Source organism: Macaca nemestrina, chromosome 11 (assembly GCF_043159975.1).
Source record: "Macaca nemestrina isolate mMacNem1 chromosome 11, mMacNem.hap1, whole genome shotgun sequence".
NCBI classification, from domain to species: Eukaryota; Metazoa; Chordata; class Mammalia; order Primates; family Cercopithecidae; genus Macaca; species Macaca nemestrina.
Window position 1 is genome coordinate 28037161 of NC_092135.1, and position 72089 is coordinate 28109249.

Sequence of the window (72089 nt, forward strand, 5' to 3'; positions counted from 1 at the left end):
AGAACACAAAGAAGTTTCTCAGAAAGCTTCTTTCTCTTTGTTATCGGAGGATATTTCCTTTGGCCCTATAGTCTTCAAAGGGATCCGAAATATCTGTTCTCAGATTCCACAGAAATAGAGCTAGAAAAGAGATCCTCGAAATACACATGTAACTCTGTGAGATGAATTAACAGAACACTAAGCAGTTTCGCAGAAAGCTTCTTTCCAGATTTCATCTGACGATATTTCCTTTTTCACCATAGCCCTCTATGGGCTTCCGAATATCACTTTGCCAATTCCACAAGAACTGTCTTAGCGAAAGGCTTCTTGAGGGGAAAGCTGTAACTCTGTGAGATGATTTCACAGAACACAAAGAAGTTTCTCAGAAACCTTCTTTCTCTTTGTTATCCGAGGATATTTCCTTTGGCCCTATAGTCTTCAAAGGGATCCGAAATATCTGTTCTCAGATTCCACAGAAATAGGGCTAGCAAAGAGATCCCCGAAATACACATGTAACTCTGTGAGATGATTTCACAGAACACTAAGCAGTTTCTCAGAAAGCTTCTTTCCAGATTTCATCTGAGGATATTTCCTTTTTCACCATAGCCCTCTATGGGCTTCCAAATATCACTTTGCCAATTCCACAAGAACTGTCTTAGCGAAAGGCTTCTTGAGGGGAAAGCTGTAACTCTGTGAGATGATTTCACAGAACACAAAGAAGTTTCTCAGAAAGCTTCTTTCTCTTTGTTATCGGAGGATATTTCCTTTGGCCCTATAGTCTTCAAAGGGATCCGAAATATCTGTTCTCAGATTCCACAGAAATAGGGCTAGCAAAGAGATCCTCCAAATACACATGTAACTCTGTGAGATGAATTAACAGAACACTAAGCAGTTTCTCAGAGAGCTTCTTTCCAGATTTCATCTGAGGATATTTCCTTTTTCACCATAGCCCTCTATGGTCTTACAAATATCACTTTGCCAATTCCACAAGAACTGTCTTAGCGAAAGGCTTCTTGAAGGGAAAGCTGTAACTCTCTGAGATGATTTCACAGAACACAAAGAAGTTTCTCAGAAAGCTTCTTTCTCTTTGTTATCGGAGGATATTTCCTTTGGCCCTATAGTCTTCAAAGTGATCCGAAATATCTCTTCTCAGATTCCACAGAAATAGAGCTAGCAAAGAGATCCCCGAAATACACATGTAACGCTGTGAGATGAATTAACAGTACACTAAGCAGTTTCTCAGAAAGCTTCTTTCCAGATTTCATCTGAGGATATTTCCTTTTTCACCATAGCCCTCTATGGGCTTCCAAATATCCTTTGCCAATTCCACAAGAACTGTCTTAGCGAAAGGCTTCTTGAGGGGAAAGCTGTAACTCTGTGAGATGATTTCACAGAACACAAAGAAGTTTCTCAGAAAGCTTCTTTCTCTTTGTTATCGGAGGATATTTCCTTTGGCCCTATAGTCTTCAAAGGGATCCGAAATATCTGTTCTCAGATTCCACAGAAATAGGGCTAGCAAAGAGATCCTCGAAATACACATGTAACTCTGTGAGATGAATTAACAGAACACTAAGCAGTTTCTCAGAAAGCTTCTTTCCAGATTTCATTTGAGGATATTTCCTTTTTCACCATAGCCCTCTATGGGCTTCCAAATATCACTTTGCCAATTCCACAAGAACTGTCTTAGCGAAAGGCTTCTTGAGGGGAAAGCTGTAACTCTGTGAGATGATTTCACAGAACACAAAGAAGTTTCTCAGAAAGCTTCTTTCTCTTTGTTATCGGAGGATATTTCCTTTGGACCTATAGTCTTCAAAGGGATCCGAAATATCTGTTCTCAGATTCCACAGAAATAGGGCTAGCAAAGAGATCCTCGAAATACACATGTAACTCTGTGAGATGAATTAACAGAACACTAAGCAGTTTCTCAGAAAGCTTCTTTCCAGATTTCATCTGAGGATATTTCCTTTTTCACCATAGCCCTCTATGGGCTAACAAATATCACTTTGCCAATTCCACAAGAATTGTCTTAGCGAAAGGCTTCTTGAGGGGAAAGCTGTAACTCTCTGAGATGATTTCACAGAACACAAAGAAGTTTCTCAGAAAACTTCTTTCTCTTTGTTATCGGAGGATATTTCCTTTGGCCCTATAGTCTTCAAAGTGATCCGAAATATCTGTTCTCAGATTCCACAGAAATAGAGCTAGCAAAGAAATCCCCGAAATACACATGTAACGCTGTGAGATGAATTAACAGAACACTAAGCAGTTTATCAGAAAGCTTCTTTCCAGATTTCATCTGAGGATATTTCCTTTTTCACCATAGCCCTCTATGGGCTTCCAAATATCCTTTGCCAATTCCACAAGAACTGTCTTAGCGAAAGGCTTCTTGAGGGGAAAGCTGTAACTCTGTGAGATGATTTCACAGAACACAAAGAAGTTTCTCAGAAAGCTTCTTTCTCTTTGTTATCGGAGGATATTTCCTTTGGCCCTATAGTCTTCAAAGTGATCCGAAATATCAGTTCTCAGATTCCAAAGAAATAGAGCTATCAAAGAGATCCTCGAAATACACATGTAACTCTGTGAGATGAATTAACAGAACACTAAGCAGTTTCTCAGAAAGCTTCTTTCCAGATTTCATCTGAGGATATATCCTTTTTCACCATAGCCCTCCATGGGCTTACAAATATCACTTTGACAATTCCACAAAAACTGTCTTAGCGAAAGGCTTCTTGAGGGGAAAGCTGTAATTCTCTGAGATGATTTCACAGAACACAAAGAAGTTTCTCAGAAAGCTTCTTTCTCTTTGTTATCGGAGGATATTTCCTTTGGCCCTATAGTCTTCAAAGTGATCCGAAATATCTGTTCTCAGACTCCACAGAAATAGAGCTAGCAAAGAGATACCCGAAATACACATGTAACTCTGTGAGATGAATTAACAGAACACTAAGCAGTTTCTCAGAAAGCTTCTTTCCAGATTTCATCTGACGATATTTCCTTTTTCACCATAGCCCTCTATGGGCTTCCAAATATCACTTTGCCAATTCCAAAAGAACTGTCTTAGCGAACGGCTTCTTGAGGGGAAAGCTGTAACTCTGTGAGATGATTTCACAGAACACAAAGAAGTTTCTCATGAAGCTTCTTTCTCTTTGTTATCGGAGGATATTTCCTTTGGCCCTGTACTCTTCAAAGGGATCCGAAATATCTGTTCTCAGATTCCACAGAAATAGGGCTAGCAAAGAGATCCTCGAAATACACATGTAACTCTGTGAGATGAATTCACAGAACACTAAGCAATTTCTCAGAAAGCTTCTTTACAGATTTCATCTGACGATATTTCCTTTTTCACCATGGCCCTCTATGGGCTTCCAAATATCACGTTCCCAATTCCACAAGAACTGTCTTAGCAAAAGGCTTCTTGAGGGGAAAGCTGTAACTCTGTGAGATGATTTCACAGAACACAAAGAAGTTTCTCAGAAAGCTTCTTTCTCTTTGTTGTCTAAGGATATTTCCTTTGGCCCTATAGTCTTCAAAGTGATCCGAAGTATCTGTTCTCAGATTCCACAGAAATAGAGCTAGCAAAGAGATCCCCGAAATACACATGTAACTCTGTGAGATGAGTTAACAGAACACTAAGCAGTTTCGCAGAAAGCTTCTTTCCAGATTTCATCTGACGATATTTCCTTTTTCACCATAGCCCTCTATGGGCTTCCAAATATCACTTTGCCAATTCCACAAGAACTGTCTTAGCGAAAGGCTTCTTCAGGGGAAAGCTGTAACTCTGTGAGATGATTTCACAGAACACAAAGAAGTTTCTCAGAAAGCTTCTTTCTCTTTGTTATCGGAGGATATTTCCTTTGGCCCTATAGTCTTCCAAGGGATCCGAAATATCTGTTCTCAGATTCCACGGAAATAGGGCTAGCAAAGAGATCCTCGAAATAGACATGTAACTCTGTGAGATGAATTAACAGAACACTAAGCAGTTTCACAGAAAGCTTCTTTCCAGATTTCATCTGAGGATATTTCCTTTTTCACCATAGCCCTCTATGGGCTTCCAAATATCACTTTGCCAATTCCACAAGAACTGTCTTAGCGAAAGGCTTCTTGAGGGGAAAGCTGTAACTCTCTGAGATGATTTCACAGAACACAAAGAAGTTTCTCAGAAAGCTTCTTTCTCTTTGTTATCCGAGGATATTTCCTTTGGCCCTATAGTCTTCAATGGGATCCGAAATATCTATTCTCAGATACCACAGAAATAGGGCTAGAAAAGAAATCCTCGAAATAAACATGTAACTCTGTGAGATGAATTAACAGAACACTAAGCAGTTTCGCAGAAAGCTTCTTTCCAGATTTCATCTGACGATATTTCCTTTTTCACCATAGCCCTCTATGGGCTTCCGAATATCACTTTGCCAATTCCACAAGAACTGTCTTAGCGAAAGGCTTATTCAGGGGAAAGCTGTAACTCTGTGAGATGATTTCACAGAACACAAAGAAGTTTCTCAGAAAGCTTCTTTCTCTTTGTTATCGGAGGATATTTCCTTTGGCCCTATAGTCTTCAAAGGGATCCGAAATATCTGTTCTCAGATTCCACAGAAATAGGGCTAGCAAAGAGATCCCCGAAATACACATGTAACTCTGTGAGATGATTTCACAGAACACTAAGCAGTTTCTCAGAAAGCTTCTTTCCAGATTTCATCTGAGGATATTTCCTTTTTCACCATAGCCCTCTATGGGCTTCCAAATATCACTTTGCCAATTCCACAAGAACTGTCTTAGCGAAAGGCTTCTTGAGGGGAAAGCTGTAACTCTGTGAGATGATTTCACAGAACACAAAGAAGTTTCTCAGAAAGCTTCTTTCTCTTTGTTATCGGAGGATATTTCCTTTGGCCCTATAGTCTTCAAAGGGATCCGAAATATCTGTTCTCAGATTCCACAGAAATAGGGCTAGCAAAGAGATCCTCCAAATACACATGTAACTCTGTGAGATGAATTAACAGAACACTAAGCAGTTTCTCAGAGAGCTTCTTTCCAGATTTCATCTGAGGATATTTCCTTTTTCACCATAGCCCTCTATGGGCTTACAAATATCACTTTGCCAATTCCACAAGAACTGTCTTAGCGAAAGGCTTCTTGAGGGGAAAGCTGTAACTCTCTGAGATGATTTCACAGAACACAAAGAAGTTTCTCAGAAAGCTTCTTTCTCTTTGTTATCGGAGGATATTTCCTTTGGCCCTATAGTCTTCAAAGTGATCCGAAATATCTGTTCTCAGATTCCACAGAAATAGAGCTAGCAAAGAGATCCCCGAAATACACATGTAACGCTGTGAGATGAATTAACAGAACACTAAGCAGTTTCGCAGAAAGCTTCTTTCCAGATTTCATCTGACGATATTTCCTTTTTCACCATAGCCCTCTATGGGCTTCCAAATATCCTTTGCCAATTCCACAAGAACTGTCTTAGCGAAAGGCTTCTTGAGGGGAAAGCTGTAACTCTGTGAGATGATTTCACAGAACACAAAGAAGTTTCTCAGAAAGCTTCTTTCTTTTTGTTATCGGAGGATATTTCCTTTGGCCCTATAGTCTTCAAAGGGATCCGAAATATCTGTTCTCAGATTCCACAGAAATAGGGCTAGCAAAGAGATCCTCGAAATACACATGTAACTCTGTGAGATGAATTAACAGAACACTAAGCAGTTTCTCAGAAAGCTTCTTTCCAGATTTCATCTGAGGATATATCCTTTTTCACCATAGCCCTCCATGGGCTTACAAATATCACTTTGACAAGTCCACAAGAACTGTCTTAGCGAAAGGCTTCTTGAGGGGAAAGCTGTAATTCTCTGAGAAGATTTCACAGAACACAAAGAAGTTTCTCAGAAAGCTTCTTTCTCTTTGTTATCGGAGGATATTTCCTTTGGCCCTATAGTCTTCAAAGTGATCCGAAATATCTGTTCTCTGATTCCACAGAAATAGAGCTAGCAAAGAGATACCCGAAATACACATGTAACTCTGTGAGAAGAATTAACAGAACACTAAGCAGTTTCTCAGAAAGCTTCTTTCCAGATTTCATCTGACGATATTTCCTTTTTCACCATAGCCCTCTATGGGCTTCCAAATATCACTTTGCCAATTCCAAAAAAACTGTCTTAGCGAACGGCTTCTTGAGGGGAAAGCTGTAACTCTGTGAGATGATTTCACAGAACACAAAGAAGTTTCTCATGAAGCTTCTTTCTCTTTGTTATCGGAGGATATTTCCTTTGGCCCTATAGTCTTCAAAGTGATCCGAAATATTTGTTCTCAGATTCCACAGAAATAGGGCTAGCAAAGAGATCCCCGAAATACACATGTAACTCTGTGAGATGAATTCACAGAACACTAAGCAGTTTCTCAGAAAGCTTCTTTCCAGATTTCATCTGAGGATATTTCCATTTTCAACCTTAGCCCTCTATGGGCTTCCAAATATCCTTTGCCAATTCCACAAGAACTGTCTTAGCGAAAGGCTTCTTGAGGGGAAAGCTGTAACTCTGTGAGATGATTTCACAGAACACAAAGAAGTTTCTCAGAAAGCTTCTTTCTCTTTGTTATCGGAGGATATTTCCTTTGGCCCTATAGTCTTCAAAGGGATCCGAAATATCTGTTCTCAGATTCCACAGAAATAGGGCTAGCAAAGAGATCCTCGAAATACACATGTAACTCTGTGAGATGAATTCACAGAACACTAAGAAGTTTCTCAGAAAACTTCTTTCCAGATTTCATCTGAGGATATATCCTTTTTCACCATAGCCCTCCATGGGCTTACAAATATCACTTTGATAATTCCACAAGAACTGTCTTAGCGAAAGGCTTCTTGAGGGGAAAGCTGTAATTCTCTGAGATGATTTCACAGAACACAAAGAAGTTTCTCAGAAAGCTTCTTTCTCTTTGTTATCGGAGGATATTTCCTTTGGTCCTATAGTCTTCAAAGTGATCCGAAATATCTGTTCTCAGATTCCACAGAAATAGGGCTAGGAAAGAGATCCTCGAAATACACATGTAACTCTGTGAGATGAATTCACAGAACACAAAGCAATTTCTCAGAAAGCTTCTTTACAGATTTCATCTGACGATATTTCCTTTTTCACCATGGCCCTCTATGGGCTTCCAAATATCACGTTCCCAATTCTACAAGAACTGTCTTAGCAAAAGGCTTCTTGAGGGGAAAGCTGTAACTCTGTGAGATGATTTCACAGAACACAAAGAAGTTTCTCAGAAAGCTTCTTTCTCTTTGTTATCGGAGGATATTTCCTTTGGCCCTATAGACTTCGAAGTGATCCGAAATATCTGTTCTCAGATTCCACAGAAATAGAGCTAGCAAAGAGATCCCCGAAATACACATGTAACGCTGTGAGATGAGTTAACAGAACACTAAGCAGTTTCGCAGAAAGCTTCTTTCCAGATTTCATCTGAGGATATTTCCTTTTTCATCATAGCCCTCTATGGGCTTCCAAATATCACTTTGGCAATTCCACAAGAACTGTCTTAGCGAAAGGCTTCTTCAGGAGAAAGCTGTAACTCTGTGAGATGATTTCACAGAACACAAAGAAGTTTCTCAGAAAGCTTCTTTCTCTTTGTTATCGGAGGATATTTCCTTTGGCCCTATAGTCTTCAAAGGGACCCGAAATATCTGTACTCAGATTACACAGAAATAGGGCTAGCAAAGAGATCCTCGAAATACACATGTAACTCTGTGAGATGAATTCACAGAACACTAAGCAGTTTCTCAGAAAGCTTCTTTCCAGATTTCATCTGAGGATATTTCCTTTTTCATCATAGCCCTCTAAGGGCTTCCAAATGTCACTTTGCCAATTCCAAAAGAACTGTCTTAGCGAACGGCTTCTTGAGGGGAAAGCTGTAACTCTGTGAGATGATTTCACAGAACACAAAGAAGTTTCTCATGAAGCTTCTTTCTCTTTGTTATCGGAGGATATTTCCTTTGGCCCTATAGTCTTCAAAGGGATCCGAAATATCTGTTCTCAGATTCCACAGAAATAGGGCTAGCAAAGAGATCCTCGAAATACACATGTAACTCTGTGAGATGAATTCACAGAACACTAAGCAATTTCTCAGAAAGCTTCTTTCCAGATTTCATCTGAGGATATTTCCTTTTTCACCATAGCCCTCTATGGGCTTCCAAATATCACGTTCCCAATTCCACAAGAACTGTCTTAGCAAAAGGCTTCTTGAGGGGAAAGCTGTAACTCTGTGAGATGATTTCACAGAACACAAAGAAGTTTCTCAGAAAGCTTCTTTCTCTTTGTTATCGGAGGATATTTCCTTTGGCCCTATAGTCCTCAAAGTGATCCGAAATATTTGTTCTCAGATTCCACAGAAATAGGGCTAGCAAAGAGATCCCCGAAATACACATGTAACTCTGTGAGATGAATTCACAGAACACTAAGCAGTTTCTCAGAAAGCTTCTTTCCAGATTTCATCTGAGGATATTTCCATTTTCAACCTTAGCCCTCTATGGGCTTCCAAATATCCTTTGCCAATTCCACAAGAACTGTCTTAGCGAAAGGCTTCTTGAGGGGAAAGCTGTAACTCTGTGAGATGATTTCACAGAACACAAAGAAGTTTCTCAGAAAGCTTCTTTCTCTTTGTTATCGGAGGATATTTCCTTTGGCCCTATAGTCTTCAAAGGGATCCGAAATATCTGTTCTCAGATTCCACAGAAATAGGGCTAGCAAAGAGATCCTCGAAATGCACATGTAACTCTGTGAGATGAATTCACAGAACACTAAGCAGTTTCTCAGAAAACTTCTTTCCAGATTTCATCTGAGGATATATCCTTTTTCACCATAGCCCTCCATGGGCTTACAAATATCACTTTGATAATTCCACAAGAAGTGTCTTAGCGAAAGGCTTCTTGAGGGGAAAGCTGTAATTCTCTGAGATGATTTCACAGAACACAAAGAAGTTTCTCAGAAAGCTTCTTTCTCTTTGTTATCGGAGGATATTTCCTTTGGCCCTATAGTCTTCAAAGTGATCCGAAATATCTGTTCTCAGATTCCACAGAAATAGAGCTAGCAAAGAGATACCGAAATACACATGTAACTCTGTGAGATGAATTAACAGAACACTAAGCAGTTTCGCAGAAAGCTTCTTTCCAGATTTCATCTGACGATATTTCCTTTTTCACCATAGCCCTCTATGGGCTTCCAAATATCACTTTGCCAATTCCACAAGAACTGTCTTAGCGAACGGCTTCTTGAGGGGAAAGCTGTAACTCTGTGAGATGATTTCACAGAACACAAAGAAGTTTCTCAGGAAGCTTCTTTCTCTTTGTTATCGGAGGATATTTCCTTTGGCTCTATAGTCTTCAAAGGGATCCGAAATATCTGTTCTCAGATTCCACAGAAATAGGGCTAGGAAAGAGATCCTCGAAATACACATGTAACTCTGTGAGATGAATTCACAGAACACAAAGCAATTTCTCAGAAAGCTTCTTTACAGATTTCATCTGACGATATTTCCTTTTTCACCATGGCCCACTATGGGCTTCCAAATATCACGTTCCCAATTCTACAAGAACTGTCTTAGCAAAAGGCTTCTTGAGGGGAAAGCTGTAACTCTGTGAGATGATTTCACAGAACACAAAGAAGTTTCTCAGAAAGCTTCTTTCTCTTTGTTATCGGAGGATATTTCCTTTGGCCCTATAGACTTCGAAGTGATCCGAAATATCTGTTCTCAGATTCCACAGAAATAGAGCTAGCAAAGAGATCCCCGAAATACACATGTAACGCTGTGAGATGAGTTAACAGAACACTAAGCAGTTTCGCAGAAAGCTTCTTTCCAGATTTCATCTGAGGATATTTCCTTTTTCACCATAGCCCTCTATGGGCTTCCAAATATCACTTTGGCAATTCCACAAGAACTGTCTTAGCGAAAGGCTTCTTCAGGGGAAAGCTGTAACTCTGTGAGATGATTTCACAGAACACAAAGAAGTTTCTCAGAAAGCTTCTTTCTCTTTGTTATCGGAGGATATTTCCTTTGGCCCTATAGTCTTCAAAGGGACCCGAAATATCTGTACTCAGATTACACAGAAATAGGGCTAGCAAAGAGATCCTCGAAATACACATGTAACTCTGTGAGATGAATTCACAGAACACTAAGCAGTTTCTCAGAAAGCTTCTTTCCAGATTTCATCTGAGGATATTTCCTTTTTCATCATAGCCCTCTAAGGGCTTCCAAATGTCACTTTGCCAATTCCAAAAGAACTGTCTTAGCGAACGGCTTCTTGAGGGGAAAGCTGTAACTCTGTGAGATGATTTCACAGAACACAAAGAAGTTTCTCATGAAGCTTCTTTCTCTTTGTTATCGGAGGATATTTCCTTTGGCCCTATAGTCTTCAAAGGGATCCGAAATATCTGTTCTCAGATTCCACAGAAATAGGGCTAGCAAAGAGATCCTCGAAATACACATGTAACTCTGTGAGATGAATTCACAGAACACTAAGCAATTTCTCAGAAAGCTTCTTTCCAGATTTCATCTGACGATATTTCCTTTTTCACCATAGCCCTCTATGGGCTTCCAAATATCACGTTCCCAATTCCACAAGAACTGTCTTAGCAAAAGGCTTCTTGAGGGGAAAGCTGTAACTCTGTGAGATGATTTCACAGAACACAAAGAAGTTTCTCAGAAAGCTTCTTTCTCTTTGTTATCGGAGGATATTTCCTTTGGCCCTATAGTCTTCAAAGTGATCCGAAATATTTGTTCTCAGATTCCACAGAAATAGGGCTAGCAAAGAGATCCCCGAAATACACATGTAACTCTGAGAGATGAATTAACAGAACACTAAGCAGTTTCTCAGAAAGCTTCTTTCCAGATTTCATCTGAGGATATTTCCATTTTCAACCTTAGCCCTCTATGGGCTTCCAAATATCCTTTGCCAATTCCACAAGAACTGTCTTAGCGAAAGGCTTCTTGAGGGGAAAGATGTAACTCTGTGAGATGATTTCACAGAACACAAAGAAGTTTCTCAGATAGCTTCTTTCTCTTTGTTATCGGAGGATATTTCCTTTGGTCCTATAGTCTTCAAAGGGATCCGAAATATCTGTTCTCAGATTCCACAGAAATAGGGCTAGCAAAGAGATCCTCGAAATACACATGTAACTCTGTGAGATGAATTCACAGAACACTAAGCAGTTTCTCAGAAAACTTCTTTCCAGATTTCTTCTGAGGATATATCCTTTTTCACCATAGCCCTCCATGGGCTCACAAATATCACTTTGATAATTCCACAAGAACTGTCTTAGCGAAAGGCTTCTTGAGGGGAAAGCTGTAATTCTCTGAGATGATTTCACAGAACACAAAGAAGTTTCTCAGAAAGCTTCTTTCTCTTTGTTATCGGAGGATATTTCCTTTGGCCCTATAATCTTCAAAGTGATCCGAAATATCTGTTCTCAGATTCCACAGAAATAGAGCTAGCAAAGAGATACCCGAAATACACATGTAACTCTGTGAGATGAATTAACAGAACACTAAGCAGTTTCGCAGAAAGCTTCTTTCCCGATTTCATCTGACGATATTTCCTTTTTCACCATAGCCCTCTATGGGCTTCCAAATATCACTTTGCCAATTCCACAAGAACTGTCTTAGCGAACGGCTTCTTGAGGGGAAAGCTGTAACTCTGTGAGATGATTTCACAGAACACAAAGAAGTTTCTCAGGAAGCTTCTTTCTCTTTGTTATCGGAGGATATTTCCTTTGGCTCTATAGTCTTCAAAGGGATCCGAAATATCTGTTCTCAGATTCCACAGAAATAGGGCTAGGAAAGAGATCCTCGAAATACACATGTAACTCTGTGAGATGAATTCACAGAACACAAAGCAATTTCTCAGAAAGCTTCTTTACAGATTTCATCTGACGATATTTCCTTTTTCACCATGGCCCTCTATGGGCTTCCAAATATCACGTTCCCAATTCTACAAGAACTGTCTTAGCAAAAGGCTTCTTGAGGGGAAAGCTGTAACTCTGTGAGATGATTTCACAGAACACAAAGAAGTTTCTCAGAAAGCTTCTTTCTCTTTGTTATCGGAGGATATTTCCTTTGGCCCTATAGTCTTCAAAGTGATCCGAAATATCTGTTCTCAGATTCCACAGAAATAGAGCTAGCAAAGAGATCCCCGAAATACACATGTAACGCTGTGAGATGAGTTAACAGAACACTAAGCAGTTTCGCAGAAAGCTTCTTTCCAGATTTCATCTGAGGATATTTCCTTTTTCACCATAGCCCTCTATGGGCTTCCAAATATCACTTTGGCAATTCCACAAGAACTGTCTTAGCGAAAGGCTTCTTCAGGGGAAAGCTGTAACTCTGTGAGATGATTTCACAGAACACAAAGAAGTTTCTCAGAAAGCTTCTTTCTCTTTGTTATCGGAGGATATTTCCTTTGGCCCTATAGTCTTCAAAGGGATCCGAAATATCTGTACTCAGATTCCACAGAAATAGGGCTAGCAAAGAGATCCTCGAAATACACATGTAACTCTGTGAGATGAATTCACAGAACACTAAGCAGTTTCTCAGAAAGCTTCTTTCCAGATTTCATCTGAGGATATTTCCTTTTTCACCATAGCCCTCTAAGGGCTTCCAAATATCACTTTGCCAATTCCACAAGAACTGTCTTAGCGAAAGGCTTCTTGAGGGGAAAGCTGTAACTCTGTGAGATGATTTCACAGAACACAAAGAAGTTTCTCAGAAAGCTTCTTTCTCTTTGTTATCCAAGGATATTTCCTTTGGCCCTATAGTCTTCAAAGGGATCCGAAATATCTGTTCTCAGATTCCACAGAAATAGGGCTAGCAAAGAGATCCTCGAAATACACATGTAACTCTGTGAGATGAATTCACAGAACACTAAGCAGTTTCTCAGAAAGCTTCTTTCCAGATTTCATCGGAGGATATTTCCTTTTTCACCATAGCCCTCTATGGGCTTCCAAATATCACTTTGCCAATTCCACAAGAACTGTCTTAGCGAAAGGCTTCTTGAGGGGAAAGCTGTAACTCTCTGAGAAGATTTCACAGAACACAAAGAAGTTTCTCAGAAAGCTTCTTTCTCTTTGTTATCGGAGGATATTTCCTTTGGCCCTATAATCTTCAAAGGGATCCGAAATATCTGTTCTCAGATTCCACAGAAATAGGGCTAGCAAAGAGATCCTCGAAATACACATGTAACTCTGTGAGATGAATTAACAGAACACTAAGCAGTTTCTCAGAAAGCTTCTTTCCAGATTTCATCTGAGGATATTTCCTTTTTCACCATAGCCCTCTATGGGCTTACAAATATCACTTTGCCAATTCCACAAGAACTGTCTTAGCGAAAGGCTTCTTGAGGGGAAAGCTGTAACTCTCTGAGATGATTTCACAGAACACAAAGAAGTTTCTCAGAAAGCTTCTTTCTCTTTGTTATCGGAGGATATTTCCTTTGGCCCTATAGTCTTCAAAGTGATCCGAAATATCTGTTCTCAGATTCCACAGAAATAGAGCTAGCAAAGAGATCCCCGAAATACACATGTAACGCTGTGAGATGAATTAACAGAACACTAAGCAGTTTCTCAGAAAGCTTCTTTCAAGATTTCATCGGAGGATATTTCCTTTTTCACCATAGCCCTCTATGGGCTTCCAAATATCCTTTGCCAATTCCACAAGAACTGTCTTAGCGAAAGGCTTCTTGAGGGGAAAGCTGTAACTCTGTGAGATGATTTCACAGAACACAAAGAAGTTTCTCAGAAAGCTTCTTTCTCTTTGTTATCGGAGGATATTTCCTTTGGCCCTATAGTTTTCAAAGGGATCCGAAATATCTGTTCTCAGATTCCACAGAAATAGGGCTAGCAAAGAGATCCTCGAAATACACATGTAACTCTGTGAGATGAATTCACAGAACACTAAGCAGTTTCTCAGAAAGCTTCTTTCCAGATTTCATCTGAGGATATATCCTTTTTCACCATAGCCCTCCATGGGCTTACAAATATCACTTTGACAATTCCACAAGAACTGTCTTAGCGAAAGGCTTCTTGAGGGGAAAGCTGTAATTCTCTGAGATGATTTCACAGAACACAAAGAAGTTTCTCAGAAAGCTTCTTTCTCTTTGTTATCGGAGGATATTTCCTTTGGCCCTATAGTCTTCAAAGGGATCTGAAATATCTGTTCTCAGATTCCACAGAAATAGGGCTAGCAAAGAGATCCTCGAAATACACATGTAACTCTGTGAGATGAATTCACAGAACACTAAGCAATTTCTCAGAAAGCTTCTTTCCAGATTTCATCTGACGATATTTCCTTTTTCACCATAGCCCTCTATGGGCTTCCAAATATCACGTTCCCAATTCCACAAGAACTGTCTTAGCAAAAGGCTTCTTGAGGGGAAAGCTGTAACTCTGTGAGATGATTTCACAGAACACAAAGAAGTTTCTCAGAAAGCTTCTTTCTCTTTGTTATCGGAGGATATTTCCTTTGGCCCTATAGTCTTCAAAGTGATCCGAAATATTTGTTCTCAGATTCCACAGAAATAGAGCTAGCAAAGAGATCCTCGAAATACACATGTAACTCTGTGAGATGAATTAACAGAACACTAAGCAGTTTCGCAGAAAGCTTCTTTCCAGATTTCATCTGACGATATTTCCTTTTTCACCATAGCCCTCTATGGGCTTCCGAATATCACTTTGCCAATTCCACAAGAACTGTCTTAGCGAAAGGCTTCTTGAGGGGAAAGCTGTAACTCTGTGAGATGATTTCACAGAACACAAAGAAGTTTCTCAGAAAGCTTCTTTCTCTTTGTTATCGGAGGATATTTCCTTTGGCCCTATAGTCTTCAAAGTGATCCGAAATATCTGTTCTCAGATTCCACAGAAATAGAGCTAGCAAAGAGATCCCCAAAATACCCATGTAACGCTGTGAGATGAATTAAGAGAACACTAAGCAGTTTCTCAGAAAGCTTCTTTCCAGATTTCATCTGAGGATATTTCCTTTTTCACCATAGCCTCTATGGGCTTCCAAATATCACTTTGCCAATTCCACAAGAACTGTCTTAGCAAAAGGCTTCTTGAGGGGAAAGCTGTAACTCTCTGAGATGATTTCACAGAACAGAAAGAAGTTTCTCAGAAAGCTTCTTTCTCTTTCTTATCGGAGGATATTTCCTTTGGCCCTATAGTCTTCAAAGGGATCCGAAATATCTGTTCTCAGATTCCACAGAAATAGGGCTAGCAAGAGATCCTCGAAATACACATGTAACTCTGTGAGATGAATTAACAGAACACTAAGCAGTTTCTCAGAAAGCTTCTTTCCAGATTTCATCTGAGGATATTTCCTTTTTCACCATAGCCCTCTATGGGCTTACAAATATCACTTTGCCAATTCCACAAGAACTGTCTTAGCGAAAGGCTTCTTGAGGGGAAAGCTGTAACTCTCTGAGATGATTTCACAGAACACAAAGAAGTTTCTCAGAAAGCTTCTTTCTCTTTGTTATCGGAGGATATTTCCTTTGGCCCTATAGTCTTCAAAGTGATCCGAAATATCTGTTCTCATATTCCACAGAAATAGAGCTAGCAAAGAGATCCCCGAAATACACATGTAACGCTGTGAGATGAATTAACAGAACACTAAGCAGTTTCTCAGAAAGCTTCTTTCCAGATTTCATCTGAGGATATTTCCTTTTTCACCATAGCCCTCTATGGGCTTACAAATATCACTTTGCCAATTCCACAAGAACTGTCTTAGCGAAAGGCTTCTTGAGGGGAAAGCTGTAACTCTCTGAGATGATTTCACAGAACACAAAGAAGTTTCTCAGAAAGCTTCTTTCTCTTTGTTATCGGAGGATATTTCCTTTGGCCCTATAGTCTTCAAAGGGATCCGAAATATCTGTTCTCAGATTCCACAGAAATAGAGCTAGCAAAGAGATCCCCGAAATACACATGTAACGCTGTGAGATGAATTAAAAGAACACTAAGCAGTTTCTCAGAAAGCTTCTTTCCAGATTTCATCTGAGGATATTTCCTTTTTCACCATAGCCCTCTATGGGCTTCCAAATATCACTTTGGCAATTCCACAAGAACTGTCTTAGCAAAAGGCTTCTTGAGGGGAAAGCTGTAACTCTGTGAGATTATTTCACAGAACAGAAAGAAGTTTCTCAGAAAGCTTCTTTCTCTTTGTTATCGGAGGATATTTCCTTTGGCCCTATAGTCTTCAAAGGGATCCGAAATATCTGTTCTCAGATTACACAGAAATAGAGCCAGCAAAGAGATCCCCGAAATACACATGTAACGCTGTGAGATGAATTCACAGAACACTAAGCAGTTTCTCAGAAAGCTTCTTTCCAGATTTCATCTGACGATATTTTCTTTTTCACCATAGCCCTCTATGGGCTTCCAAATATCACTTTGCCAATTCCACAAGAACTGTCTTAGCGAAAGGCTTCTTGAGGAGAAAGCTGTAACTCTGTGAGATGATTTCACAGAACACAAAGAAGGTTCTCAGAAAGCTTCTTTCTCTTTGTTATCGGAGGATATTTCCTTTGGCCCTATAGTCTTCAAAGGGATCCGAAATATCTGTTCTCAGAATCCACAGAAATAGGGCTAGCAAAGAGATCCTCGAAATACACATGTAACTCTGTGAGATGAATTAACAGAACACTAAGCAGTTTCTCAGAAAGCTTCTTTCCAGATTTCATCTGAGGATATTTCCTTTTTCACCATAGCCCTCTATGGGCTTACAAATATCACTTTGCCAATTCCACAAGAACTGTCTTAGCGAAAGGCTTCTTGAGGGGAAAGCTGTAACTCTGTGAGATGATTTACAGAACACAAAGAAGTTTCTCAGAAAGCTTCTTTCTCTTTGTTATCGGAGGATATTTCCTTTGGCCCTATAGTCTTCAAAGTGATCCGAAATATCTGTTCTCACATTCCACAGAAATAGAGCTAGCAAAGAGATCCCCGAAATACCCATGTAACGCTGTGAGATGAATTTACAGAACACTAAGCAGTTTCTCAGAAAGCTTCTTTCCAGATTTCATCTGAGGATATTTCCTTTTTCACCATAGCCCTCTATGGGCTTCCAAATATCACTTTGGCAATTCCACAAGAACTGTCTTAGCAAAAGGCTTCTTGAGGGGAAAGCTGTAACTCTGTGAGATGATTTCACAGAACAGAAAGAAGTTTCTCAGAAAGCTTCTTTCTCTTTGTTATCGGAGGATATTTCCTTTGGCCCTATAGTCTTCAAAGGGATCCGAAATATCTGTTCTCAGATTCCACAGAAATAGGGCTAGCAAAGAGATCCTCGAAATACACATGTAGCTCTGTGAGATGAATTAACAGAACACTAAGCAGTTTCTCAGAAAGCTGCTTTCCAGATTTCATCTGAGGATATTTCCTTTTTCACCAGAGCCCTCTATGGGCTTCCAAATATCACTTTGCCAATTCCACAAGAACTGTCTTAGCGAAAGGCTTCTTGAGGGGAAAGCTGTAACTCTGTGAGATGATTTCACAGAACACAAAGAAGTTTCTCAGAAAGCTTCTTTCTCTTTGTTATCGGAGGATATTTCCTTTGGCCCTATAGTCTTCAAAGGGATCCGAAATATCTGTTCTCAGATTCCACAGAAATAGGGCTAGCAAACAGATCCTCGAAATACACACGTAACTCTGTGAGATGAATTAACAGAACACTAAGCAGTTTCACAGAAAGCTTTTTTCCAGATTTCATCTTACGATATTTCCTTTTTCACCATAGCCTTCTATGGGCTTCAAAATATCACTTTTCCAATTCCACAAGAACTGTCTTAGCGAAAGGCTTCTTGAGGAGAAAGCTGTAACTCTGTGAGATGATTTCCCAGAAAAGAAAGAAGTTTCTCAGAAAGCTTCTTTCTCTTTGTTATCCGAGGATATTTCCTTTGGCCCTATAGTCTTCAAAGGGATCCGAAATATCTTTTCTCAGTTTCCACAGAAATAGGGCTAGCAAAGACATCCTCGAAATACACATGTAACTCTGTGAGATGAATTCACAGAACACTAAGCAGTTTCGCAGAAAGCTTCTTTACAGATTTCATCTGACGATATTTCCTTTTTCACCATAGCCCTCTATGGGCTTCCGAATATCACTTTGCCAATTCCACAAGAACTGTCTTAGCGAAAGGCTTCTTGAGGGGAAAGCTGTAACTCTGTGAGATGATTTCACAGAACACAAAGAAGTTTCTCAGAAAGCTTCTTTCTCTTTGTTATTGGAGGATATTTCCTTTGGCCCTATAGTCTTCAAAGGCATCCGAAATATCTGTTCTCAGATTCCACAGAAATAGGGCTAGCAAAGAGATCCCCGAAATACACATGTAACTCTGTGAGATGAATTCACAGAACACTAAGCAGTTTCTCAGAAAGCTTCTTTCCACATTTCATCTGAGGATATTTCCTTTTTCACCATAGCCCTCTATGGGCTTCCAAATATCACTTTGCCAATTCCACAAGAACTGTCTTAGCGAAAGGCTTCTTGAGGGGAAAGCTGCAACTCTGTGAGATGATTTCACAGAACACAAAGAAGTTTCTCAGAAAGCTTCTTCCTCTTTGTTATCGGAGGTTATTTCCTTTGTCCCTATAGTCTTCAAAGGGATCCGAAATATCTGTTCTCAGATTCCACAGAAATAGGGCTAGCAAAGAGATCCTCGAAATACACATGTAACTCTGTGAGATGAATTAACAGAACACTAAGCAGTATCTCAGAAAGCTTCTTTCCAGATTTCATCTGAGGATATTTCCTTTTTCACCATAGCCCTCTATGGGCTTACAAATATCACTTTGCCAATTCCACAAGAACTGTCTTAGCGAAAGGCTTCTTGAGGGGAAAGCTGTAACTCTCTGAGATGATTTCACAGAACACAAAGAAGTTTCTCAGAAAGCTTCTTTCTCTTTGTTATCGGAGGATATTTCCTTTGGCCCTATAGTCTTCAAAGTGATCTGAAATATCTGTTCTCAGATTCCACAGAAATAGAGCTAGCAAAGAGATCCCCGAAATACACATGTAACGCTGTGAGATGAATTCACAGAACACTAAGCAGTTTCTCAGAAAGCTTCTTTCCAGATTTCATCTGAGGATATTTCCTTTTTCACCATAGCCCTCTATGGGCTTCCAAATATCACTTTGCCAATTCCACAAGAACTGTCTTAGCGAAAGGCTTCTTGAGGGGAAAGCTGTAACTCTGTGAGATGATTTCACAGAACACAAAGAAGTTTCTCAGAAAGCTTCTTTCTCTTTGTTATCGGAGGATATTTCCTTTGGCCCTATAGTCTTCAAAGGGATCCGAAATATCTTTTCTGAGTTTCCACAGAAATAGGGCTAGCAAAGAGATCCTCGAAATACGCACGTAACTCTGTGAGATGAATTCACAGAACACTAAGCAGTTTCGCAGAAAGCTTCTTTCCAGATTTCATCTGACGATATTTCCTTTTTCACCATAGCCCTCTATGGGCTTCCGAATATCACTTTGCCAATTCCACAAGAACTGTCTTAGCGAAAGGCTTCTTGAGGGGAAAGCTGTAACTCTGTGAGATGATTTCACAGAACACAAAGAAGTTTCTCAGAAAGCTTCTTTCTCTTTGTTATCGGAGGATATTTCCTTTGCCCCTATAGTCTTCAAAGGGATCCGAAATATCTGTTCTCAGATTCCACAGAAATAGGGCTAGCAAAGAGATCCTCGAAATACACATGTAACTCTGTAAGATGAATTCACAGAACACTAAGCAGTTTCTCAGAAAGCTTCTTTCCAGATTTCATCTGAGGATATTTCCTTTTTCACCATAGCCCTCTAGGGGCTTCCAAATATCACTTTGCCAATTCCACAAGAACTGTCTTAGCGAAAGGCTTCTTGAGGGGAAAGCTGTAACTCTGTGAGATGATTTCACAGAACACAAAGAAGTTTCTCAGAAAGCTTCTTTCTCTTTGTTATCGGAGGATATTTCCTTTGGCCCTATAGTCTTCAAAGGGATCCGAAATATCTGTTCTCAGATTCCACAGAAATAGGGCTAGCAAAGAGATCCTAGAAATACACATGTAACTCTGTGAGATGAATTAACAGAACACTAAGCAGTTTCTCAGAAAGCTTCTTTCCAGATTTCATCTGAGGATATTTCCTTTTTCACCATAGCCGTCTAAGGGCTTCCAAATATCACTTTGCCAATTCCACAAGAACTGTCTTAGCGAAAGGCTTCTTGAGGGGAAAGCTGTAACTCTGTGAGATGATTTCACAGAACACAAAGAAGTTTCTCAGAAAGCTTCTTTCTCTTTGTTATCGGAGGATATTTCCTTTGGCCCTATAGTCTTCAAAGGGATCCGAAATATCTGTTCTCAGATTCCACAGAAATAGGGCTAGCAAAGAGATCCTCGAAATACACATGTAACTCTGTGAGATGAATTAACAGAACACTAAGCAGTTTCTCAGAAAGCTTCTTTCCAGATTTCATCTGAGGATATTTCCTTTTTCACCATAGTCCTCTATGGGCTTACAAATATCACTTTGCCAATTCCACAAGAACTGTCTTAGCGAAAGTCTTCTTGAGGGGAAAGCTGTAACTCTCTGAGATGATTTCACAGAACAGAAAGAAGTTTCTCAGATAGCTTCTTTCTCTTTGTTATCGGAGGATATTTCCTTTGGCCCTATAGTCTTCAAAGTGATCCGAAATATCTGTTCTCAGATTCCACAGAAATAGAGCTAGCAAAGAGATCCCCGAAATACACATGTAACGCTGTGAGATGAAATAACAGGACACTAAGCAGTTTCTCAGAAAGCTTCTTTCCAGATTTCATCTGAGGATATTTCCTTTTTCACCATAGCCCTCTAAGGGCTTCCATATATCACTTTGCGAATTCCACAAGAACTGTCTTAGCAAAAGGCTTCTTGAGGGGAAAGCTGTAACTCTGTGAGATGATTTCACAGAACAGAAAGAAGTTTCTCAGAAAGCTTCTTTCTCTTTGTTATCGGAGGATATTTCCTTTGGCCCTATAGTCTTCAAAGGGATCCGAAATATCTGTTCTCAGATTCCACAGAAATAGGGCTAGCAAAGAGATCCTCGAAATACACATGTAACTCTGTGAGATGAATTAACAGAACACTAAGCAGTTTCTCAGAAAGCTTCTTTCCAGATTTCATCTGACGATATTTCCTTTTTCACCGTAGCCCTCTATGGGCTTCCAAATATCACTTTGCCAATTCCACAAGAACTGTCTTAGTGAAAGGCTTCTTCGGGGAAAGCTGTAACTCTGTGAGATGATTTCACAGAACACAAAGAAATTTCTCAGAAAGCTTCTTTCTCTTTGTTATCGGAGGATATTTCCTTTGGCCCTATATTCTTCAAAGGGATCCGAAATATCTTTTCTGAGTTTCCACAGAACTAGGGCTAGCAAAGAGATCCTCGAAATACGCATGTAACTCTGTGAGATGAATTCACAGAACACTAAGCAGTTTCGCAGAAAGCTTCTTTACAGATTTCATCTGACGATATTTCCTTTTTCACCATAGCCCTCTATGGGCTTCCAAATATCACTTTGCCAATTCCACAAGAACTGTCTTAGCGAAAGGCTTCTTGAGGGGAAAGCTGTAACTCTGTGAGATGATTTCACAGAACACAAAGAAGTTTCTCAGAAAGCTTCTTTCTCTTTGTTATCGGAGGATATTTCCTTTGGCCCTATAGTCTTCAAAGGCATCCGAAATATCTGTTCTCAGATTCCACAGAAATAGGGCTAGCAAAGAGATCCCCGACATACACATGTAACTCTGTGAGATGAATTCACAGAACACTAAGCAGTTTCTCAGAAAGCTTCTTTCCAGATTTCATCTGAGGATATTTCCTTTTTCACCATAGCCCTCTATGGGCTTCCAAATATCACTTTGCCAATTCCACAAGAACTGTCTTAGCGAAAGGCTTCTTGAGGGGAAAGCTGCAACTCTGTGAGATGATTTCACAGAACACAAAGAAGTTTCTCAGAAAGCTTCTTCCTCTTTGTTATCGGAGGTTATTTCCTTTGGCCCTATAGTCTTCAAAGGGATCCGAAATATCTGTTCTCAGATTCCACAGAAATAGGGCTAGCAAAGAGATCCTCGAAATACACATGTAACTCTGTGAGATGAATTAACAGAACACTAAGCAGTATCTCAGAAAGCTTCTTTCCAGATTTCATCTGAGGATATTTCCTTTTTCACCATAGCCCTCTATGGGCTTACAAATATCACTTTGCCAATTCCACAAGAACTGTCTTAGCGAAAGGCTTCTTGAGGGGAAAGCTGTAACTCTGTGAGATGATTTCACAGAACACAAAGAAGTTTCTCAGAAAGCTTCTTTCTCTTTGTTATCCGAGGATATTTCCTTTGGCCCTATAGTCTTCAAAGGGATCCGAAATATCTGTTCTCAGATTCCACAGAAATAGGGCTAGCTAAGAGATCCTCGAAATACACATGTAACTCTGTGAGATGAATTAACAGAACACTAAGCAGTTTCTCAGAAAGCTTCTTTCCAGATTTCATCTGAGGATATTTCCTTTTTCACCATAGTCCTCTATGGGCTTACAAATATCACTTTGCCAATTCCACAAGAACTGTCTTAGCGAAAGTCTTCTTGAGGGGAAAGCTGTAACTCTCTGAGATGATTTCACAGAACACAAAGAAGTTTCTCAGAAAGCTTCTTTCTCTTTGTTATCGGAGGATATTTCCTTTGCCCCTATAGTCTTCAAAGGGATCCGAAATATCTGTTCTCAGATTCCACAGAAATAGGGCTAGCAAAGAGATCCTCGAAATACACATGTAACTCTGTAAGATGAATTCACAGAACACTAAGCAGTTTCTCAGAAAGCTTCTTTCCAGATTTCATCTGAGGATATTTCCTTTTTCACCATAGCCCTCTAGGGGCTTCCAAATATCACTTTGCCAATTCCACAAGAACTGTCTTAGCGAAAGGCTTCTTGAGGGGAAAGCTGTAACTCTGTGAGATGATTTCACAGAACACAAAGAAGTTTCTCAGAAAGCTTCTTGTTCTTTGTTATCGGAGGATATTTCCTTTGGCCCTATAGTCTTCAAAGGGATCCGAAATATCTGTTCTCAGATTCCACAGAAATAGGGCTAGCAAAGAGATCCTAGAAATACACATGTAACTCTGTGAGATGAATTAACAGAACACTAAGCAGTTTCTCAGAAAGCTTCTTTCCAGATTTCATCTGAGGATATTTCCTTTTTCACCATAGCCCTCTAAGGGCTTACAAATATCACTTTGCCAATTCCACAAGAACTGTCTTAGCGAAAGGCTTCTTGAGGGGAAAGCTGTAACTCTGTGAGATGATTTCACAGAACACAAAGAAGTTTCTCAGAAAGCTTCTTTCTCTTTGTTATCGGAGGATATTTCCTTTGGCCCTATAGTCTTCAAAGGGATCTGAAATATCTGTTCTCAGATTCCACAGAAATAGGGCTAGCAAAGAGATCCTCGAAATACACATGTAGCTCTGTGAGATGAATTAACAGAACACTAAGCAGTTTCTCAGAAAGCTTCTTTCCAGATTTCATCTGAGGATATTTCCTTTTTCACCATAGTCCTCTATGGGCTTACAAATATCACTTTGCCAATTCCACAAGAACTGTCTTAGCGAAAGTCTGCTTGAGGGGAAAGCTGTAACTCTCTGAGATGATTTCACAGAACACAAAGAAGTTTCTCAGAAAGCTTCTTTCTCTTTGTTATCGGAGGATATTTCCTTTGGCCCTATAGTCTTCAAAGGCATCCGAAATACCTGTTCTCAGATTCCACAGAAATAGAGCTAGCAAAGAGATCCCCGAAATACACATATAACGCTGTGAGATGAATTCACAGAACACTAAGCAGTTTCTCAGAAAGCTTCTTTCCAGATTTCATCTGAGGATATTTCCTTTTTCACCATAGCCCTCTATGGGCTTCCAAATATCACTTTGGCAATTCCACAAGAACTGTCTTAGCAAAAGGCTTCTTGAGGGGAAAGCTGTAACTCTGTGAGATGATTTCACAGAACACAAAGAAGTTTCTCAGAAAGCTTCTTTCTCTTTGTTATCCGAGGATATTTCCTTTGGCCCTATAGTCTTCGAAGGGATCCGAAATATCTGTTCTCAGATTCCACAGAAATCGGGCTAGCAAAGAGATCCTCGAAATACACATGTAACTCTGTGAGATGAATTAACAGAACACTAAGCAGCTTCGCAGAAAGCTTCTTTCCAGATTTCATCTGACGATATTTCCTTTTTCACCATAGCCCTCTATGGGCTTCCAAATATCACTTTGCAATTCCACAAGAACTGTCTTAGCGAAAGGCTTCTTCGGGGAAAGCTGTAACTCTGTGAGATGATTTCACAGAACACAAAGAAATTTCTCAGAAAGCTTCTTTCTCTTTGTTATCGGAGGATATTTCCTTTGGCCCTACAGTCTTCAAAGGGATCCGAAATATCTTTTCTGAGTTTCCACAGAAATAGGGCTAGCAAAGAGATCCTCGAAATACACATGTAACTCTGTGAGATGAATTCACAGAACACTAAGCAGTTTCGCAGAAAGCTTCTTTCCAGATTTCATCTGACGATATTTCCTTTTTCACCATAGCCCTCTATGGGCTTCCGAATATCACTTTGCCAATCCCACAAGAACTGTCTAAGCGAAAGGCTTCTTGAGGGGAAAGCTGTAACTCTGTGAGATGATTTCACAGAACACAAAGAAGTTTCTCAGAAAGCTTCTTTCTCTTTGTTATCGGAGGATATTTCCTTTGGCCCTATAGTCTTCAAAGGCATCCGAAATATCTGTTCTCAGATTCCACAGAAATAGGGCTAGCTAAGAGATCCCCGAAATACACATGTAATTCTGTGAGATGAATTCACAGAACACTAAGCAGTTTCTCAGAAAGCTTCTTTCCAGATTTCATCTGACGATATTTTCTTTTTCACCATAGCCCTCTATGGGCTTCCAAATATCACTTTGCCAATTCCACAAGAACTGTCTTAGCGAAAGGCTTCTTGAGGGGAAAGCTGTAACTCTGTGAGATGATTTCACAGAACACAAAGAAGGTTCTCAGAAAGCTTCTTTCTCTTTGTTATCGGAGGATATTTCCTTTGGCCCTATAGTCTTCAAAGGGATCCGAAATATCTGTTCTCAGATTCCACAGAAATAGGGCTAGCAAAGAGATCCTTGAAATACACATGTAACTCGGTGAGATGAATTAACAGAACACTAAGCAGTTTCTCAGAAAGCTTCTTTCCAGATTTCATCTGAGGATATTTCCTTTTTCACCATAGCCCTCTATGGGCTTACAAATATCACTTTGCCAAATCCACAAGAACTGTCTTAGCGAAAGGCTTCCTGACGGGAAAGCTGTAACTCTGTGAGATGATTTCACAGAACACAAAGAAGTTTCTCAGAAAGCTTCTTTCTCTTTGTTATCGGAGGATATTTCCTTTGGCCCTATAGTCTTCAAAGTGATCCGAAATGTCTGTTCTCAGATTCCAAAGAAATAGAGCTAGCAAAGAGATCCCCGAAATACCCATGTAACGCTGTGAGATGAATTAACAGAACACTAAGCAGTTTCTCAGAAAGCTTCTTTCCACATTTCATCTGAGGATATTTCCTTTTTCACCATAGCCCTCTAGGGGTTCCAAATATCACTTTGCCAATTCCACAAGAACTGTCTTAGCAAAAGGCTTCTTGAGGGGAAAGCTGTAACTCTGTGAGATGATTTCACAGAACAGAAAGAAGTTTCTCAGAAAGCTTCTTTCTCTTTGTTATCGGAGGATATTTCCTTTGGCCCTATAGTCTTCAAAGGGATCCGAAATATCTGTTCTCAGATTCCACAGAAATAGGGCTAGCAAAGAGATCCTCGAAATACACATGTAGCTCTGTGAGATGAATTAACAGAACACTAAGCAGTTTCTCAGAAAGCTGCTTTCCAGATTTCATGTGAGGATATTTCCTTTTTCACCATAGCCCTGTATGGGCTTCCAAATATCACTTTGCCAATTCCACAAGAACTGTCTTAGCGAAAGGCTTCTTGAGGGGAAAGCTGTAACTCTGTGAGATGATTTCACAGAACACAAAGAAGTTTCTCAGAAACCTTCTTTCTCTTTGTTATCCGAGGATATTTCCTTTGGCCCTATAGTCTTCAAAGGGATCCGAAATATCTGTTCTCAGATTCCACAGAAATAGAGCTAGCAAAGAGATCCTCGAAATACACATGTAACTCTGTGAGATGAATTAACAGAACACTAAGCAGTTTCACAGAAAGCTTTTTTCCAGATTTCATCTGACGATATTTCCTTTTTCACCATAGCCTTCTATGGGCTTCCAAATATCACTTTGTCAATTCCACAAGAACTGTCTTAGCGAAAGGCTTCTTGAGGGGAAAGCTGTAACTCTGTGAGATGATTTCCCAGAACAGAAAGAAGTTTCTCAGAAAGCTTCTTTCTCTTTGTTATCCGAGGATATTTCCTTTGGCCCTATAGTCTTCAAAGGGATCTGAAATATCTTTTCTCAGTTTCCACAGAAATAGGGCTAGCAAAGAGATCCTCGAAATACACATGTAACTCTGTGAGATGAATTCACAGAACACTAAGCAGTTTCTCAGAAAGCTTCTTTCCAGATTTCATCTGATGATATTTCCTTTTTCACCATAGCCCTCTAGGGCTTCCAAATATCACTTTGCCAATTCCACAAGAACTCTCTTAGTGAAAGGCTTCTTGAGGGGAAAGCTGTAACTCTGCGAGATGATTTCACAGAACACAAAGAAGTTTCTCAGAAAGCTTCTTTCTCTTTGTTATCCGAGGATATTTCCTTTGGCCCTATAGTCTTCGAAGGGATCCGAAATATCTGTTCTCAGATTCCACAGAAATAGGGCTAGCAAAGAGATCCTCGAAATACACATGTAACTCTGTGAGATGAATTAACAGAACACTAAGCAGTTTCGCAGAAAGCTTCTTTCCAGATTTCATCTGACGATATTTCCTTTTTCACCATAGCCCTCTATGGGCTTCCAAATATCACTTTGCCAATTCCACAAGAACTGTCTTAGCGAAAGGCTTCTTGAGGGGAAAGCTGTAACTCTGTGAGATGATTTCACAGAACACAAAGAAATTTCTCAGAAAGCTTCTTTCTCTTGGTTATCGGAGGATATTTCCTTTGGCCCTACAGTCTTCAAAGGGATCCGAAATATCTTTTCTGAGTTTCCACAGAAATAGGGCTAGCAAAGAGATCCTCGAAATACGCATGTAACTCTGTGAGATGAATTCACAGAACACTAAGCAGTTTCGCAGAAAGCTTCTTTCCAGATTTCCTCTGACGATATTTCCTTTTTCACCATAGCCCTCTATGGGCTTCCGAATATCACTTTGCCAATTCCACAAGAACTGTCTAAGCGAAAGGCTTCTTGAGGGGAAAGCTGTAACTCTGTGAGATGATTTCACAGAACACAAAGAAGTTTCTCAGAAAGCTTCTTTCTCTTTGTTATCGGAGGATATTTCCTTTGGCCCTATAGTCTTCAAAGGCATCCGAAATATCTGTTCTCAGATTCCACAGAAATAGGGCTAGCTAAGAGATCCCCGAAATACACATGTAATTCTGTGAGATGAATTCACAGAACACTAAGCAGTTTCTCAGAAAGCTTCTTTCCAGATTTCATCTGACGATATTTTCTTTTTCACCATAGCCCTCTATGGGCTTCCAAATATCACTTTGCCAATTCCACAAGAACTGTCTTAGCGAAAGGCTTCTTGAGGGGAAAGCTGTAACTCTGTGAGATGATTTCACAGAACACAAAGAAGGTTCTCAGAAAGCTTCTTTCTCTTTGTTATCGGAGGATATTTCCTTTGGCCCTATAGTCTTCAAAGGGATCCGAAATATCTGTTCTCAGATTCCACAGAAATAGGGCTAGCAAAGAGATCCTCGAAATACACATGTAACTCTGTGAGATGAATTAACAGAACACTAAGCAGTTTCTCAGAAAGCTTCTTTCCAGATTTCATCTGAGGATATTTCCTTTTTCACCATAGCCCTCTATGGGCTTCCAAATATCACTTTGCCAAATCCACAAGAACTGTCTTAGCGAAAGGCTTCTTGACGGGAAAGCTGTAACTCTGTGAGATGATTTCACAGAACACAAAGAAGTTTCTCAGAAAGCTTCTTTCTCTTTGTTATCGGAGGATATTTCCTTTGGCCCTATAGTCTTCAAAGTGATCCGAAATGTCTGTTCTCAGATTCCAAAGAAATAGAGCTAGCAAAGAGATTCCCGAAATACCCATGTAACGCTGTGAGATGAATTAACAGAACACTAAGCAGTTTCTCAGAAAGCTTCTTTCCAGATTTCATCTGAGGATATTTCCTTTTTCACCATAGCCCTCTAGGGGTTCCAAATATCACTTTGCCAATTCCACAAGAACTGTCTTAGCAAAAGGCTTCTTGAGGGGAAAGGTGTAACTCTGTGAGATGATTTCACAGAACAGAAAGAAGTTTCTCAGAAAGCTTCTTTCTCTTTGTTATCGGAGGATATTTCCTTTGGCCCTATAGTCTTCAAAGGGATCCGAAATATCTGTTCTCAGATTCCACAGAAATAGGGCAAGCAAAGAGATCCTCGAAATACACATGTAACTCTGTGAGATGAATTAACAGAACACTAAGCAGTTTCTCAGAAAGCTGCTTTCCAGATTTCATCTGAGGATATTTCCTTTTTCACCATAGCCCTCTAAGGGCTTCCAAATATCACTTTGCCAATTCCACAAGAACTGTCTTAGCGAAAGGCTTCTTGAGGGGAAAGCTGTAACTCTGTGAGATGATTTCATAGAACACAAAGAAGTTTCTCAGAAAGCTTCTTTCTCTTTGTTATCCGAGGATATTTCCGTTGGCCCTATAGTCTTCAAAGGGATCCGAAATATCTTTTCTGAGTTTCCACAGAAATAGGGCTAGCAAAGAGATCCTCGAAATACGCACGTAACTCTGTGATATGAATTCACAGAACACTAAGCAGTTTCGCAGAAAGCTTCTTTCCAGATTTCATCTGACGATATTTCCTTTTTCACCATAGCCCTCTATGGGCTTCCGAATATCACTTTGCCAATTCTACAAGAACTGTCTTAGCGAAAGGCTTCTTGAGGGGAAAGCTGTAACTCTGTGAGATGATTTCACAGAACACAAAGAAGTTTCTCAGAAAGCTTCTTTCTCTTTGTTATCGGAGGATATTTCCTTTGGCCCTATAGTCTTCCAAGGCATCCGAAATATCTGTTCTAAGATTCCACAAAAATAGGCCTAGCAAAGAGATCCTCGAAATACACATGTAACTCTGTGAGATGAATTCACAGAACACTAAGCAGTTTCTCAGAAAGCTTCTTTCCAGATTTCATCTGAGCATATTTCCTTTTTCACCGTAGCCCTCTATGGGCTTCCAAATATCACTTTGCCAATTCCACAAGAACTGTCTTAGCGAAAGGCTTCTTGAGGGGAAAGCTGTAACTCTGTGAGATGATTTCACAGAACACAAAGAAGTTTCTCAGAAAGCTTCTTTCTCTTTGTTATCGGAGGATATTTCCTTTGGCCCTATAGTCTTCAAAGGGATCCGAAATATCTGTTCTCAGATTCCACAGAAATAGGGCTAGCAAAGAGATCCTCGAAATACACATGTAACTCTGTGAGAAGAATTAACAGAACACTAAGCAGTTTCTCAGAAAGCTTCTTTCCAGATTTCATCTGAAGATATTTCCTTTTTCACCATAGCCCTCTATGGGCTTCCAAATATCACGTTGCCAATTCCACAAGAACTGTCTTAGCGAAAGGCTTCTTGAGGGGAAAGCTGTAACTCTGTGAGATGATTTCACAGAACACAAAGAAGTTTCTCAGAAAGCTTCTTTCTCTTTGTTATCGGAGGATATTTCCTTTGGCCCTTTAGTCTTCAAAGGGATCCGAAATATCTTTTCTCAGTTTCCACAGAAATAGGGCTAGCAAAGAGATCCTCGAAATACACATGTAACTCTGTGAGATGAATTAACAGAACACTAAGCAGTTTCTCAGAAAGCTTCTTCCAAATTTCATCTGAGGATATTTCCTTTTTCACCATAGCCCTTTATGGGCTTCCAAATATCACTTTGCCAATTCCACAAGAACTGTCTTAGCGAAAGGCTTCTTGAGGGGAAAGCTGTAACTCTCTGAGATGATTTCACAGAACACACAGAAGTTTCTCAGAAAGCTTCTTTCTCTTTGTTATCGGAGGATATTTCCTTTGGCCCTATAGTCTTCAAAGTGATCCGAAATATCTGTTCTCAGATTCCACAGAAATAGAGCTAGCAAAGAGATCCCCGAAATACACATGTAACGCTGTGAGATGAATTAACAGAACACTAAGCAGTTTCTCAGAAAGCTTCTTTCCAGATTTCATCTGACGATATTTCCTTTTTCACCATAGCCTTCTATGGGCTTCCAAATATCACTTTGCCAATTCCACAAGAACTGTCTTAGCAAAAGGCTTCTTGAGGGGAAAGCTGTAACTCTGTGAGATGATTTCACAGAACAGAAAGAAGTTTCTCAGAAAGCTTCTTTCTCTTTGTTATCGGAGGATATTTCCTTTGGCCCTATAGTCTTCAAAGGGATCCGAAATATCTGTTCTCAGACTCCACAGAAATAGGGCTAGCAAAGAGATCCTCGAAATACACATGTAGCTCTGTGAGATGAATTCACAGAACACTAAGCAGTTTCTCAGAAAGCTTCTTTCCAGATTTCATCTTAGTATATTTCCTTTTTCACCATAGCCCTCTATGGGCTTCCAAATATCACTTTGCCAATTCACAAGAACTGTCTTAGCGAAAGGCTTCTTGAGGGGAAAGCTGTAACTCTGTGAGATGATTTCACAGAACACAAAGAAGTTTCTCATAAAGCTTCTTTCTCTTTGTTATCGGAGGATATTTCCTTTGGCCCTATAGTCTTCAAAGGGATCCGAAATATCTGTTCTCAGATTCCACAGAAATAGGGCTAGCAAAGAGATCCTCGAAATACACATGTAACTCTGTGAGAAGAATTAACAGAACACTAAGCAGTTTCTCAGAAAGCTTCTTTCCAGATTTCATCTGAAGATATTTCCTTTTTCACCATAGCCCTCTATGGGCTTCCAAATATCACGTTGCCAATTCCACAAGAACTGTCTTAGCGAAAGGCTTCTTGAGGGGAAAGCTGTAACTCTGTGAGATGATTTCACAGAACACAAAGAAGTTTCTCAGAAAGCTTCTTTCTCTTTGTTATCGGAGGATATTTCCTTTGGCCCTTTAGTCTTCAAAGGGATCCGAAATATCTTTTCTCAGTTTCCACAGAAATAGGGCTAGCAAAGAGATCCTCGAAATACACATGTAACTCTGTGAGATGAATTAACAGAACACTAAGCAGTTTCTCAGAAAGCTTCTTCCAAATTTCATCTGAGGATATTTCCTTTTTCACCATAGCCCTCTATGGGCTTCCAAATATCACTTTGCCAATTCCACAAGAACTGTCTTAGCGAAAGGCTTCTTGAGGGGAAAGCTGTAACTCTCTGAGATGATTTCACAGAACACACAGAAGTTTCTCAGAAAGCTTCTTTCTCTTTGTTATCGGAGGATATTTCCTTTGGCCCTATAGTCTTCAAAGTGATCCGAAATATCTGTTCTCAGATTCCACAGAAATAGAGCTAGCAAAGAGATCCCCGAAATACACATGTAACGCTGTGAGATGAATTAACAGAACACTAAGCAGTTTCTCAGAAAGCTTCTTTCCAGATTTCATCTGACGATATTTCCTTTTTCACCATAGCCTTCTATGGGCTTCCAAATATCACTTTGCCAATTCCACAAGAACTGTCTTAGCAAAAGGCTTCTTGAGGGGAAAGCTGTAACTCTGTGAGATGATTTCACAGAACAGAAAGAAGTTTCTCAGAAAGCTTCTTTCTCTTTGTTATCGGAGGATATTTCCTTTGGCCCTATAGTCTTCAAAGGGATCCGAAATATCTGTTCTCAGACTCCACAGAAATAGGGCTAGCAAAGAGATCCTCGAAATACACATGTAGCTCTGTGAGATGAATTCACAGAACACTAAGCAGTTTCTCAGAAAGCTTCTTTCCAGATTTCATCTTAGTATATTTCCTTTTTCACCATAGCCCTCTATGGGCTTCCAAATATCACTTTGCCAATTCACAAGAACTGTCTTAGCGAAAGGCTTCTTGAGGGGAAAGCTGTAACTCTGTGAGATGATTTCACAGAACACAAAGAAGTTTCTCAGAAAGCTTCTTTCTCTTTGTTATCGGAGGATATTTCCTTTGGTCCTATAGTCTTCAAAGGGATCCGAAATATCTGTTCTCAGATTCCACAGAAATAGGGCTAGGAAAGAGATCCTCGAAATACACATGTAACTCTGTGAGAAGAATTAACAGAACACTAAGCAGTTTCTCAGAAAGCTTCTTTCCAGATTTCATCTGAGGATATTTCCTTTTTCACCATAGCCCTCTATGGGCTTCCAAATATCACGTTGCCAATTCCACAAGAACTGTCTTAGAGAAAGGCTTCTTGAGGGGAAAGCTGTAACTCTGTGAGATGATTTCACAGAACACAAAGAAGTTTCTCAGAAAGCTTCTTTCTCTTTGTTATCGGAGGATATTTCCTTTGGCCCTATAGTCTTCGAAGGGATCCGAAATATCTGTTCTCAGATTCCACAGAAATAGGGCTAGCAAAGAGATCCTCGAAATACACATGTAACTCTGTGAGATGAATTAACAGAACACTAATCAGTTTCGCAGAAAGCTTCTTTCCAGATTTCATCTGAGGATATTTCCTTTTTCACCATAGCCCTCTATGGGCTTCCAAATATCACTTTGCCAATTCCACAAGAACTGTCTTAGCGAAAGGCTTCTTGAGGGGAAAGCTGTAACTCTGTGAGATGATTTCACAGAACACAAAGAAGTTTCTCAGAAACCTTCTTTCTCTTTGTTATCCGAGGATATTTCCTTTGGCCCTATAGTCTTCAAAGGGATCCGAAATATCTGTTCTCAGATTCCACAGAAATAGGGCTAGCAAAGAGATCCTCGAAATACACATGTAACTCTGTGAGATGAATTCACAGAACACTAAGCAGTTTCACAGAAAGCTTTTTTCCAGATTTCATCTGACGATATTTCCTTTTTCACCATAGCCTTCTATGGGCTTCCAAATATCACTTTGTCAATTCCACAAGAACTGTCTTAGCGAAAGGCTTCTTGAGGGGAAAGCTGTAACTCTGTGAGATGATTTCCCAGAACAGAAAGAAGTTTCTCTGAAAGCTTCTTTCTCTTTGTTATCCGAGGATATTTCCTTTGGCCCTATAGTCTTCAAAGGGATCCGAAATATCTTTTCTCAGTTTCCACAGAAATAGGGCTAGCAAAGAGATCCTCGAAATACACATGTAACTCTGTGAGATGAATTCACAGAACACTAAGCAGTTTCTCAGAAAGCTTCTTTCCAGATTTCATCTGATGATATTTCCTTTTTCACCATAGCCCTCTAGGGCTTCCAAATATCACTTTGCCAATTCCACAAGAACTGTCTTAGCGAAAGGCTTCTTGAGGGGAAAGCTGTAACTCTGCGAGATGATTTCACAGAACACAAAGAAGTTTCTCAGAAAGCTTCTTTCTGTTTGTTATCCGAGGATATTTCCTTTGGCCCTATAGTCTTCGAAGGGATCCGAAATATCTGTTCTCAGATTCCACAGAAATAGGGCTAGCAAAGAGATCCTCGAAATACACATGTAACTCTGTGAGATGAATTAACAGAACACTAAGCAGTTTCGCAGAAAGCTTCTTTCCAGATTTCATCTGACGATATTTCCTTTTTCACCATAGCCCTCTATGGGCTTCCAAATATCACTTTGCCAATTCCACAAGAACTGTCTTAGCGAAAGGCTTCTTCGGGGAAAGCTGTAACTCTGTGAGATGATTTCACAGAACACAAAGAAATTTCTCAGAAAGCTTCTTTCTCTTTGTTATCGGAGGATATTTCCTTTGGCCCTACAGTCTTCAAAGGGATCCGAAATATCTTTTCTGAGTTTCCACAGAAATAGGGCTAGCAAAGAGATCCTCGAAATACGCATGTAACTCTGTGAGATGAATTCACAGAACACTAAGCAGTTTCGCAGAAAGCTTCTTTCCAGATTTCATCTGACGATATTTCCTTTTTCACCATAGCCCTCTATGGGCTTCCGAATATCACTTTGCCAATTCCTCAAGAACTGTCTAAGCGAAAGGCTTCTTGAGGGGAAAGCTGTAACTCTGTGAAATGATTACACAGAACACAAAGAAGTTTCTCAGAAAGCTTCTTTCTCTTTGTTATCGGAGGATATTTCCTTTGGCCCTATAGTCTTCAAAGGCATCCGAAATATCTGTTCTCAGATTCCACAGAAATAGGGCTAGCTAAGAGATCCCCGAAATACACATGTAATTCTGTGAGATGAATTCACAGAACACTAAGCAGTTTCTCAGAAAGCTTCTTTCCAGATTTCATCTGACGATATTTTCTTTTTCACCATAGCCCTCTATGGGCTTCCAAATATCACTTTGCCAATTCCACAAGAACTGTCTTAGCGAAAGGCTTCTTGAGGGGAAAGCTGTAACTCTGTGAGATGATTTCACAGAACACAAAGAAGGTTCTCAGAAAGCTTCTTTCTCTTTGTTATCGGAGGATATTTCCTTTGGCCCTATAGTCTTCAAAGGGATCCGAAATATCTGTTCTCAGATTCCACAGAAATAGGGCTAGCAAAGAGATCCTCGAAATACACATGTAACTCTGTGAGATGAATTAACAGAACACTAAGCAGTTTCTCAGAAAGCTTCTTTCCAGATTTCATCTGAGGATATTTCCTTTTTCACCATAGCCCTCTATGGGCTTCCAAATATCACTTTGCCAAATCCACAAGAACTGTCTTAGCGAAAGGCTTCTTGACGGGAAAGCTGTAACTCTGTGAGATGATTTCACAGAACACAAAGAAGTTTCTCAGAAAGCTTCTTTCTCTTTGTTATCGGAGGATATTTCCTTTGGCCCTATAGTCTTCAAAGTGATCCCAAATGTCTGTTCTCAGATTCCAAAGAAATAGAGCTAGCAAAGAGATCCCCGAAATACCCATGTAACGCTGTGAGATGAATTAACAGAACACTAAGCAGTTTCTCAGAAAGCTTCTTTCCAGATTTCATCTGAGGATATTTCCTTTTTCACCATAGCCCTCTAGGGGTTCCAAATATCACTTTGCCAATTCCACAAGAACTGTCTTAGCAAAAGGCTTCTTGAGGGGAAAGCTGTAACTCTGTGAGATGATTTCACACAACAGAAAGAAGTTTCTCAGAAAGCTTCTTTCTCTTTGTTATCGGAGGATATTTCCTTTGGCCCTGTAGTCTTCAAAGGGATCCGAAATATCTGTTCTCAGATTCCACAGAAATAGGGCAAGCAAAGAGATCCTCGAAATACACATGTAACTCTGTGAGATGAATTAACAGAACACTAAGCAGTTTCTCAGAAAGCTGCTTTCCAGATTTCATCTGAGGATATTTCCTTTTTCACCATAGCCCTCTAACGGCTTCCAAATATCACTTTGCCAATTCCACAAGAACTGTCTTAGCGAAAGGCTTCTTGAGGGGAAAGCTGTAACTCTGTGAGATGATTTCATAGAACACAAAGAAGTTTCTCAGAAAGCTTCTTTCTCTTTGTTATCCGAGGATATTTCCGTTGGCCCTATAGTCTTCAAAGGGATCCGAAATATCTTTTCTGAGTTTCCACAGAAATAGGGCTAGCAAAGAGATCCTCGAAATACGCACGTAACTCTGTGATATGAATTCACAGAACACTAAGCAGTTTCGCAGAAAGCTTCTTTCCAGATTTCATCTGACGATATTTCCTTTTTCACCCTAGCCCTCTATGGGCTTCCGAATATCACTTTGCCAATTCCACAAGAACTGTCTTAGCGAAAGGCTTCTTGAGGGGAAAGCTGTAACTCTGTGAGATGATTTCACAGAACACAAAGAAGTTTCTCAGAAAGCTTCTTTCTCTTTGTTATCGGAGGATATTTCCTTTGGCCCTATAGTCTTCCAAGGCATCCGAAATATCTGTTCTCAGATTCCACAGAAATAGGCCTAGCAAAGAGATCCTCGAAATACACATGTAACTCTGTGAGATGAATTCACAGAACACTAAGCAGTTTCTCAGAAAGCTTCTTTCCAGATTTCATCTGAGCATATTTCCTTTTTCACCATAGCCCTCTATGGGCTTCCAAATATCACTTTGCCAATTCCACAAGAACTGTCTTAGCGAAAGGCTTCTTGAGGGGAAAGCTGTAACTCTGTGAGATGATTTCACAGAACACAAAGAAGTTTCTCAGAAAGCTTCTTTCTCTTTGTTATCGGAGGATATTTCCTTTGGCCCTATAGTCTTCAAAGGGATCCGAAATATCTGTTCTCAGATTCCACAGAAATAGGGCTAGCAAAGAGATCCTCGAAATACACATGTAACTCTGTGAGAAGAATTAACAGAACACTAAGCAGTTTCTCAGAAAGCTTCTTTCCAGATTTCATCTGAAGATATTTCCTTTTTTACCATAGCCCTCTATGAGCTTCCAAATATCACGTTGCCAATTCCACAAGAACTGTCTTAGCGAAAGGCTTCTTGAGGGGAAAGCTGTAACTCTGTGAGATGATTTCACAGAACACAAAGAAGTTTCTCAGAAAGCTTCTTTCTCTTTGTTATCGGAGGATATTTCCTTTGGCCCTTTAGTCTTCAAAGGGATCCGAAATATCTTTTCTCAGTTTCCACAGAAATAGGGCTAGCAAAGAGATCCTCGAAATACACATGTAACTCTGTGAGATGAATTTACAGAACACTAAGCAGTTTCTCAGAAAGCTTCTTCCAAATTTCATCTGAGGATATTTCCTTTTTCACCATAGCCCTCCATGGGCTTCCAAATATCACTTTGCCAATTCCACAAGAACTGTCTTAGCGAAAGGCTTCTTGAGGGGAAAGCTGTAACTCTCTGAGATGATTTCACAGAACACAAAGAAGTTTCTCAGAAAGCTTCTTTCTCTTTGTTATCGGAGGATATTTCCTTTGGCCCTATAGTCTTCAAAGTGATCCGAAATATCTGTTCTCAGATTCCACAGAAATAGAGCTAGCAAAGAGATCCCCGAAATACACATGTAACGCTGTGAGATGAATTAACAGAACACTAAGCAGTTTCTCAGAAAGCTTCTTTCCAGATTTCATCTGACAATATTTCCTTTTTCACCATAGCCTTCTAAGGGCTTCCAAATATCACTTTGCCAATTCCACAAGAACTGTCTTAGCAAAAGGCTTCTTGAGGGGAAAGCTGTAACTCTGTGAGATGATTTCACAGAACAGAAAGAAGTTTCTCAGAAAGCTTCTTTCTCTTTGTTATCGGAGGATATTTCCTTTGGCCCTATAGTCTTCAAAGGGATCCGAAATATCTGTTCTCAGATTCCACAGAAATAGGGCTAGCAAAGAGATCCTCGAAATACACATGTAACTCTGTGAGATGAATTAACAGAACACTAATCAGTTTCTCAGAAAGCTTCTTTCCAGATTTCATCTGAGGATATTTCCTTTTTCACCATAGCCCTCTATGGGCTTCCAAATATCACTTTGCCAATTCCACAAGAACTGTCTTAGCGAAAGGCTTCTTCGGGGAAAGCTGTAACTCTGTGAGATGATTTCACAGAACACAAAGAAGTTTCTCAGAAAGCTTCTTTCTCTTTGTTATCCGAGGATATTTCCTTTGGCCCTATAGTCTTCAAAGGGATCCGAAATATCTGTTCTCAGATTCCACAGAAATAGGGCTAGCAAAGACATCCTCGAAATACACATGTAACTCAGTGAGATGAATTAACAGAACACTAAGCAGTTTCTCAGAAAGCTGCTTTCCAGATTTCATCTGAGGATATTTCCTTTTTCACCATAGCCCTCTAAGGGCTTCCAAATATCACTTTGCCAATTCCACAAGAACTGTCTTAGCGAAAGGCTTCTTGAGGGGAAAGCTGTAACTCTGTGAGATGATTTCACAGAACACAAAGAAGTTTCTCAGAAAGCTTCTTTCTCTTTGTTATCCGAGGATATTTCCTTTGGCCCTATAGTCTTCAAAGGGATCCGAAATATCTGTTCTCAGATTCCACAGAAATAGGGCTAGCAAAGAGATCCTCGAAATACACATGTAACTCTGTGAGATGAATTCACAGAACACTAAGCAGTTTCGCAGAAAGCTTCTTTCCAGATTTCATCTGACGATATTTCCTTTTTCACCATAGCCTTCTATGGGCTTCCAAATATCACTTTGCCAATTCCACAAGAACTGTCTTAGCGAAAGGCTTCTTGATGGGAAAGCTGTAACTCTGTGAGATGATTTCACAGAACACAAAGAAATTTCTCAGAAAGCTTCTTTCTCTTTGTTATCGGAGGATATTTCCTTTGGCCCTATAGTCTTCAAAGGGATCCGAAATATCTTTTCTGAGTTTCCACAGAAATAGGGCTAGCAAAGAGATCCTCAAAATACGCATGTAACTCTGTGAGATGAATTCACAGAACACTAAGCAGTTTCGCAGAAAGCTTCTTTCCAGATTTCATCTGACGATATTTCCTTTTTCACCATAGCCCACTATGGGCTTCCGAATATCACTTTGCCAATTCCACAAGAACTGTCTTAGCGAAAGGCTTCTTGAGGGGAAAGCTGTAACTCTGTGAGATGATTTCACAGAACACAAAGAAGTTTCTCAGAAAGCTTCTTTCTCTTTGTTATCGGAGGATATTTCCTTTGGCCCTATAGTCTTCAAAGGCATCCGAAATATCTGTTCTCAGATTCCACAGAAATAGGGCTAGCAAAGAGATCCCCGAAATACACATGTAACTCTGTGAGATGAATTAACAGAACACTAAGCAGTTTCTCAGAAAGCTTCTTTCCAGATTTCATCTGAGGATATTTCCTTTTTCACCATAGCCCTCTATGGGCTTCCAAATATCACTTTGCCAATTCCACAAGAACTGTCTTAGCGAAAGGCTTCTTGAGGGGAAAGCTGTAACTCTGTGAGATGATTTCACAGAACACAAAGAAATTTCTCAGAAAGCTTCTTTCTCTTTGTTATCGGAGGATATTTCCTTTGGCCCTATAGTCTTCAAAGGGATCCGAAATACCTTTTCTGAGTTTCCACAGAAATAGGGCTAGCAAAGAGATCCTCCAAATACGCATGTAACTCTGTGAGATGAATTAACAGAACACTAAGCAGTTTCTCAGAAAGCTTCTTTCCAGATTTCATCTGAGGATATTTCCTTTTTCACCATAGCCCTCTATGGGCTTCCAAATATCACTTTGCCAATTCCACAAGAACTGTCTTAGCGAAAGGCTTCTTGAGGGGAAAGCTGCAACTCTGTGAGATGATTTCACAGAACACAAAGAAGTTTCTCAGAAAGCTTCTTCCTCTTTGTTATCGGAGGTTATTTCCTTTGACCCTATAGTCTTCAAAGGGATCCGAAATATCTGTTCTCAGATTCCACAGAAATAGGGCTAGCAAAGAGATCCTCGAAATACACATGTAACTCTGTGAGATGAATTAACAGAACACTAAGCAGTATCTCAGAAAGCTTCTTTCCAGATTTCATCTGAGGATATTTCCTTTTTCACCATAGCCCTCTATGGGCTTACAAATATCACTTTGCCAATTCCACAAGAACTGTCTTAGCGAAAGGCTTCTTGAGGGGAAAGCTGTAACTCTCTGAGATGATTTCACAGAACACAAAGAAGTTTCTCAGAAAGCTTCTTTCTCTTTGTTATCGGAGGATATTTCCTTTGGCCCTATAGTCTTCAAAGTGATCTGAAATATCTGTTCTCAGATTCCACAGAAATAGAGCTAGCAAAGAGATCCCCGAAATACACATGTAACGCTGTGAGATGAATTCACAGAACACTAAGCAGTTTCTCAGAAAGCTTCTTTCCAGATTTCATCTGAGGATATTTCCTTTTTCACCATAGCCCTCTATGGGCTTCCAAATATCACTTTGCCAATTCCACAAGAACTGTCTTAGCGAAAGGCTTCTTGAGGGGAAAGCTGTAACTCTGTGAGATGATTTCACAGAACACAAAGAAGTTTCTCAGAAAGCTTCTTTCTCTTTGTTATCGGAGGATATTTCCTTTGGCCCTATAGTCTTCAAAGGGATCCGAAATATCTTTTCTGAGTTTCCACAGAAATAGGGCTAGCAAAGAGATCCTCGAAATACGCACGTAACTCTGTGAGATGAATTCACAGAACACTAAGCAGTTTCGCAGAAAGCTTCTTTCCAGATTTCATCTGACGATATTTCCTTTTTCACCATAGCCCTCTATGGGCTTCCGAATATCACTTTGCCAATTCCACAAGAACTGTCTTAGCGAAAGGCTTCTTGAGGGGAAAGCTGTAACTCTGTGAGATGATTTCACAGAACACAAAGAAGTTTCTCAGAAAGCTTCTTTCTCTTTGTTATCGGAGGATATTTCCTTTGGCCCTATAGTCTTCAAAGGCATCCGAAATATCTGTTCTCAGATTCCACAGAAATAGGGCTAGCAAAGAGATCCTCGAAATACACATGTAACTCTGTAAGATGAATTCACAGAACACTAAGCAGTTTCTCAGAAAGCTTCTTTCCAGATTTCATCTGAGGATATTTCCTTTTTCACCATAGCCCTCTAGGGGCTTCCAAATATCACTTTGCCAATTCCACAAGAACTGTCTTAGCGAAAGGCTTCTTGTGGGGAAAGCTGTAACTCTGTGAGATGATTTCACAGAACACAAAGAAGTTTCTCAGAAAGCTTCTTTCTCTTTGTTATCGGAGGATATTTCCTTTGGCCCTATAGTCTTCAAAGGGATCCGAAATATCTGTTCTCAGATTCCACAGAAATAGGGCTAGCAAAGAGATCCTAGACATACACATGTAACTCTGCGAGATGAATTAACAGAACACTAAGCAGTTTCTCAGAAAGCTTCTTTCCAGATTTCATCTGAGGATATTTCCTTTTTCACCATAGCCGTCTAAGGGCTTCCAAATATCACTTTGCCAATTCCACAAGAACTGTCTTAGCGAAAGGCTTCTTGAGGGGAAAGCTGTAACTCTGTGAGATGATTTCACAGAACACAAAGAAGTTTCTCAGAAAGCTTCTTTCTCTTTGTTATCCGAGGATATTTCCTTTGGCCCTATAGTCTTCAAAGGGATCCGAAATATCTGTTCTCAGATTCCACAGAAATAGGGCTAGCAAAGAGATCCTCGAAATACACATGTAACTCTGTGAGATGAATTAACAGAACACTAAGCAGTTTCTCAGAAAGCTTCTTTCCAGATTTCATCTGAGGATATTTCCTTTTTCACCATAGTCCTCTAGGGGCTTACAAATATCACTTTGCCAATTCCACAAGAACTGTCTTAGCGAAAGTCTTCTTGAGGGGAAAGCTGTAACTCTCTGAGATGATTTCACAGAACAGAAAGAAGTTTCTCAGATAGCTTCTTTCTCTTTGTTATCGGAGGATATTTCCTTTGGCCCTATAGTCTTCAAAGTGATCCGAAATATCTGTTCTCAGATTCCACAGAAATAGAGCTAGCAAAGAGATCCCCGAAATACACATGTAACGCTGTGAGATGAAATAACAGGACACTAAGCAGTTTCGCAGAAAGATTCTTTCCAGATTTCATCTGAGGATATTTCCTTTTTCACCATAGCCCTCTAAGGGCTTCCATATATCACTTTGCGAATTCCACAAGAACTGTCTTAGCAAAAGGCTTCTTGAGGGGAAAGCTGTAACTCTGTGAGATGATTTCACAGAACAGAAAGAAGTTTCTCAGAAAGCTTCTTTCTCTTTGTTATCGGAGGATATTTCCTTTGGCCCTATAGTCTTCAAAGGGATCCGAAATATCTGTTCTCAGATTCCACAGAAATAGGGCTAGCAAAGAGATCCTCGAAATACACATGTAACTCTGTGAGATGAATTAACAGAACACTAAGCAGTTTCTCAGAAAGCTTCTTTCCAGATTTCATCTGACGATATTTCCTTTTTCACCGTAGCCCTCTATGGGCTTCCAAATATCACTTTGCCAATTCCACAAGAACTGTCTTAGTGAAAGGCTTCTTCGGGGAAAGCTGTAACTCTGTGAGATGATTTCACAGAACACAAAGAAATTTCTCAGAAAGCTTCTTTCTCTTTGTTATCGGAGGATATTTCCTTTGGCCCTATATTCTTCAAAGGGATCCGAAATATCTTTTCTGAGTTTCCACAGAACTAGGGCTAGCAAAGAGATCCTCGAAATACGCATGTAACTCTGTGAGATGAATTCACAGAACACTAAGCAGTTTCGCAGAAAGCTTTTTTACAGATTTCATCTGACGATATTTCCTTTTTCACCATAGCCCTCTATGGGCTTCCGAATATCACTTTGCCAATTCCACAAGAACTGTCTTAGCGAAAGGCTTCTTGAGGGGAAAGCTGTAACTCTGTGAGATGATTTCACAGAACACAAAGAAGTTTCTCAGAAAGCTTCTTTCTCTTTGTTATCGGAGGATATTTCCTTTGGCCCTATAGTCTTCAAAGGCATCCGAAATATCTGTTCTCAGATTCCACAGAAATAGGGCTAGCAAAGAGATCCCCGAAATACACATGTAACTCTGTGAGATGAATTCACAGAACACTAAGCAGTTTCTCAGAAAGCTTCTTTCCACATTTCATCTGAGGATATTTCCTTTTTCACCATAGCCCTCTATGGGCTTCCAAATATCACTTTGCCAATTCCACAAGAACTGTCTTAGCGAAAGGCTTCTTGAGGGGAAAGCTGCAACTCTGTGAGATGATTTCACAGAACACAAAGAAGTTTCTCAGAAAGCTTCTTCCTCTTTGTTATCGGAGGTTATTTCCTTTGGCCCTATAGTCTTCAAAGGGATCCGAAATATCTGTTCTCAGATTCCACAGAAATAGGGCTAGCAAAGAGATCCTCGAAATACACATGTAACTCTGTGAGATGAATTAACAGAACACTAAGCAGTATCTCAGAAAGCTTCTTTCCAGATTTCATCTGAGGATATTTCCTTTTTCACCATAGCCCTCTATGGGCTTACAAATATCACTTTGCCAATTCCACAAGAACTGTCTTAGCGAAAGGCTTCTTGAGGGGAAAGCTGTAACTCTGTGAGATGATTTCACAGAACACAAAGAAGTTTCTCAGAAATCTTCTTTCTCTTTGTTATCGGAGGATATTTCCTTTGGCCCTATAGTCTTCAAAGGGATCCGAAATATCTGTTCTCAGATTACACAGAAATAGGGCTAGCAAAGAGATCCTCGAAATACACATGTAACTCTGTGAGATGAATTAACAGAACACTAAGCAGTTTCTCAGAAAGCTTCTTTCCAGATTTCATCTGAGGATATTTCCTTTTTCACCATAGTCCTCTATGGGCTTACAAATATCACTTTGCCAATTCCACAAGAACTGTCTTAGCGAAAGTCTTCTTGAGGGGAAAGCTGTAACTCTCTGAGATGATTTCACAGAACACAAAGAAGTTTCTCAGAAAGCTTCTTTCTCTTTGTTATCGGAGGATATTTCCTTTGCCCCTATAGTCTTCAAAGGGATCCGAAATATCTGTTCTCAGATTCCACAGAAATAGGGCTAGCAAAGAGATCCTCGAAATACACATGTAACTCTGTAAGATGAATTCACAGAACACTAAGCAGTTTCTCAGAAAGCTGCTTTCCAGATTTCATCTGAGGATATTTCCTTTTTCACCATAGCCCTCTAGGGGCTTCCAAATATCACTTTGCCAATTCCACAAGAACTGTCTTAGCGAAAGGCTTCTTGAGAGGAAAGCTGTAACTCTGTGAGATGATTTCACAGAACACAAAGAAGTTTCTCAGAAAGCTTCTTTCTCTTTGTTATCGGAGGATATTTCCTTTGGCCCTATAGTCTTCAAAGGGATCCGAAATATCTGTTCTCAGATTCCACAGAAATAGGGCTAGCAAAGAGATCCTAGAAATACACATGTAACTCTGTGAGATGAATTAACAGAACACTAAGCAGTTTCTCAGAAAGCTTCTTTCCAGATTTCATCTGAGGATATTTCCTTTTTCACCATAGCCCTCTAAGGGCTTACAAATATCACTTTGCCAATTCCACAAGAACTGTCTTAGCGAAAGGCTTCTTGAGGGGAAAGCTGTAACTCTGTGAGATGATTTCACAGAACACAAAGAAGTTTCTCAGAAAGCTTCTTTCTCTTTGTTATCGGAGGATATTTCCTTTGGCCCTATAGTCTTCAAAGGGATCTGAAATATCTGTTCTCAGATTCCACAGAAATAGGGCTAGCAAAGAGATCCTCGAAATACACATGTAGCTCTGTGAGATGAATTAACAGAACACAAAGCAGTTTCTCAGAAAGCTTCTTTCCAGATTTCATCTGAGGATATTTCCTTTTTCACCATAGTCCTCTATGGGCTTCCAAATATCACTTTGCCAATTCCACAAGAACTGTCTTAGCGAAAGTCTGCTTGAGGGGAAAGCTGTAACTCTCTGAGATGATTTCACAGAACACAAAGAAGTTTCTCAGAAAGCTTCTTTCTCTTTGTTATCGGAGGATATTTCCTTTGGCCCTATAGTCTTCAAAGGCATCCGAAATACCTGTTCTCAGATTCCACAGAAATAGAGCTAGCAAAGAGATCCCCGAAATACACATATAACGCTGTGAGATGAATTCACAGAACACTAAGCAGTTTCTCAGAAAGCTTCTTTCCAGATTTCATCTGAGGATATTTCCTTTTTCACCATAGCCCTCTATGGGCTTCCAAATATCACTTTGGCAATTCCACAAGAACTGTCTTAGCAAAAGGCTTCTTGAGGGGAAAGCTGTAACTCTGTGAGATGATTTCACAGAACACAAAGAAGTTTCTCAGAAAGCTTCTTTCTCTTTGTTATCCGAGGATATTTCCTTTGGCCCTATAGTCTTCGAAGGGATCCGAAATATCTGTTCTCAGATTCCACAGAAATAGGGCTAGCAAAGAGATCCTCGAAATACACATGTAACTCTGTGAGATGAATTAACAGAACACTAAGCAGCTTCGCAGAAAGCTTCTTTCCAGATTTCATCTGACGATATTTCCTTTTTCACCATAGCCCTCTATGGGCTTCCAAATATCACTTTGCAATTCCACAAGAACTGTCTTAGCGAAAGGCTTCTTCGGGGAAAGCTGTAACTCTGTGAGATGATTTCACAGAACACAAAGAAATTTCTCAGAAAGCTTCTTTCTCTTTGTTATCGGAGGATATTTCCTTTGGCCCTACAGTCTTCAAAGGGATCCGAAATATCTTTTCTGAGTTTCCACAGAAATAGGGCTAGCAAAGAGATCCTCGAAATACACATGTAACTCTATGAGATGAATTCACAGAACACTAAGCAGTTTCGCAGAAAGCTTCTTTCCAGATTTCATCTGAGGATATTTCCTTTTTCACCATAGCCCTCTATGGGCTTCCAAATATCACTTTGCCAATTCCACAAGAACTGTCTTAGCGAAAGGCTTCTTGAGGGGAAAGCTGCAACTCTGTGAGATGATTTCACAGAACACAAAGAAGTTTCTCAGAAAGCTTCTTCCTCTTTGTTATCGGAGGTTATTTCCTTTGACCCTATAGTCTTCAAAGGGATCCGAAATATCTGTTCTCAGATTCCACAGAAATAGGGCTAGCAAAGAGATCCTCGAAATACACATGTAACTCTGTGAGATGAATTAACAGAACACTAAGCAGTATCTCAGAAAGCTTCTTTCCAGATTTCATCTGAGGATATTTCCTTTTTCACCATAGCCCTCTATGGGCTTACAAATATCACTTTGCCAATTCCACAAGAACTGTCTTAGCGAAAGGCTTCTTGAGGGGAAAGCTGTAACTCTCTGAGATGATTTCACAGAACACAAAGAAGTTTCTCAGAAAGCTTCTTTCTCTTTGTTATCGGAGGATATTTCCTTTGGCCCTATAGTCTTCAAAGTGATCTGAAATATCTGTTCTCAGATTCCACAGAAATAGAGCTAGCAAAGAGATCCCCGAAATACACATGTAACGCTGTGAGATGAATTCACAGAACACTAAGCAGTTTCTCAGAAAGCTTCTTTCCAGATTTCATCTGAGGATATTTCCTTTTTCACCATAGCCCTCTATGGGCTTCCAAATATCACTTTGCCAATTCCACAAGAACTGTCTTAGCGAAAGGCTTCTTGAGGGGAAAGCTGTAACTCTGTGAGATGATTTCACAGAACACAAAGAAGTTTCTCAGAAAGCTTCTTTCTCTTTGTTATCGGAGGATATTTCCTTTGGCCCTATAGTCTTCAAAGGGATCCGAAATATCTTTTCTGAGTTTCCACAGAAATAGGGCTAGCAAAGAGATCCTCGAAATACGCACGTAACTCTGTGAGATGAATTCACAGAACACTAAGCAGTTTCGCAGAAAGCTTCTTTCCAGATTTCATCTGATGATATTTCCTTTTTCACCATAGCCCTCTATGGGCTTCCGAATATCACTTTGCCAATTCCACAAGAACTGTCTTAGCGAAAGGCTTCTTGAGGGGAAAGCTGTAACTCTGTGAGATGATTTCACAGAACACAAAGAAGTTTCTCAGAAAGCTTCTTTCTCTTTGTTATCGGAGGATATTTCCTTTGGCCCTATAGTCTTCAAAGGCATCCGAAATATCTGTTCTCAGATTCCACAGAAATAGGGCTAGCAAAGAGATCCTCGAAATACACATGTAACTCTGTAAGATGAATTCACAGAACACTAAGCAGTTTCTCAGAAAGCTTCTTTCCAGATTTCATCTGAGGATATTTCCTTTTTCACCATAGCCCTCTAGGGGCTTCCAAATATCACTTTGCCAATTCCACAAGAACTGTCTTAGCGAAAGGCTTCTTGTGGGGAAAGCTGTAACTCTGTGAGATGATTTCACAGAACACAAAGAAGTTTCTCAGAAAGCTTCTTTCTCTTTGTTATCGGAGGATATTTCCTTTGGCCCTATAGTCTTCAGAGGGATCCGAAATATCTGTTCTCAGATTCCACAGAAATAGGGCTAGCAAAGAGATCCTAGACATACACATGTAACTCTGCGAGATGAATTAACAGAACACTAAGCAGTTTCTCAGAAAGCTTCTTTCCAGATTTCATCTGAGGATATTTCCTTTTTCACCATAGCCGTCTAAGGGCTTCCAAATATCACTTTGCCAATTCCACAAGAACTGTCTTAGCGAAAGGCTTCTTGAGGGGAAAGCTGTAACTCTGTGAGATGATTTCACAGAACACAAAGAAGTTTCTCAGAAAGCTTCTTTCTCTTTGTTATCCGAGGATATTTCCTTTGGCCCTATAGTCTTCAAAGGGATCCGAAATATCTGTTCTCAGATTCCACAGAAATAGGGCTAGCAAAGAGATCCTCGAAATACACATGTAACTCTGTGAGATGAATTAACAGAACACTAAGCAGTTTCTCAGAAAGCTTCTTTCCAGATTTCATCTGAGGATATTTCCTTTTTCACCATAGTCCTCTAGGGGCTTACAAATATCACTTTGCCAATTCCACAAGAACTGTCTTAGCGAAAGTCTTCTTGAGGGGAAAGCTGTAACTCTCTGAGATGATTTCACAGAACAGAAAGAAGTTTCTCAGATAGCTTCTTTCTCTTTGTTATCGGAGGATATTTCCTTTGGCCCTATAGTCTTCAAAGTGATCCGAAATATCTGTTCTCAGATTCCACAGAAATAGAGCTAGCAAAGAGATCCCCGAAATACACATGTAACGCTGTGAGATGAAATAACAGGACACTAAGCAGTTTCGCAGAAAGATTCTTTCCAGATTTCATCTGAGGATATTTCCTTTTTCACCATAGCCCTCTAAGGGCTTCCATATATCACTTTGCGAATTCCACAAGAACTGTCTTAGCAAAAGGCTTCTTGAGGGGAAAGCTGTAACTCTGTGAGATGATTTCACAGAACAGAAAGAAGTTTCTCAGAAAGCTTCTTTCTCTTTGTTATCGGAGGATATTTCCTTTGGCCCTATAGTCTTCAAAGGGATCCGAAATATCTGTTCTCAGATTCCACAGAAATAGGGCTAGCAAAGAGATCCTCGAAATACACATGTAACTCTGTGAGATGAATTAACAGAACACTAAGCAGTTTCTCAGAAAGCTTCTTTCCAGATTTCATCTAACGATATTTCCTTTTTCACCGTAGCCCTCTATGGGCTTCCAAATATCACTTTGCCAATTCCACAAGAACTGTCTTAGTGAAAGGCTTCTTCGGGGAAAGCTGTAACTCTGTGAGATGATTTCACAGAACACAAAGAAATTTCTCAGAAAGCTTCTTTCTCTTTGTTATCGGAGGATATTTCCTTTGGCCCTATATTCTTCAAAGGGATCCGAAATATCTTTTCTGAGTTTCCACAGAACTAGGGCTAGCAAAGAGATCCTCGAAATACGCATGTAACTCTGTGAGATGAATTCACAGAACACTAAGCAGTTTCGCAGAAAGCTTTTTTACAGATTTCATCTGACGATATTTCCTTTTTCACCATAGCCCTCTATGGGCTTCCGAATATCACTTTGCCAATTCCACAAGAACTGTCTTAGCGAAAGGCTTCTTGAGGGGAAAGCTGTAACTCTGTGAGATGATTTCACAGAACACAAAGAAGTTTCTCAGAAAGCTTCTTTCTCTTTGTTATCGGAGGATATTTCCTTTGGCCCTATAGTCTTCAAAGGCATCCGAAATATCTGTTCTCAGATTCCACAGAAATAGGGCTAGCAAAGAGATCCCCGAAATACACATGTAACTCTGTGAGATGAATTCACAGAACACTAAGCAGTTTCTCAGAAAGCTTCTTTCCACATTTCATCTGAGGATATTTCCTTTTTCACCATAGCCCTCTATGGGCTTCCAAATATCACTTTGCCAATTCCACAAGAACTGTCTTAGCGAAAGGCTTCTTGAGGGGAAAGCTGCAACTCTGTGAGATGATTTCACAGAACACAAAGAAGTTTCTCAGAAAGCTTCTTCCTCTTTGTTATCGGAGGTTATTTCCTTTGGCCCTATAGTCTTCAAAGGGATCCGAAATATCTGTTCTCAGATTCCACAGAAATAGGGCTAGCAAAGAGATCCTCGAAATACACATGTAACTCTGTGAGATGAATTAACAGAACACTAAGCAGTATCTCAGAAAGCTTCTTTCCAGATTTCATCTGAGGATATTTCCTTTTTCACCATAGCCCTCTATGGGCTTACAAATATCACTTTGCCAATTCCACAAGAACTGTCTTAGCGAAAGGCTTCTTGAGGGGAAAGCTGTAACTCTGTGAGATGATTTCACAGAACACAAAGAAGTTTCTCAGAAATCTTCTTTCTCTTTGTTATCGGAGGATATTTCCTTTGGCCCTATAGTCTTCAAAGGGATCCGAAATATCTGTTCTCAGATTACACAGAAATAGGGCTAGCAAAGAGATCCTCGAAATACACATGTAACTCTGTGAGATGAATTAACAGAACACTAAGCAGTTTCTCAGAAAGCTTCTTTCCAGATTTCATCTGAGGATATTTCCTTTTTCACCATAGTCCTCTATGGGCTTACAAATATCACTTTGCCAATTCCACAAGAACTGTCTTAGCGAAAGTCTTCTTGAGGGGAAAGCTGTAACTCTCTGAGATGATTTCACAGAACACAAAGAAGTTTCTCAGAAAGCTTCTTTCTCTTTGTTATCGGAGGATATTTCCTTTGCCCCTATAGTCTTCAAAGGGATCCGAAATATCTGTTCTCACATTCCACAGAAATAGGGCTAGCAAAGAGATCCTCGAAATACACATGTAACTCTGTAAGATGAATTCACAGAACACTAAGCAGTTTCTCAGAAAGCTGCTTTCCAGATTTCATCTGAGGATATTTCCTTTTTCACCATAGCCCTCTAGGGGCTTCCAAATATCACTTTGCCAATTCCACAAGAACTGTCTTAGCGAAAGGCTTCTTGAGAGGAAAGCTGTAACTCTGTGAGATGATTTCACAGAACACAAAGAAGTTTCTCAGAAAGCTTCTTTCTCTTTGTTATCGGAGGATATTTCCTTTGGCCCTATAGTCTTCAAAGGGATCCGAAATATCTGTTCTCAGATTCCACAGAAATAGGGCTAGCAAAGAGATCCTAGAAATACACATGTAACTCTGTGAGATGAATTAACAGAACACTAAGCAGTTTCTCAGAAAGCTTCTTTCCAGATTTCATCTGAGGATATTTCCTTTTTCACCATAGCCCTCTAAGGGCTTACAAATATCACTTTGCCAATTCCACAAGAACTGTCTTAGCGAAAGGCTTCTTGAGGGGAAAGCTGTAACTCTGTGAGATGATTTCACAGAACACAAAGAAGTTTCTCAGAAAGCTTCTTTCTCTTTGTTATCGGAGGATATTTCCTTTGGCCCTATAGTCTTCAAAGGGATCTGAAATATCTGTTCTCAGATTCCACAGAAATAGGGCTAGCAAAGAGATCCTCGAAATACACATGTAGCTCTGTGAGATGAATTAACAGAACACAAAGCAGTTTCTCAGAAAGCTTCTTTCCAGATTTCATCTGAGGATATTTCCTTTTTCACCATAGTCCTCTATGGGCTTCCAAATATCACTTTGCCAATTCCACAAGAACTGTCTTAGCGAAAGTCTGCTTGAGGGGAAAGCTGTAACTCTCTGAGATGATTTCACAGAACACAAAGAAGTTTCTCAGAAAGCTTCTTTCTCTTTGTTATCGGAGGATATTTCCTTTGGCCCTATAGTCTTCAAAGGCATCCGAAATACCTGTTCTCAGATTCCACAGAAATAGAGCTAGCAAAGAGATCCCCGAAATACACATATAACGCTGTGAGATGAATTCACAGAACACTAAGCAGTTTCTCAGAAAGCTTCTTTCCAGATTTCATCTGAGGATATTTCCTTTTTCACCATAGCCCTCTATGGGCTTCCAAATATCACTTTGGCAATTCCACAAGAACTGTCTTAGCAAAAGGCTTCTTGAGGGGAAAGCTGTAACTCTGTGAGATGATTTCACAGAACACAAAGAAGTTTCTCAGAAAGCTTCTTTCTCTTTGTTATCCGAGGATATTTCCTTTGGCCCTATAGTCTTCGAAGGGATCCGAAATATCTGTTCTCAGATTCCACAGAAATAGGGCTAGCAAAGAGATCCTCGAAATACACATGTAACTCTGTGAGATGAATTAACAGAACACTAAGCAGCTTCGCAGAAAGCTTCTTTCCAGATTTCATCTGACGATATTTCCTTTTTCACCATAGCCCTCTATGGGCTTCCAAATATCACTTTGCAATTCCACAAGAACTGTCTTAGCGAAAGGCTTCTTCGGGGAAAGCTGTAACTCTGTGAGATGATTTCACAGAACACAAAGAAATTTCTCAGAAAGCTTCTTTCTCTTTGTTATCGGAGGATATTTCCTTTGGCCCTACAGTCTTCAAAGGGATCCGAAATATCTTTTCTGAGTTTCCACAGAAATAGGGCTAGCAAAGAGATCCTCGAAATACACATGTAACTCTATGAGATGAATTCACAGAACACTAAGCAGTTTCGCAGAAAGCTTCTTTCCAGATTTCATCTGACGATATTTCCTTTTTCACCATAGCCCTCTATGGGCTTCCGAATATCACTTTGCCAATTCCACAAGAACTGTCTAAGCGAAAGGCTTCTTGAGGGGAAAGCTGTAACTCTGTGAGATGATTTCACAGAACACAAAGAAGTTTCTCAGAAAGCTTCTTTCTCTTTGTTATCGGAGGATATTTCCTTTGGCCCTATACTCTTCAAAGGCATCCGAAATATCTGTTCTCAGATTCCACAGAAATAGGGCTAGCTAAGAGATCCCCGAAATACACATGTAATTCTGTGAGATGAATTCACAGAACACTAAGCAGTTTCTCAGAAAGCTTCTTTCCAGATTTCATCTGACGATATTTTCTTTTTCACCATAGCCCTCTATGGGCTTCCAAATATCACTTTGCCAATTCCACAAGAACTGTCTTAGCGAAAGGCTTCTTGAGGGGAAAGCTGTAACTCTGTGAGATGATTTCACAGAACACAAAGAAGGTTCTCAGAAAGCTTCTTTCTCTTTGTTATCGGAGGATATTTCCTTTGGCCCTATAGTCTTCAAAGGGATCCGAAATATCTGTTCTCAGATTCCACAGAAATAGGGCTAGCAAAGAGATCCTTGAAATACACATGTAACTCTGTGAGATGAATTAACAGAACACTAAGCAGTTTCTCAGAAAGCTTCTTTCCAGATTTCATCTGAGGATATTTCCTTTTTCACCATAGCCCTCTATGGGCTTACAAATATCACTTTGCCAAATCCACAAGAACTGTCTTAGCGAAAGGCTTCTTGACGGGAAAGCTGTAACTCTGTGAGATGATTTCACAGAACACAAAGAAGTTTCTCAGAAAGCTTCTTTCTCTTTGTTATCGGAGGATATTTCCTTTGGCCCTATAGTCTTCAAAGTGATCCGAAATGTCTGTTCTCAGATTCCAAAGAAATAGAGCTAGCAAAGAGATCCCCGAAATACCCATGTAACGCTGTGAGATGAATTAACAGAACACTAAGCAGTTTCTCAGAAAGCTTCTTTCCAGATTTCATCTGAAGATATTTCCTTTTTCACCATAGCCCTCTAGGGGTTCCAAATATCACTTTGCCAATTCCACAAGAACTGTCTTAGCAAAAGGCTTCTTGAGGGGAAAGCTGTAACTCTGTGAGATGATTTCACAGAACAGAAAGAAGTTTCTCAGAAAGCTTCTTTCTCTTTGTTATCGGAGGATATTTCCTTTGGCCCTATAGTCTTCAAAGGGATCCGAAATATCTGTTCTCAGATTCCACAGAAATAGGGCTAGCAAAGAGATCCTCGAAATACACATGTAGCTCTGTGAGATGAATTAACAGAACACTAAGCAGTTTCTCAGAAAGCTGCTTTCCAGATTTCATCTGAGGATATTTCCTTTTTCACCATAGCCCTGTATGGGCTTCCAAATATCACTTTGCCAATTCCACAAGAACTGTCTTAGCGAAAGGCTTCTTGAGGGGAAAGCTGTAACTCTGTCAGATGATTTCACAGAACACAAAGAAGTTTCTCAGAAACCTTCTTTCTCTTTGTTATCCGAGGATATTTCCTTTGGCCCTATAGTCTTCAAAGGGATCCGAAATATCTGTTCTCAGATTCCACAGAAATAGGGCTAGCAAAGAGATCCTCGAAATACACATGTAACTCTGTGAGATGAATTCACAGAACACTAAGCAGTTTCACAGAAAGCTTTTTTCCAGATTTCATCTGACGATATTTCCTTTTTCACCATAGCCTTCTATGGGCTTCCAAATATCACTTTGTCAATTCCACAAGAACTGTCTTAGCGAAAGGCTTCTTGAGGGGAAAGCTGTAACTCTGTGAGATGATTTCCCAGAACAGAAAGAAGTTTCTCAGAAAGCTTCTTTCTCTTTGTTATCCGAGGATATTTCCTTTGGCCCTATAGTCTTCAAAGGGATCCGAAATATCTTTTCTCAGTTTCCACAGAAATAGGGCTAGCAAAGAGATCCTCGAAATACACATGTAACTCTGTGAGATGAATTCACAGAACACTAAGCAGTTTCTCAGAAAGCTTCTTTCCAGATTTCATCTGATGATATTTCCTTTTTCACCATAGCCCTCTAGGGCTTCCAAATATCACTTTGCCAATTCCACAAGAACTCTCTTAGTGAAAGGCTTCTTGAGGGGAAAGCTGTAACTCTGCGAGATGATTTCACAGAACACAAAGAAGTTTCTCAGAAAGCTTCTTTCTCTTTGTTATCCGAGGATATTTCCTTTGGCCCTATAGTCTTCGAAGGGATCCGAAATATCTGTTCTCAGATTCCACAGAAATAGGGCTAGCAAAGAGATCCTCGAAATACACATGTAACTCTGTGAGATGAATTAACAGAACACTAAGCAGTTTCGCAGAAAGCTTCTTTCCAGATTTCATCTGACGATATTTCCTTTTTCACCATAGCCCTCTATGGGATTCCAAATATCACTTTGCCAATTCCACAAGAACTGTCTTAGCGAAAGGCTTCTTCGGGGAAAGCTGTAACTCTGTGAGATGATTTCACAGAACACAAAGAAATTTCTCAGAAAGCTTCTTTCTCTTTGTTATCGGAGGATATTTCCTTGGCCCTACAGTCTTCAAAGGGATCCGAAATATCTTTTCTGAGTTTCCACAGAAATAGGGCTAGCAAAGAGATCCTCGAAATACGCATGTAACTCTGTGAGATGAATTCACAGAACACTAAGCAGTTTCGCAGAAAGCTTCTTTCCAGATTTCATCTGACGATATTTCCTTTTTCACCATAGCCCTCTATGGGCTTCCGAATATCACTTTGCCAATTCCACAAGAACTGTCTAAGCGAAAGGCTTCTTGAGGGGAAAGCTGTAACTCTGTGAGATGATTTCACAGAACACAAAGAAGTTTCTCAGAAAGCTTCTTTCTCTTTGTTATCGGAGGATATTTCCTTTGGCCCTATAGTCTTCAAAGGCATCCGAAATATCTGTTCTCAGATTCCACAGAAATAGGGCTAGCTAAGAGATCCCCGAAATACACATGTAATTCTGTGAGATGAATTCACAGAACACTAAGCAGTTTCTCAGAAAGCTTCTTTCCAGATTTCATCTGACGATATTTTCTTTTTCACCATAGCCCTCTATGGGCTTCCAAATATCACTTTGCCAATTCCACAAGAACTGTCTTAGCGAAAGGCTTCTTGAGGGGAAAGCTGTAACTCTGTGAGATGATTTCACAGAACACAAAGAAGTTTCTCAGAAAGCTTCTTTCTCTTTGTTATCGGAGGATATTTCCTTTGGCCCTATAGTCTTCAAAGGGATCCGAAATATCTGTTCTCAGATTCCCCAGAAATAGGGCAAGCAAAGAGATCCTCGAAATACACATGTAACTCTGTGAGATGAATTAACAGAACACTAAGCAGTTTCTCAGAAAGCTGCTTTCCAGATTTCATCTGAGGATATTTCCTTTTTCACCATAGCCCTCTAAGGGCTTCCAAATATCACTTTGCCAATTGCACAAGAACTGTCTTAGCGAAAGGCTTCTTGAGGGGAAAGCTGTAACTCTGTGAGATGATTTCATAGAACACAAAGAAGTTTCTCAGAAAGCTTCTTTCTCTTTGTTATCCGAGGATATTTCCGTTGGCCCTATAGTCTTCAAAGGGATCCGAAATATCTTTTCTGAGTTTCCACAGAAATAGGGCTAGCAAAGAGATCCTCGAAAAACGCACGTAACTCTGTGATATGAATTCACAGAACACTAAGCAGTTTCGCAGAAAGCTTCTTTCCAGATTTCATCTGACGATATTTCCTTTTTCACCATAGCCCTCTATGGGCTTCCGAATATCACTTTGCCAATTCCACAAGAACTGTCTTAGCGAAAGGCTTCTTGAGGGGAAAGCTGTAACTCTGTGAGATGATTTCACAGAACACAAAGAAGTTTCTCAGAAAGCTTCTTTCTCTTTGTTATCGGAAGATATTTCCTTTGGCCCTATAGTCTTCAAAGGGATCTGAAATATCTGTTCTCAGATTCCACAGAAATAGGGCTAGCAAAGAGATCCTCGAAATACACATGTAGCTCTGTGAGATGAATTAACAGAACACTAAGCAGTTTCTCAGAAAGCTTCTTTCCAGATTTCATCTGAGGATATTTCCTTTTTCACCATAGTCCTCTATGGGCTTACAAATATCACTTTGCCAATTCCACAAGAACTGTCTTAGCGAAAGTCTGCTTGAGGGGAAAGCTGTAACTCTCTGAGATGATTTCACAGAACACAAAGAAGTTTCTCAGAAAGCTTCTTTCTCTTTGTTATCGGAGGATATTTCCTTTGGCCCTATAGTCTTCAAAGGCATCCGAAATACCTGTTCTCAGATTCCACAGAAATAGAGCTAGCAAAGAGATCCCCGAAATACACATATAACGCTGTGAGATGAATTCACAGAACACTAAGCAGTTTCACAGAAAGCTTCTTTCCAGATTTCATCTGAGGATATTTCCTTTTTCACCATAGCCCTCTAAGGGCTTCCAAATATCACTTTGCCAATTCCACAAGAACTGTCTTAGCGAAAGGCTTCTTGAGGGGAAAGCTGTAACTCTGTGAGATGATTTCATAGAACACAAAGAAGTTTCTCAGAAAGCTTCTTTCTCTTTGTTATCCGAGGATATTTCCGTTGGCCCTATAGTCTTCAAAGGGATCCGAAATATCTTTTCTGAGTTTCCACAGAAATAGGGCTAGCAAAGAGATCCTCGAAATACGCACGTAACTCTGTGATATGAATTCACAGAACACTATGCAATTTCGCAGAAAGCTTCTTTCCAGATTTCATCTGACGATATTTCCTTTTTCACCATAGCCCTCTATGGGCTTCCGAATATCACTTTGCCAATTCCACAAGAACTGTCTTAGCGAAAGGCTTCTTGAGGGGAAAGCTGTAACTCTGTGAGATGATTTCACAGAACACAAAGAAGTTTCTCAGAAAGCTTCTTTCTCTTTGTTATCGGAGGATATTTCCTTTGGCCCTATATTCTTCCAAGGCATCCGAAATATCTGTTCTCAGATTCCACAGAAATAGGCCTAGCAAAGAGATCCTCGAAATACACATGTAACTCTGTGAGATGAATTCACAGAACACTAAGCAGTTTCTCAGAAAGCTTCTTTCCAGATTTCATCTGAGCATATTTCCTTTTTCACCATAGCCCTCTATGGGCTTCCAAATATCACTTTGCCAATTCCACAAGAACTGTCTTAGCGAAAGGCTTCTTGAGGGGAAAGCTGTAACTCTGTGAGATGATTTCACAGAACACAAAGAAGTTTCTCAGAAAGCTTCTTTCTCTTTGTTATCGGAGGATATTTCCTTTGGCCCTATAGTCTTCAAAGGGATCTGAAATATCTGTTCTCAGATTCCACAGAAATAGGGCTAGCAAAGAGATCCCCGAAATACACATGTAGCTCTGTGAGATGAATTAACAGAACACTAAGCAGTTTCTCAGAAAGCTTCTTTCCAGATTTCATCTGAGGATATTTCCTTTTTCACCATAGTCCTCTATGGGCTTACAAATATCACTTTGCCAATTCCACAAGAACTGTCTTAGCGAAAGTCTGCTTGAGGGGAAAGCTGTAACTCTCTGAGATGATTTCACAGAACACAAAGAAGTTTCTCAGAAAGCTTCTTTCTCTTTGTTATCGGAGGATATTTCCTTTGGCCCTATAGTCTTCAAAGGCATCCGAAATACCTGTTCTCAGATTCCACAGAAATAGAGCTAGCAAAGAGATCCCCGAAATACACATATAACGCTGTGAGATGAATTCACAGAACACTAAGCAGTTTCTCAGAAAGCTTCTTTCCAGATTTCATCTGAGGATATTTCCTTTTTCACCATAGCCCTCTATGGGCTTCCAAATATCACTTTGGCAATTCCACAAGAACTGTCTTAGCAAAAGGCTTCTTGAGGGGAAAGCTGTAACTCTGTGAGATGATTTCACAGAACAGAAAGAAGTTTCTCAGAAAGCTTCTTTCTCTTTGTTATCGGAGGATATTTCCTTTGGCCCTATAGTCTTCAAAGGGATCCGAAATATCTGTCCTCAGATTCCACAGAAATAGGGCTAGCAATGAGATCCTCGAAATACACATGTAGCTCTGTGAGATGAATTAACAGAACACTAAGCAGTTTCTCAGAAAGCTGCTTTCCAGATTTCATCTGAGGATATTTCCTTTTTCACCATAGCCCTGTATGGGCTTCCAAATATCACTTTGCCAATTCCACAAGAACTGTCTTAGCGAAAGGCTTCTTGAGGGGAAAGCTGTAACTCTGTGAGATGATTTCACAGAACACAAAGAAGTTTCTCAGAAACCTTCTTTCTCTTTGTTATCCGAGGATATTTCCTTTGGCCCTATAGTCTTCAAAGGGATCCGAAATATCTGTTCTCAGATTCCACAGAAATTGGGCTAGCAAAGAGATCCTCGAAATAAACATGTAACTCTGTGAGATGAATTAACAGAACACTAAGCAGTTTCTCAGAAAGCTTCTTTCCAGATTTCATCTGATGATATTTCCTTTTTCACCATAGCCCTCTATGGGCTTCCAAATATCACTTTGCCAATTCCACAAGAACTGTCTTAGTGAAAGGCTTCTTGAGGGGAAAGCTGTAACTCTGCGAGATGATTTCACAGAACACAAAGAAGTTTCTCAGAAAGCTTCTTTCTCTTTGTTATCCGAGGATATTTCCTTTGGCCCTATAGTCTTCGAAGGGATCCGAAATATCTGTTCTCAGATTCCACAGAAATAGGGCTAGCAAAGAGATCCTCGAAATACACATGTAACTCTGTGAGATGAATTAACAGAACACTAAGCAGCTTCGCAGAAAGCTTCTTTCCAGATTTCATCTGACGATATTTCCTTTTTCACCATAGCCCTCTATGGGCTTCCAAATATCACTTTGCAATTCCACAAGAACTGTCTTAGCGAAAGGCTTCTTCGGGGAAAGCTGTAACTCTGTGAGATGATTTCACAGAACACAAAGAAATTTCTCAGAAAGCTTCTTTCTCTTTGTTATCGGAGGATATTTCCTTTGGCCCTACAGTCTTCAAAGGGATCCGAAATATCTTTTCTGAGTTTCCACAGAAATAGGGCTAGCAAAGAGATCCTCGAAATACACATGTAACTCTGTGAGATGAATTCACAGAACACTAAGCAATTTCGCAGAAAGCTTCTTTCCAGATTTCATCTGACGATATTTCCTTTTTCACCATTGCCCTCTATGGGCTTCCGAATATCACTTTGCCAATTCCACAAGAACTGTCTAAGCGAAAGGCTTCTTGAGGGGAAAGCTGTAACTCTGTGAGATGATTTCACAGAACACAAAGAAGTTTCTCAGAAAGCTTCTTTCTCTTTGTTATCGGAGGATATTTCCTTTGGCCCTATAGTCTTCAAAGGCATCCGAAATATCTGTTCTCAGATTCCACAGAAATAGGGCTAGCTAAGAGATCCCCGAAATACACATGTAATTCTGTGAGATGAATTCACAGAACACTAAGCAGTTTCTCAGAAAGCTTCTTTCCAGATTTCATCTGACGATATTTTCTTTTTCACCATAGCCCTCTATGGGCTTCCAAATATCACTTTGCCAATTCCACAAGAACTGTCTTAGCGAAAGGCTTCTTGAGGGGAAAGCTGTAACTCTGTGAGATGATTTCACAGAACACAAAGAAGGTTCTCAGAAAGCTTCTTTCTCTTTGTTATCGGAGGATATTTCCTTTGGCCCTATAGTCTTCAAAGGGATCCGAAATATCTGTTCTCAGATTCCACAGAAATAGGGCTAGCAAAGAGATCCTTGAAATACACATGTAACTCTGTGAGATGAATTAACAGAACACTAAGCAGTTTCTCAGAAAGCTTCTTTCCAGATTTCATCTGAGGATATTTCCTTTTTCACCATAACCCTCTATGGGCTTCCAAATATCACTTTTCCAAATCCACAAGAACTGTCTAAGCGAAAGGCTTCTTGACGGGAAAGCTGTAACTCTGTGAGATGATTTCACAGAACACAAAGAAGTTTCTCAGAAAGCTTCTTTCTCTTTGTTATCGGAGGATATTTCCTTTGGCCCTATAGTCTTCAAAGTGATCCGAAATGTCTGTTCTCAGATTCCAAAGAAATAGAGCTAGCAAAGAGATCCCCGAAATACCCATGTAACGCTGTGAGATGAATTAACAGAACACTAAGCAGTTTCTCAGAAAGCTTCTTTCCAGATTTCATCTGAGGATATTTCCTTTTTCACCATAGCCCTCTAGGGGTTCCAAATATCACTTTGCCAATTCCACAAGAACTGTCTTAGCAAAAGGCTTCTTGAGGGGAAAGCTGTAACTCTGTGAGATGATTTCACAGAACAGAAAGAAGTTTCTCAGAAAGCTTCTTTCTCTTTGTTATCGGAGGATATTTCCTTTGGCCCTATAGTCTTCAAAGGGATCCGAAATATCTGTTCTCAGATTCCACAGAAATAGGGCTAGCAAAGAGATCCTCGAAATACACATGTAGCTCTGTGAGATGAATTAACAGAACACTAAGCAGTTTCTCAGAAAGCTGCTTTCCAGATTTCATCTGAGGATATTTCCTTTTTCACCATAGTCCTCTATGGGCTTACAAATATCACTTTGCAAATTCCAAAAGAACTGTCTTAGCGAAAGTCTGCTTGAGGGGAAAGCTGTAACTCTCTGAGATGATTTCACAGAACACAAAGAAGTTTCTCAGAAAGCTTCTTTCTCTTTGTTATCGGAGGATATTTCCTTTGGCCCTATAGTCTTCAAAGGCATCCGAAATACCTGTTCTCAGATTCCACAGAAATAGAGCTAGCAAAGAGATCCCCGAAATACACATATAACGCTGTGAGATGAATTCACAGAACACTAAGCAGTTTCTCAGAAAGCTTCTTTCCAGATTTCATCTGAGGATATTTCCTTTTTCACCATAGCCCTCTATGGGCTTCCAAATATCACTTTGGCAATTCCACAAGAACTGTCTTAGCAAAAGGCTTCTTGAGGGGAAAGCTGTAACTCTGTGAGATGATTTCACAGAACAGAAAGAAGTTTCTCAGAAAGCTTCTTTCTCTTTGTTATCGGAGGATATTTCCTTTGGCCCTATAGTCTTCAAAGGGATCCGAAATATCTGTCCTCAGATTCCACAGAAATAGGGCTAGCAATGAGATCCTCGAAATACACATGTAGCTCTGTGAGATGAATTAACAGAACACTAAGCAGTTTCTCAGAAAGCTGCTTTCCAGATTTCATCTGAGGATATTTCCTTTTTCACCATAGCCCTGTATGGGCTTCCAAATATCACTTTGCCAATTCCACAAGAACTGTCTTAGCGAAAGGCTTCTTGAGGGGAAAGCTGTAACTCTGTGAGATGATTTCACAGAACACAAAGAAGTTTCTCAGAAACCTTCTTTCTCTTTGTTATCCGAGGATATTTCCTTTGGCCCTATAGTCTTCAAAGGGATCCGAAATATCTGTTCTCAGATTCCACAGAAATTGGGCTAGCAAAGAGATCCTCGAAATAAACATGTAACTCTGTGAGATGAATTAACAGAACACTAAGCAGTTTCTCAGAAAGCTTCTTTCCAGATTTCATCTGATGATATTTCCTTTTTCACCATAGCCCTCTATGGGCTTCCAAATATCACTTTGCCAATTCCACAAGAACTGTCTTAGTGAAAGGCTTCTTGAGGGGAAAGCTGTAACTCTGCGAGATGATTTCACAGAACACAAAGAAGTTTCTCAGAAAGCTTCTTTCTCTTTGTTATCCGAGGATATTTCCTTTGGCCCTATAGTCTTCGAAGGGATCCGAAATATCTGTTCTCAGATTCCACAGAAATAGGGCTAGCAAAGAGATCCTCGAAATACACATGTAACTCTGTGAGATGAATTAACAGAACACTAAGCAGCTTCGCAGAAAGCTTCTTTCCAGATTTCATCTGACGATATTTCCTTTTTCACCATAGCCCTCTATGGGCTTCCAAATATCACTTTGCAATTCCACAAGAACTGTCTTAGCGAAAGGCTTCTTCGGGGAAAGCTGTAACTCTGTGAGATGATTTCACAGAACACAAAGAAATTTCTCAGAAAGCTTCTTTCTCTTTGTTATCGGAGGATATTTCCTTTGGCCCTACAGTCTTCAAAGGGATCCGAAATATCTTTTCTGAGTTTCCACAGAAATAGGGCTAGCAAAGAGATCCTCGAAATACACATGTAACTCTGTGAGATGAATTCACAGAACACTAAGCAATTTCGCAGAAAGCTTCTTTCCAGATTTCATCTGACGATATTTCCTTTTTCACCATTGCCCTCTATGGGCTTCCGAATATCACTTTGCCAATTCCACAAGAACTGTCTAAGCGAAAGGCTTCTTGAGGGGAAAGCTGTAACTCTGTGAGATGATTTCACAGAACACAAAGAAGTTTCTCAGAAAGCTTCTTTCTCTTTGTTATCGGAGGATATTTCCTTTGGCCCTATAGTCTTCAAAGGCATCCGAAATATCTGTTCTCAGATTCCACAGAAATAGGGCTAGCTAAGAGATCCCCGAAATACACATGTAATTCTGTGAGATGAATTCACAGAACACTAAGCAGTTTCTCAGAAAGCTTCTTTCCAGATTTCATCTGACGATATTTTCTTTTTCACCATAGCCCTCTATGGGCTTCCAAATATCACTTTGCCAATTCCACAAGAACTGTCTTAGCGAAAGGCTTCTTGAGGGGAAAGCTGTAACTCTGTGAGATGATTTCACAGAACACAAAGAAGGTTCTCAGAAAGCTTCTTTCTCTTTGTTATCGGAGGATATTTCCTTTGGCCCTATAGTCTTCAAAGGGATCCGAAATATCTGTTCTCAGATTCCACAGAAATAGGGCTAGCAAAGAGATCCTTGAAATACACATGTAACTCTGTGAGATGAATTAACAGAACACTAAGCAGTTTCTCAGAAAGCTTCTTTCCAGATTTCATCTGAGGATATTTCCTTTTTCACCATAACCCTCTATGGGCTTCCAAATATCACTTTTCCAAATCCACAAGAACTGTCTAAGCGAAAGGCTTCTTGACGGGAAAGCTGTAACTCTGTGAGATGATTTCACAGAACACAAAGAAGTTTCTCAGAAAGCTTCTTTCTCTTTGTTATCGGAGGATATTTCCTTTGGCCCTATAGTCTTCAAAGTGATCCGAAATGTCTGTTCTCAGATTCCAAAGAAATAGAGCTAGCAAAGAGATCCCCGAAATACCCATGTAACGCTGTGAGATGAATTAACAGAACACTAAGCAGTTTCTCAGAAAGCTTCTTTCCAGATTTCATCTGAGGATATTTCCTTTTTCACCATAGCCCTCTAGGGGTTCCAAATATCACTTTGCCAATTCCACAAGAACTGTCTTAGCAAAAGGCTTCTTGAGGGGAAAGCTGTAACTCTGTGAGATGATTTCACAGAACAGAAAGAAGTTTCTCAGAAAGCTTCTTTCTCTTTGTTATCGGAGGATATTTCCTTTGGCCCTATAGTCTTCAAAGGGATCCGAAATATCTGTTCTCAGATTCCACAGAAATAGGGCTAGCAAAGAGATCCTCGAAATACACATGTAGCTCTGTGAGATGAATTAACAGAACACTAAGCAGTTTCTCAGAAAGCTGCTTTCCAGATTTCATCTGAGGATATTTCCTTTTTCACCATAGCCCTGTATGGGCTTCCAAATATCACTTTGCAAATTCCACAAGAACTGTCTTAGCGAAAGGCTTCTTGAGGGGAAAGCTGTAACTCTGTGAGATGATTTCACAGAACACAAAGAAGTTTCTCAGAAACCTTCTTTCTCTTTGTTATCCGAGGATATTTCCTTTGGCCCTATAGTCTTCAAAGGGATCCGAAATATCTGTTCTCAGATTCCACAGAAATAGGGCTAGCAAAGAGATCCTCGAAATACACATGTAACTCTGTGAGATGAATTAACAGAACACTAAGCAGTTTCACAGAAAGCTTTTTTCCAGATTTCATCGGACGATATTTCCTTTTTCACCATAGCCTTCTATGGGCTTCCAAATATCACTTTGTCAATTCCACAAGAACTGTCTTAGCGAAAGGCTTCTTGAGGGGAAAGCTGTAACTCTGTGAGATGATTTCACAGAACACAAAGAAGTTTCTCAGAAAGCTTCTTTCTCTTTGTTATCCGAGGATATTTCCTTTGGCCCTATAGTCTTCAAAGGGATCTGAAATATCTTTTCTCAGTTTCCACAGAAATAGGGCTAGCAAAGAGATCCTCGAAATACACATGTAACTCTGTGAGATGAATTCACAGAACACTAAGCAGTTTCTCAGAAAGCTTCTTTCCAGATTTCATCTGATGATATTTCCTTTTTCACCATAGCCCTCTAGGGCTTCCAAATATCACTTTGCCAATTCCACAAGAACTCTCTTAGTGAAAGGCTTCTTGAGGGGAAAGCTGTAACTCTGCGAGATGATTTCACAGAACACAAAGAAGTTTCTCAGAAAGCTTCTTTCTCTTTGTTATCCGAGGATATTTCCTTTGGCCCTATAGTCTTCGAAGGGATCCGAAATATCTGTTCTCAGATTCCACAGAAATAGGGCTAGCAAAGAGATCCTCGAAATACACATGTAACTCTGTGAGATGAATTAACAGAACACTAAGCAGCTTCGCAGAAAGCTTCTTTCCAGATTTCATCTGACGATATTTCCTTTTTCACCATAGCCCTCTATGGGCTTCCAAATATCACTTTGCAATTCCACAAGAACTGTCTTAGCGAAAGGCTTCTTCGGGGAAAGCTGTAACTCTGTGAGATGATTTCACAGAACACAAAGAAATTTCTCAGAAAGCTTCTTTCTCTTTGTTATCGGAGGATATTTCCTTTGGCCCTACAGTCTTCAAAGGGATCCGAAATATCTTTTCTGAGTTTCCACAGAAATAGGGCTAGCAAAGAGATCCTCGAAATACACATGTAACTCTGTGAGATGAATTCACAGAACACTAAGCAATTTCGCAGAAAGCTTCTTTCCAGATTTCATCTGACGATATTTCCTTTTTCACCATTGCCCTCTATGGGCTTCCGAATATCACTTTGCCAATTCCACAAGAACTGTCTAAGCGAAAGGCTTCTTGAGGGGAAAGCTGTAACTCTGTGAGATGATTTCACAGAACACAAAGAAGTTTCTCAGAAAGCTTCTTTCTCTTTGTTATCGGAGGATATTTCCTTTGGCCCTATAGTCTTCAAAGGCATCCGAAATATCTGTTCTCAGATTCCACAGAAATAGGGCTAGCTAAGAGATCCCCGAAATACACATGTAATTCTGTGAGATGAATTCACAGAACACTAAGCAGTTTCTCAGAAAGCTTCTTTCCAGATTTCATCTGACGATATTTTCTTTTTCACCATAGCCCTCTATGGGCTTCCAAATATCACTTTGCCAATTCCACAAGAACTGTCTTAGCGAAAGGCTTCTTGAGGGGAAAGCTGTAACTCTGTGAGATGATTTCACAGAACACAAAGAAGGTTCTCAGAAAGCTTCTTTCTCTTTGTTATCGGAGGATATTTCCTTTGGCCCTATAGTCTTCAAAGGGATCCGAAATATCTGTTCTCAGATTCCACAGAAATAGGGCTAGCAAAGAGATCCTTGAAATACACATGTAACTCTGTGAGATGAATTAACAGAACACTAAGCAGTTTCTCAGAAAGCTTCTTTCCAGATTTCATCTGAGGATATTTCCTTTTTCACCATAACCCTCTATGGGCTTCCAAATATCACTTTTCCAAATCCACAAGAACTGTCTAAGCGAAAGGCTTCTTGACGGGAAAGCTGTAACTCTGTGAGATGATTTCACAGAACACAAAGAAGTTTCTCAGAAAGCTTCTTTCTCTTTGTTATCGGAGGATATTTCCTTTGGCCCTATAGTCTTCAAAGTGATCCGAAATGTCTGTTCTCAGATTCCAAAGAAATAGAGCTAGCAAAGAGATCCCCGAAATACCCATGTAACGCTGTGAGATGAATTAACAGAACACTAAGCAGTTTCTCAGAAAGCTTCTTTCCAGATTTCATCTGAGGATATTTCCTTTTTCACCATAGCCCTCTAGGGGTTCCAAATATCACTTTGCCAATTCCACAAGAACTGTCTTAGCAAAAGGCTTCTTGAGGGGAAAGCTGTAACTCTGTGAGATGATTTCACAGAACAGAAAGAAGTTTCTCAGAAAGCTTCTTTCTCTTTGTTATCGGAGGATATTTCCTTTGGCCCTATAGTCTTCAAAGGGATCCGAAATATCTGTTCTCAGATTCCACAGAAATAGGGCTAGCAAAGAGATCCTCGAAATACACATGTAGCTCTGTGAGATGAATTAACAGAACACTAAGCAGTTTCTCAGAAAGCTGCTTTCCAGATTTCATCTGAGGATATTTCCTTTTTCACCATAGCCCTGTATGGGCTTCCAAATATCACTTTGCAAATTCCACAAGAACTGTCTTAGCGAAAGGCTTCTTGAGGGGAAAGCTGTAACTCTGTGAGATGATTTCACAGAACACAAAGAAGTTTCTCAGAAACCTTCTTTCTCTTTGTTATCCGAGGATATTTCCTTTGGCCCTATAGTCTTCAAAGGGATCCGAAATATCTGTTCTCAGATTCCACAGAAATAGGGCTAGCAAAGAGATCCTCGAAATACACATGTAACTCTGTGAGATGAATTAACAGAACACTAAGCAGTTTCACAGAAAGCTTTTTTCCAGATTTCATCGGACGATATTTCCTTTTTCACCATAGCCTTCTATGGGCTTCCAAATATCACTTTGTCAATTCCACAAGAACTGTCTTAGCGAAAGGCTTCTTGAGGGGAAAGCTGTAACTCTGTGAGATGATTTCACAGAACACAAAGAAGTTTCTCAGAAAGCTTCTTTCTCTTTGTTATCCGAGGATATTTCCTTTGGCCCTATAGTCTTCAAAGGGATCTGAAATATCTTTTCTCAGTTTCCACAGAAATAGGGCTAGCAAAGAGATCCTCGAAATACACATGTAACTCTGTGAGATGAATTCACAGAACACTAAGCAGTTTCTCAGAAAGCTTCTTTCCAGATTTCATCTGATGATATTTCCTTTTTCACCATAGCCCTCTAGGGCTTCCAAATATCACTTTGCCAATTCCACAAGAACTCTCTTAGTGAAAGGCTTCTTGAGGGGAAAGCTGTAACTCTGCGAGATGATTTCACAGAACACAAAGAAGTTTCTCAGAAAGCTTCTTTCTCTTTGTTATCCGAGGATATTTCCTTTGGCCCTATAGTCTTCGAAGGGATCCGAAATATCTGTTCTCAGATTCCACAGAAATAGGGCTAGCAAAGAGATCCTCGAAATACACATGTAACTCTGTGAGATGAATTAACAGAACACTAAGCAGTTTCGCAGAAAGCTTCTTTCCAGATTTCATCTGACGATATTTCCTTTTTCACCATAGCCCTCTATGGGCTTCCAAATATCACTTTGCCAATTCCACAAGAACTGTCTTAGCGAAAGGCTTCTTCGGGGAAAGCTGTAACTCTGTGAGATGATTTCACAGAACACAAAGAAATTTCTCAGAAAGCTTCTTTCTCTTTGTTATCGGAGGATATTTCCTTTGGCCCTACAGTCTTCAAAGGGATCCGAAATATCTTTTCTGAGTTTCCACAGAAATAGGGCTAGCAAAGAGATCCTCGAAATACGCATGTAACTCTGTGAGATGAATTCACAGAACACTAAGCAGTTTCGCAGAAAGCTTCTTTCCAGATTTCATCTGACGATATTTCCTTTTTCACCATAGCCCTCTATGGGCTTCCGAATATCACTTTGCCAATTCCACAAGAACTGTCTAAGCGAAAGGCTTCTTGAGGGGAAAGCTGTAACTCTGTGAGATGATTTCACAGAACACAAAGAAGTTTCTCAGAAAGCTTCTTTCTCTTTGTTATCGGAGGATATTTCCTTTGGCCCTATAGTCTTCAAAGGCATCCGAAATATCTGTTCTCAGATTCCACAGAAATAGGGCTAGCTAAGAGATCCCCGAAATACACATGTAATTCTGTGAGATGAATTCACAGAACACTAAGCAGTTTCTCAGAAAGCTTCTTTCCAGATTTCATCTGACGATATTTTCTTTTTCACCATAGCCCTCTATGGGCTTCCAAATATCACTTTGCCAATTCCACAAGAACTGTCTTAGCGAAAGGCTTCTTGAGGGGAAAGCTGTAACTCTGTGAGATGATTTCACAGAACACAAAGAAGGTTCTCAGAAAGCTTCTTTCTCTTTGTTATCGGAGGATATTTCCTTTGGCCCTATAGTCTTCAAAGGGATCCGAAATATCTGTTCTCAGATTCCACAGAAATAGGGCTAGCAAAGAGATCCTCGAAATACACATGTAACTCTGTGAGATGAATTAACAGAACACTAAGCAGTTTCTCAGAAAGCTTCTTTCCAGATTTCATCTGAGGATATTTCCTTTTTCACCATAGCCCTCTATGGGCTTCCAAATATCACTTTGCCAAATCCACAAGAACTGTCTTAGCGAAAGGCTTCTTGACGGGAAAGCTGTAACTCTGTGAGATGATTTCACAGAACACAAAGAAGTTTCTCAGAAAGCTTCTTTCTCTTTGTTATCGGAGGATATTTCCTTTGGCCCTATAGTCTTCAAAGTGATCCGAAATTTCTGTTCTCAGATTCCAAAGAAATAGAGCTAGCAAAGAGATCCCCGAAATACCCATGTAACGCTGTGAGATGAATTAACAGAACACTAAGCAGTTTCTCAGAAAGCTTCTTTCCAGATTTCATCTGAGGATATTTCCTTTTTCACCATAGCCCTCTAGGGGTTCCAAATATCACTTTGCCAATTCCACAAGAACTGTCTTAGCAAAAGGCTTCTTGAGGGGAAAGCTGTAACTCTGTGAGATGATTTCACAGAACAGAAAGAAGTTTCTCAGAAAGCTTCTTTCTCTTTGTTATCGGAGGATATTTCCTTTGGCCCTATAGTCTTCAAAGGGATCCGAAATATCTGTTCTCAGATTCCACAGAAATAGGGCAAGCAAAGAGATCCTCGAAATACACATGTAACTCTGTGAGATGAATTAACAGAACACTAAGCAGTTTCTCAGAAAGCTGCTTTCCAGATTTCATCTGAGGATATTTCCTTTTTCACCATAGCCCTCTAAGGGCTTCCAAATATCACTTTGCCAATTCCACAAGAACTGTCTTAGCGAAAGGCTTCTTGAGGGGAAAGCTGTAACTCTGTGAGATGATTTCATAGAACACAAAGAAGTTTCTCAGAAAGCTTCTTTCTCTTTGTTATCCGAGGATATTTCCGTTGGCCCTATAGTCTTCAAAGGGATCCGAAATATCTTTTCTGAGTTTCCACAGAAATAGGGCTAGCAAAGAGATCCTTGAAATACGCACGTAACTCTGTGATATGAATTCACAGAACACTAAGCAGTTTCGCAGAAAGCTTCTTTCCAGATTTCATCTGACGATATTTCCTTTTTCACCATAGCCCTCTATGGGCTTCCGAATATCACTTTGCCAATTCTACAAGAACTGTCTTAGCGAAAGGCTTCTTGAGGGGAAAGCTGTAACTCTGTGAGATGATTTCACAGAACACAAAGAAGTTTCTCAGAAAGCTTCTTTCTCTTTGTTATCGGAGGATATTTCCTTTGGCCCTATAGTCTTCCAAGGCATCCGAAATATCTGTTCTCAGATTCCACAGAAATAGGCCTAGCAAAGAGATCCTCGAAATACACATGTAACTCTGTGAGATGAATTCACAGAACACTAAGCAGTTTCTCAGAAAGCTTCTTTCCAGATTTCATCTGAGCATATTTCCTTTTTCACCATAGCCCTCTATGGGCTTCCAAATATCACTTTGCCAATTCCACAAGAACTGTCTTAGCGAAAGGCTTCTTGAGGGGAAAGCTGTAACTCTGTGAGATGATTTCACAGAACACAAAGAAGTTTCTCAGAAAGCTTCTTTCTCTTTGTTATCGGAGGATATTTCCTTTGGCCCTATAGTCTTCAAAGGGATCCGAAATATCTGTTCTCAGATTCCACAGAAATAGGGCTAGCAAAGAGATCCTCGAAATACACATGTAACTCTGTGAGAAGAATTAACAGAACACTAAGCAGTTTCTCAGAAAGCTTCTTTCCAGATTTCATCTGAAGATATTTCCTTTTTCACCATAGCCCTCTATGGGCTTCCAAATATCACGTTGCCAATTCCACAAGAACTGTCTAAGCGAAAGGCTTCTTGAGGGGAAAGCTGTAACTCTGTGAGATGATTTCACAGAACACAAAGAAGTTTCTCAGAAAGCTTCTTTCTCTTTGTTATCGGAGGATATTTCCTTTGGCCCTTTAGTCTTCAAAGGGATCCGAAATATCTTTTCTCAGTTTCCACAGAAATAGGGCTAGCAAAGAGATCCTCGAAATACACATGTAACTCTGTGAGATGAATTTACAGAACACTAAGCAGTTTCTCAGAAAGCTTCTTCCAAATTTCATCTGAGGATATTTCCTTTTTCACCATAGCCCTCTATGGGCTTCCAAATATCACTTTGCCAATTCCACAAGAACTGTCTTAGCGAAAGGCTTCTTGAGGGGAAAACTGTAACTCTCTGAGATGATTTCACAGAACACACAGAAGTTTCTCAGAAAGCTTCTTTCTCTTTGTTATCGGAGGATATTCCCTTTGGCCCTATAGTCTTCAAAGTGATCCGAAATATCTGTTCTCAGATTCCACAGAAATAGAGCTAGCAAAGAGATCCCCGAAATACACATGTAACGCTGTGAGATGAATTAACAGAACACTAAGCAGTTTCTCAGAAAGCTTCTTTCCAGATTTCATCTGACGATATTTCCTTTTTCACCATAGCCTTCTAAGGGCTTCCAAATATCACTTTGCCAATTCCACAAGAACTGTTTTAGCAAAAGGCTTCTTGAGGGGAAAGCTGTAACTCTGTGAGATGATTTCACAGAACAGAAAGAAGTTTCTCAGAAAGCTTCTTTCTCTTTGTTATCGGAGGATATTTCCTTTGGCCCTATAGTCTTCAAAGGGATCCGAAATATCTGTTCTCAGACTCCACAGAAATAGGGCTAGCAAAGAGATCCTCGAAATACACATGTAGCTCTGTGAGATGAATTCACAGAACACTAAGCAGTTTCTCAGAAAGCTTCTTTCCAGATTTCATCTTAGTATATTTCCTTTTTCACCATAGCCCTCTATGGGCTTCCAAATATCACTTTGCCAATTCACAAGAACTGTCTTAGCGAAAGGCTTCTTGAGGGGAAAGCTGTAACTCTGTGAGATGATTTCACAGAACACAAAGAAGTTTCTCAGAAAGCTTCTTTCTCTTTGTTATCGGAGGATATTTCCTTTGGTCCTATAGTCTTCAAAGGGATCCGAAATATCTGTTCTCAGATTCCACAGAAATAGGGCTAGCAAAGAGATCCTCGAAATACACATGTAACTCTGTGAGAAGAATTAACAGAACACTAAGCAGTTTCTCAGAAAGCTTCTTTCCAGATTTCATCTGAGGATATTTCCTTTTTCACCATAGCCCTCTATGGGCTTCCAAATATCACGTTGCCAATTCCACAAGAACTGTCTTAGAGAAAGGCTTCTTGAGGGGAAAGCTGTAACTCTGTGAGATGATTTCACAGAACAAAAAGAAGTTTCTCAGAAAGCTTCTTTCTCTTTGTTATCGGAGGATATTTCCTTTGGCCCTATAGTCTTCGAAGGGATCCGAAATATCTGTTCTCAGATTCCACAGAAATAGGGCTAGCAAAGAGATCCTCGAAATACACATGTAACTCTGTGAGATGAATTAACAGAACACTAATCAGTTTCGCAGAAAGCTTCTTTCCAGATTTCATCTGAGGATATTTCCTTTTTCACCATAGCCCTCTATGGGCTTCCAAATATCACTTTGCCAATTCCACAAGAACTGTCTTAGCGAAAGGCTTCTTGAGGGGAAAGCTGTAACTCTGTGAGATGATTTCACAGAACACAAAGAAGTTTCTCAGAAACCTTCTTTCTCTTTGTTATCCGAGGATATTTCCGTTGGCCCTATAGTCTTCAAAGGGATCCGAAATATCTGTTCTCAGATTCCACAGAAATAGGGCTAGCAAAGAGATCCTCGAAATACACATGTAACTCTGTGAGATGAATTAACAGAACACTAAGCAGTTTCACAGAAAGCTTTTTTCCAGATTTCATCTGACGATATTTCCTTTTTCACCATAGCCTTCTATGGGCTTCCAAATATCACTTTGTCAATTCCACAAGAACTGTCTTAGCGAAAGGCTTCTTGAGGGGAAAGCTGTAACTCTGTGAGATGATTTCCCAGAACAGAAAGAAGTTTCTCAGAAAGCTTCTTTCTCTTTGTTATCCGAGGATATTTCCTTTGGCCCTATAGTCTTCAAAGGGAATCGAAATATCTTTTCTCAGTTTC